The following is a 72089-nucleotide window of genomic DNA, read 5'->3' as shown; positions in this document are numbered from 1 at the left end:
GTAGCTCATGGACTTTGACCCAACACCTATGCAGTCTGCATGGGACTGATCTAGGCTCTCTGCATGTGCATAACATTTATGTAGTCTGGTATGTATGACTGGTATGAATGACTCTAGCAGTGGGATCAGGACCCATCCCTGTTATTCAAGCTAGCTTTTGGGAACCAATTCCCCATGCTGGGTTGCCTACCCCAGTCTTGATACAATACATGGGGAGGAGCTTAGTTTTGCCTCAACTTGACATGCTATGGTTTGATGACTCCCATGGGAGTTCTACCTCTTTCTGAATGGAGATCAAGGAAGAATTGAGGTGAGGAGGATAAAGGAGAGGTGAGTTATGGAATAGAAGGGGAGGACAAAGAGGAAACTGCAGTCAGGATATAAAAGAAATGAAAAAAATAATCAAAAGACACAAATAGAACAAATAAAGAGTATAGAAAATTGCAAAGACAATAACAATAACAATAAAACACAATTCTCATACAAAGGAAACCAATTAGAATAAAATCTTATTTCTTGGTAGAATCATTGAAAGCCAAATGAGTCTGGAGCAATGCGCTGAGTTCTAATAGACCATGAATGCCCAATTAGACTACTGTGCCTAGCAAAACTATTTGCTGTTTTAAAATATTATTTTATCTGGGCAAAGATGTGTTACATTTGTTTCTCCTGCATTTGTTAATGATGCAAAGATGTGCTACATTTGTTTTGCTGCACTTGTTACCTGTGTAAAAATATGTCTCATTTACATGAATTAAATAAAATTAATCTGGATTCAGAGAGGTGAGGTTAGCAACTGGTTTACAGGAAGGAGTAGACAGGAGCTCAGTGTGGGTTTTTAAGTTGGGACAGTGTGAAAGGAGTGGCTTCCTGAATGCCAGTCAAGAGAGAAATTTAGACAGTCACAATTCTAACGACCTGAGCTCAGGTTTTCAACCTAGCCTTTTCTGCTTGTAATTTAATGCACAGCCACTATAAAGAAGGTAAAAAAAATTAGCCCCACCCTGACCATCAGACCCTGCAAGCTACAAATTCTACCCTGCCCCAAACACTCATATTCCCTGCAACCTCAGTGGAACTGTGAAAAAAAGCCTGCTACTACACAGAGAGGACCAAGAGGTGAGTGACCAGCCACCCAGCATGACACCCCACTCTCTAGGCTCTCTATACTGGGGCAAAACTCCAGGGCGCCCATCTGCCTCATCTTCTCTAGACAGTCAGCATGCAAGTTTTCTGTAAGTAGGCTGTTCTAAAACCCTGGAGACACAGACAGTGACAGTACAGAGCAGAATAAGAACAGTTCCCAAGAGACAGACAGCCACTGCAAGGATTGGACCAAGATGAAAAGATACTGATTACATCAATTGAAGGAAGAAATGGATAGGTCCTGATGCAAGAATTCATCCACCAACCTAAAAAGCAACATGGTAACACCAGAACACAGAGGTCATACATCAGGAAGAATTGATCATCCTAACCCAGAAAAAGCAGTAGAAAACAATTTTAAGAAATGTACCTTTATGAAGATGATGGAGACTTTTAAAGAGGAAATGAAAAACTCCCTTAATAAAATGGAGGAAAAGACAAACAAAAAATGGAAAAATTAATAAATATCTCAAAGAAACCCCCACAAAATAAAAAATAATTAAACAAGTGAAGCAAACTGTTCAACACTTGAAGTCTGAAATAGAGGCAATAAAGGAAACATAAACTGAGTGAATTCTGGATATGGAAAATCTGGGTAAATGAAAAGGAACTACAGAGGCAAGCATAGCAAATAGAATACAAGAGGTGGAAGAGAGAATCTCAAGTGTTGAAGATACTATAGAGGAAATAGATTCACTGGTCAAAGAAAACATTAAATCCAACAAATTCTTAATAAAATACATCTAGTAAATCTGGGACACCATGAAAAAACCAAACCTAAGAATAACAGTGATAGAAGAAGAGGAACACCACCTCAAAGGCACAGAAAATATATTCAACAAAATCATAGAAGAAAACTTTCCCAGCCTAAAGAAGGATATCCCTATGAAGGTACAAGAAGCTTACAGAACAAAATAGACTTGATTTAAAAAAAAGTTCCCTTGCCATATAACCATCAAAATGCAAACCATACAGAATAAAGAAAGAATAGTAAGAGATGCAAAGGAGAAATTTCAAGTAACTTATAAAGGTAGACCTATCAGAATTACATCAGACTTTTCAATGGAAACCATGAAAACCAGAAGGTCCAGGTTAATGTGCTGCAGACACTAAGAGACCACAAATGCAAGCCAAGATTACTATATTTAACAAAGCTTTCAATCAACATCAATAAATGGAGAAAACAAGATATTCTATGACAAAACCAGATTTAAACAATATTCCTATCCATGAATCCAGCCCTACATTAAGTAATAGAAGGAAAACCCCAACCTAAAGAAGCTAAGTGCACCCACAAGAACACAGGAAACAGATAACATCACACCAACAAAACCCTAAGAAGGGAAATACACACACTACCACCGAAAATAACACAAATTAACAATCACTGTTCATTAATATCTATAAAAAGACACATGCTAAGATAATGGATATGAAAGCAGGATCCAGCCTTCTGTTGTAAACAAGAAACATACCTTAACCTCAAAGACAGACATTACTTCAGAGTAAAGGGTTGGGAACGATTTTCCAATCAAATGGACCTAAGAAACAAGCAGGTGTAGCTATCCTAATATCTAACAAAGTAGACTTCATACTAAAAATCAATAAAAAAAGATGGAGATAGACACTTTATATTCATAACACAAACAATCCCTCAAGAGGAAGTCTCAATCCTGAACATCTATGCCCCAAATACAAGAGCACCCATATATGTAAAAGAAACATTACTAAAACTTATATCAGACATCAAACACCACACCCTAATAGTGGGAGACTTCACCATCCCACTCTACCCAATGGACATGTCAACCAGACAGAAACTTAACAGAGAAATAAGAGAACTAACAGATATGACTCAAATGGAACTAACAGACATATACAGAACATTCCGCCCAAACAAAAAAGAATATACCTTCCTGTCAGCACCTCATGGAACCTTCCCTAAAATTGACCACATACTCGATAACAAAGCAAACTTCAACAGATCAAAAAAAATTTGACGATCCTCCTGTATCTTATCAGATCACCATGGTTTAAAATTAGAATTCAACAGCAACATTAATTTCAGAAAACCCACAAATGTATGGAAATTATACCACCCCTGGGTCAAGGAAGAAATAAAGAAAAAAATTAAAGATATCCTAGAATTCAATGAAAGGGAAGGTACAATGTACTAAAACCTATGGGACACTATGAAAGCAGTGATAAGAGGAAATTTCATAGCATTAAGTGCTTACATAAAGAAAGTGGAGAAAGTTCACACTAGTGACTTAACAGCACACATGAAAGCTCTAGAACAAAAAGAAGCAGACTCATCCATGAGGAGTAGAAGGCAAGAAATGATCAAATTGAAGGCTGAAATCATCAAAATAGAAACAAAGAAAACAACACAAAGAATCAATGGGACAAAGTGCTGGTTCTTTGAGAAAATCATCAAGACAGACCAACCCTTATCCAAACTAATTTAAATGCAGAGAGAATATCCAAATTAAAAAAAATCAAAAAATGAAAAGGCAGACATAACAATAGACACTAAGGAAATCCAGAGAATTAGTAGGTCATACTATAAAAACCTGTACTCCACAAAACTGGAAAATTTAAAAGAAATGGACAATTTTATGGATAGGTACCACATACCAAAATTAAATCCAGACCAGGAAGACAATTTAAATAGACCTAAAATCTTCAAGGAAATAGAAGCTGTTATCAAAAGCCTCCCAACCAAAAAATAACAACAAAAAACTCAAAAACAAACAAACTAACAAAAAGCCTAGGGCCATATGGTTTCAGTGCAGAATTCTACCATAACTTCAAAGAAGAGCTAATACCTATAGTCCTCAAAGTGTTCCATATAATAGAAACAAAAGGAACATTGCCAAACTCCTTTTATGAGACTACATTTACCCTGATACCAAAACCACAGAAAGACTCAACCAAAAAAGAAAATTACAAACCAATCTTAGTTGTGAACATAGATGCAAAAATATTCCATAAAACACTGGCAAACCGAATCCAAGACCACATCAAAAAAAATATCCACCATTATCAGTCGGCTTTCCTCCCAGAGATGCAGAGATGGTTCAACACATGAAAATCTATCAATGTAATCCATCATATAAATAAACTGAAATAAAAAACCATATGATCTTCTCATTAGATGCTGAAAAAGCATTTGACAAAATTCAACACCCCTTGTATTGGAGAGATCAGAGAAACAAAGAAAATATCTAAACATAAGAAAAGCAATATAACAGCAAGCCGACAGCTAACAGCAAATTAATGGAGAGAAAAACTCAAAGTGATCCCAATAAAATTAGGAACAAAACAAGGCTGTCCCATTCTCTCCATATCTATTCAGCATAGTTTTCAAAAGTTCTGGCTAGCGTATTAAGACAACAAAAGGAGATCAAAGGGATTCAAATTGGAAAAGAAGTCAAAACTTTTGTTATTTGCAGATGATATGATACTATATATAAGTGACTCCAAAACTTATTGGGGAACATTTATAGCTGATAAATACCTTCAGTAATATGGCAGGATACTGTATCAACTAAAAAAAATCAGTAACCCTTCAATTTACAAATGAGAAAAGAAGCTGAAAAAGAAACAGAGAAACACCCTTCACAATAGCCACAAATAACATAAAATATCTTAGGAATAACCATAACCAAAGAAATGAAATATCTGATCAACAATAACAACAAAAATAAATTTTTGAAGAAAGAAACTGAAGAAGATACCAGAAAATGGAAAGATCTTCAATGTTCTTTGATAAGTAGGGTCAACATAATAAAAATGACATTTATACCAAATGCAATCTATAGATTCAATGCAATCCTCATTAAAATCCCAACAAAATTCTTCACAGACCTTTAAATAACAATACTCAACTTCTTATGGAAAAGCAAAAAACTCAGGATAGTCAAAGCAATCCTGTACAATAAAAGGAACTTCTGGAGGCATCACCATCCCTGACATCAAACACTTTTAGGGAGCTAAAGTAATAAAAACAGCTTGGTATTGGCGTAAAAACAGAGAGGTTGGCCAATGGAATCAAATCAAAGGCACAGATATAGATCCACACACCTATGAACACCTGATTTTTGACGAAGAAGCTAAAAATTTACAATGGAAAAAGAAAGCATCTTCAACAAATGGTGCTGCCATAACTGGATCTCAACCTGTAGAAGAATGCAAATAGAGCCATATCTATCCCCATGCACAAAACTCATGTCCAAATGGATTAAAGACCTCAATGTAAATCAGACCACATTGAACCTGATAGAACAGAAAGTGGGAAGCAGTCTTAAATGCATGGGCACAGGAGACCAGTTCCTAAATATAACACCAGTAGCACAGATACTGGGAGCAATAATAAATAAATGGAACCTTCTGAAACCGAGAAGCTTCTGTAAAGCAAAAAACACAGTCAATCAGACAAAAAGGCAGTCTACTGAGTGGAAAAAGATCTTCAACTGCACATCAGACAGAGGGCTGATCTCTAAAATATATAAAGAACTCAAGAAATTAGACATCAAACTTCCAAATAACCCAATTGTAAATAGAGTAAGAACGAACAGAGAATTCTCAACAGAAAAATCTAAAATGACCAAAAGACACTTAAGTAAATGTTCATATCCTTAGCCATCAGGGAAATGCAAATCAAAACAACTCTGAGATACCACATTACACCAGTCAGAATGGCTAAGATGAAAAACATCAATAAGAGCTTGTGCTGTGTAGTAAGAGGTTGCTTATTTGTTACCAGCTCCTCAGCCCCAAAATAATCACACAGAAACCATATTATTTGCAATAATGATTCGCCAATAGCTGAAGCATATTTCTAGCTAACTCATATCTTAAATTAACCCAACTCCATTAAGATGTATATTGCCACGAGGCTTTGGCTTACTGGGTAAAGATCTGGTACACCTCTCCAGTGGGGCTATATGGCTTCTTCTTTAATCTATGACTGTCTGTACTCTGTCTCTTTAAAGATATTGAATTTTTATACAAACCATTTACTTCTTTTTACAACTGCATGTATTATTTTCTTTTCTCTCATGAGCCTACATACATTTTTCCATACTGTGACCCATTAGAGTTCTTTTCCATCTTTATCATGTATCTATAATCCTTTTCTGACTAGGACACATTCTAAAATGCTAAATGCTTCTTTTAAAACATAAGTGGGGCATTGCTAGGGCAAATATGGCCCTGCCTGCTTGCCCTGCACAGTCCGGCATGGCAGAAATCCATTCACTGCCTCTGAGACTGTTGTTTGGGGGCCGTCTACACCCACCTCAACACTGATAACCAGTTGACCCATGCTGTCTCCGAGTAACTTGCAGCATGCTGCTCAAAACCCCATTTAAATGCTCAGCCTCCTGAAAGAGGCCAGAGTTCGTACTGGCAGCATGGCCCAGAAAGCTGCTGTTTCAAACCATGAGCTCTGCTACCACTGAATCAGGAAGACCTCTTTTAAAGGAGCTGTGGCATGCTGCCAGGCAAAATGCTGGCTATCAAGAAGCCATGATAAACTCTGGTTCTTTTGTTTCTAAAATTACTTTTTAAGCTTGCTCGGGTTTTACATGGAATTAACTGCCACACATTGGAGCGCCAATTTGTTGTTCATTTCACGACCTCAGACCTGAAATATCCATACAGAAAACATATATTTTAAATACTGTTTGGCCAATAGCTTAACCATATTTCTGGATAACTCATATCCCAATTAACCCATCTTCATTAATCTGTGTATCACCACAAGGATGTGGCTTACTGGGTAAACGTCTGGTGTCTGTCTCTGGTGGGGCTACTTGGCTTCTCCTTTAATCTATGACTGTCTGTAATCTGTCTCTTAAAGTCATGGTTTTTTTTGTAACTGTATGTATTCTTTTTCTTCTCTTTCCCAAGCTATGTATATTTATCCAACAATGTGGACCTAGTTAGAGGTCTTTTCATCTGAGTGTGTCTTTATTGCATAACTGTAAAACATTTTCTGACCAGTGTGGCTTAACTAGCAGCCTCTTACAACAGTGCTGGAGAGATGCAGAGTAAGGGGAACACTCTTCCATGGCTGGTTGGAATGCAAACTTGTACAAGCACTTGGAAATCAGTATGGCTATTTCTCAGAAAAGTGGGAATCAAACCTACTTCAGAACCCAGCTATACCACTATTGGGCATATACCCCAAAGGACACTTGTTAAACTACGTTCATAGCAGCATTATTTGTAAAAGCCAGAACCTGGAAACAACCTAGATGGCCCTCAACTGAAGAATGGTTAAAGTAAGAAATGTGGCACATTTACATAATGGAGTACCATTCAGTGGTAAAAAACAATGACATCTTGAAATCTGCATGCAAATGGATGAACTGGAAAAAAACATCCTGAGTGAGGTAACCCCAGACCCAGAAAGATGACCATGGTATGTGCTCACTCAATAAGTGGATACTAGATGTAAAGCAAAGTATATAAGCCTACAGCTCATGATCCTAGAAAAGCTAAGTAATAAGGTGAGCCCTAAGAAAAACATACATAGATCCACCTGGAAATGGTAAACAGCAAAGATTGCTGGACAAAGTGTGGGAATAAGGGGGGTGGTGGAGTAACAAAGGACAGAAATGGAAGAAATGGAAGAAAGGGAGGGGGAGGAGAACTTGAGGTAATAGGAGTGTCAAGATGAAGGGAGGACCGAGATGAGAGCAAGGAAAGAGATATCTCGATTGAGGAAGCCATTATGTGCTCACAAGAACCTGGCACTAAGAATTTCCCAGAAATTCACAAGGATGGCCCAAGTTAGGACCCTAAGCAATTGAAGAGTGTAACAAGAAGGGGCCAGGCCTACTTGTTTGGATTTCTGTGCTGCTCGGTACCCCACAGCCAGCAAGCCCCAAAGAAATAACACAGAGATATTTTTAAGTTATAAAGCTGATTGGTCCATTAGCTCTAGCCTCTCACTGGCTAACTCTCACAACTTGAATAACCCATTTTTTCTGATCTATGTTAGCCATGTGGCTCAGTACCTTTTTCAGTGGTTGCAGATCACATACTGCTGCTTCGGTGATCTGGGCAGGAGTGGGAGGAATCAACTTCCTCCTTCCCAGAGTTCTCCTATTCTCATTACATCATTTCTACTTCCTGTCTGGTTTTCCTACCTTTACCTCCTGCCTGGCCAATCAGCGTTTTATTTAAAACATGATTGACAGATTACAGACAATTCTCCCGCACCAGAAGAGAGGGGGCCCAAACTGCCTTTCCCTATAGTCAGACCAATGAATATCTTAAATATCACCATAGATCCTTCATTTAGCAAATGATGAAAATGGTGGCAGAGACCCACATTGGAAACAATGAGTTGAGCTCCCAAGCCAAAGTCCAGTGAAGAGTGGGTAGGAAGTGAGATTTGAGCAAAGAGGTCAAGACCATGATGGTACACCCAGTGAAACAGTTTTACCTGAGCTAATGGGAGCTCACCAACTTCATCTGGACAGGGAAGGAAACAGCATAGGTCCAAACTAGTCACTCTGAATGTGGGTTACAATTGTATGGCTGGTGCAGACCTGTGGGGCCACTGGCAGATGCACCCAGGAGTTATTGCGACTCTGCTTTTTGGGAATCTATTCTCTTTGGATGGATACCTTGCTCAGCCTAGATATAGTAGAGAGATGATGGAGGCGGGTCTTCTATCAATCTGTTGACTTCATTGGTTAATAATAAAGAAAACTGCTTGGCCTAATAGGTTAGAACATAGGTGGGTGGAGTAGACAGAACAGGAGAAGGAAGTGAGGTAGATGGCTCAGTCAGATGCCATGCATCTCCTAAGTTAGTCAGACTGCCATGCCTCTCCTCAGAGAGAAAGATGCAATGAAGCCAGCCACCAGGTCAGAGGTGCTGAATCTTTCCCGGTAAGACACCATTCGTGGTGTTACACAGATTATTAGATATGGGTTAGTCAAGATGTGAGTAAGAGGATGAAAATAATGGGCCAGGCAGTGTTTAAAAGAATACAGTTTGTGTGTTGTTATTTTGGGGCATAAGCTAGCCAGCGACCAGGAGCAGGGCAGTGGAATGCAGCCCACAGCTCCTCACTACAGAGAGGGCCTTAGACTTTCCCCAAAGCAATGTGCCTTACCCTCTCTGAGGAGCGAATGTGGGGTGGGTGTGGGTTAGGTGAAGGGAATAGGAGTAGGGGTGAAAGTGGGAACTGGGATTGGTATGTAAAATGAAAAAAGATTGTTTGTTTCCTTTTTAAAAAGTAAATAAATAAAATGTAAAATAGCAATTTGCCACAGTGGTACAAGGAAAAAAAATTTCATGATTGAAACAGGATAAATGAGGGTATATCTAGCAGAGAAATCCTAAACAGGATTCAACAAGCAATACTTCACATTGAAGTGAAGAATAAGCACAGCCTCCATTTGCATGCAAAATTCAAGATGTCATTGTTTTTTACCACTGAGTAGTATTCTAGCATGTATATATTCCACACTTTCTTCAACCATTCTTCCACTGAAGGGCATCTAGGTTGTTTCCAGGTTCTGGCTATTACAAATAATGCTGCTATAAAACATAGCTGAACAGATGTTTTGTAATATGATTGGGGCATCTCTTGGTAAATTCCAAGAGTGGGATTGCTGGGTCCTGGGGTAGGTGGATCCCAAATTTCCTGAGAAACCTCCACACTGCTTTCCAAAGTGGTTGCACAAGTTTGCATTCCCACCAGCAATGGATGGTGGAGGCTGACCGAGGAGCCAAGGACAATGGTGATGGGCTTGGTCTCTACGACATGGACGGGCTCTGTGTGAGCCTTGTCAGTTTGGTTGCTCACCTTCCTGGACCTGGGGGGAGTTGGGAGGACCTTGGACTCAACATAGTGTAGAGAACCCTGATGGCTGGTTGGCCTCAAGAGGGAGGGAGTGGGGGTGGGGGTGGAGGGGAGGGGAGGGAAGGGGGAGGAGGAGGGGAGGAGATGGCAATTTTTAATAAAAAATAAATAAACTGGAAAAAAAAGAATAAGCACAGCCAAGTGACCAAGAGACTATAGAAAGGAAACAAATAGTTATAATTACTGACACACAAAGTACTACTAAGATCACAATTAGGAGACCTCCTCAAAAATAAACAAAACAAAAACCAAAACCAACTAAATGGCTTCATTCAACACAGATACAACCTTCAGTAATATCTCTAAATATTAATGGCATCAATCGTCCAATCAAATGATACAGTCTAGCTGAATGGATTAAGAAACAAATCCACTCATTTGTTATATACAAAAACTCTCCTTCAAATTAGTTACCATCTTAAAGTGAAAAGATGGAAAAACTACACTGATCAGTTCAAAACAAAAATTAAGAATATATTTCTATTTATATCTGTCAAAAACAGACTTTAAACCAAAACTAGTCAGAAATAATAAAGAGGACATGTTATTGTAACAGAGAAAAAGTCATTCAAGAAGACTCAATTCCAAACATATACGCAACAAACTTCAGTGCACCTAATTTCATGAAAAGAACACTACTAGTAATAAAGACATATACTAACAGTCATCAATTAATAGCAAGTAATTAAATACCATACTTTCTCTAATAGATCATCTAGAGAAAGAGAAATATCAGGATTGACTTAACAGATATCAACAGAATTTTCCATCCAACACCAAGGAATATACATTATACTCTCCATCCTATGATAGTTTCTCAAAAATAGAGTACTACCTGGGAAAAACAACTTAAGAAAACTATCAAAATTGAAATAAGTCCCCATATCATATCTATCCACAATGCCATAAAACTTAAAATTGATAGCAAACCAATCTCCAATGATTCTACAAACTCATGGAGATTAAACAACTCATACTAAATGATAAATAGATCAAACAAAAAACCAGAGTCCAGCCTGGGGTGGAGACTAAACTTTCACTAGAGACCTTGAAGACTGGGAGAAGTTCAGGTAGGCTGCCGTCTGCTCAAAACTTCCACATTCTGTATCTCCACATACCCCCACTCTACTCCAAGTCCCTTGTTCTTTTACTTGTGCCCCATACTCCAACAGGGGCAGAGAATCCCCGTTCTATCAGAGACTTTGCAGACCAGTAGAAGTCCAGGTAAACTTCTTCACCAAACTGACCCACTTTCTTGGCCTCTGGCCACTCTATTCCCAGTCTCCCAGCATCCTAGTTGCCATATTCCAAGCTTTACCTGGGGCAGAGACTCCTCTACTCTACTAGAGACCAACCAGCCTATCCATGAAAATCCCATACAGCAACTGGGGTATACCAGAGACCACACAGACTGGGAGAAGTCCAGGTAGTCTGCCTGTTTATCAAATTCCACCACCATCTCATTATGCTGGTGTCCCACCACCATACCCCCAGTCCCACACCCTCCTAGTTGCTTCACCCCAGCCTACAATTGGGGATGAGGTTTCTCACTCTACCAGAGACCAAGTAAACTAGGAGAAGTCCAGGTAGACTGCCTGCCCAAATAACTACTCACACTCTCACAATCTCAGCATCCCCACCTATTACAAAGACCTATGCCCTCCTTGTTGCCTTACCCCAGCCTCCAATTTGGGTGGAGACTTCCCAGTCTACCATAAATCAAACTGGGGAAGCCCAGGCCACACAGGCTATAGACCAGAGAGGAATGAGAAATCAAGGAACAAAACACCAACCAACAAATATGAGCTCAGAAATTGGTACCTAGTCCTTTAATTATCCCAAACCTCGATGTTTAGTGTAATTATTCAGCTACCCATAAGGCTGCACTTCTGGGTCCTGAAGGCAGACACATGTGGGCAGACCCTTGGGAACAAAGGGTCCTGCGTGACCCACATGCACACATGTGTTGGTACCTCCACGTGTGACTCAACTAAAACCCTTGCTTGCATGCATGGGTCACCCCCCATCTGCATCATCAGCATGACATACTCATGCAAACCCCTGTGCACATGTGCTAGGCAGCCTTTTTAAAAACCCGGGAAGTGCCATCTTGCTCTCTCTCGTACACCATTCCCCAGGGGCCTGTATTCACTTTCTCCTCTAATAAATTCCTAAGTGGGTTTGTTTGCAACTTTTGTTCTCTTCTTGCTTGCGTCAGATCATTTCAGTTAGAGGCTAGCAAAAGAACACAAAAAACAACAGCCAACGCAGTATCTTACCATTAGAACCTAGCTATCCTACTACAAAACGCCTCGACTATTCCCAACAAAAGAAAAAGCACAAGATAAAAGTCCTAAAGCAAGTTTATGAAGATGACTGAGGTCGTGAACAAGGACATGAATAAATCCATTAATGAAATTCTAGAAAATACAAACAAACAATTGGAGAAAATGAATAAATCTCTTAAACAAAGCAAAGAAAAAACAGTTTAAGAAAACAAAACTTTCAAGACATGAAAGTGGAAATAAAAGCAATAAAACAACACAAACTGAGAAAATTCTAGAAATGGAAAATCTAAATATCAGTACAGGAACCACATATGCAAACATCATCAACAAGAGATTAAAGCAAGAATCTTGGGTGAAGAAGATATGATAAAAGAAATTGATACTGTGATCAAAGATAATGTTAAAACTTCCTGACAAAACATCTAGGAAATCTGGGACACTATGAAAAGACCAATCCTAAAAGTAATAGGAATGGAAGAAGATTCACAGGTCAAAGGCCCAGAAAATATCTTCAACAAAATCATAAAAGAAAACTTTCCTAACCTGAAGGAGATGCATACAAGGTAGAACAAACTTACAGAACACCAAATAGACTGAACCAAAAAAAAGTCTCTGTGCTACATAATAATCAAAACACTAAACATACAGAAGAAAGAAAGAATATCAAAATCTGCAAGGGGAAAAGGCCAAGTAACATAAAGGCAGACTTATTAGAATTACAACCGACTTCTCAAAGGTAACACTAAAAGCCAGAAGGGTCTGGACAGATGTCTTGTATACTCTAAGAGATTACAGATGCCAGCACAGACTACTATATCCAGCAAAACTTTCATTCACCTTAGATGGAGAAATCAAGATGTTCCAGGACAAAGTCAAATTTAAACACCATCTATACACAAGTTCAGCCCTACTGAAGGTACTAGATAGAAAACTCCAACCTAAGGTTAATTACATTCATTAAAACACAGAAAATAAACAATCTCATACCAGCAAAATCAAAAGGAAATACACACACACAAGCAACCACTACCAACATAAAACATAACATGACTCAATAATCACTAGTCATTTATATCCCTCAACACCAATGAACTCAATATCCCAATAAAAAGACATAGACTATCAGAATGGATGTTCAAACAGGATCCATCCTTCTGCATATAACAAACACACCTCACCATCAAAAACAGACCTTACCTCGGGGTAGAGGATTAGAAAAAGTTACTGCAAATAAATGAACCCAAGAAGCAAGCTGGTGTAATGATTCTAACATATAACAAAATATAGTTTTAATCAAAATTAAAAGAGGTGGGAAAGGACACTTTGTACTTATCCAAAGAAAAAAACCACCAAGATGTTGCTTCAATTCTCAACATCTAAGCCCCAAATGCAAGGGCACTCACATTTCTAAAAGAAACATCACTAAACCTTAAAATACACATTGAATTCCACACATTAATAGAGGGAGACTTCTCAACAGCCTATTCTGACCAATGGACAGATCATTCAGATAGAAAATAAATAGAAAAATAATGGAGCTAACAGATGTTATGAATCAAATGGACCTATCATATCTATAGAGCATTTCACCCAAACCCAAAAGAATACACATATTTTAAGCACACTAAAACACCTACAAAATTGACCACATACTTAGTCACAAAGCAAGTCTCAACAAGAAAAATGAAATAAAAACCCATCCTTTTATCAGACCACCTCTGATTAAAGCTGGATTTCAACATAGAAACACTAGAAAGTCTACCAAACTCATGTGAACTAAATAATCCTCAAATTAATCACCCCTAGATCAAGGAAAAACATGAAGAAAGAAATTAAAGACTTCCTACAACTCAATGAAGATGAAATCAAAATATAGCCATGTTGCGGGAGCTCCTTCGGCTCCTTCAGCTGATAGCCGCTGAGATTCCAGCCCATTGGGACATGGTCTCTCTCTCTATAAAAAAAACAGCACTGCCCTCCGCTTGCTCTCTCTTGCTTACAGCTCCTCTTCCGGCTACTAGGCTCCTTTCCTGATCGTTGCAGAGGGCTGTTGTCTGGGAAGGTGATCTGTAAGTTTTTCCCCCTTAAATAAATAACCATTCTATTAATTATAATTCCCAAACTGGTGTAGGATCATTTGTGACTTACGCCTTCATCTGGCACCCAAACATTCGGTTTTAGAAGCCCCCTTCCCACTGCTCGGCTGCCTGCCGCCAGCTCAGCTTGGCACCAGCCCTCTCTCAGCTGCAGCCTGTGCCCTGTGCATGGAGCCAGCAGTTCAATATAAATTATCACACAGTGGCTTTTCTTGCTGCAATACTTTATATTTTCTCTTTACACGCCTCAGATTGGCTTCAAGTCCCCACACATCCTATCATTTGCCTCCCTACGTGCATTTAAACTCCACAGGCCCGGACAGTCTCTGCTCACCTGGTTTGCTCTTTTCTGAGTCATTTTTAAATCTCCCTTGCAAGTGCAATGCTTAAGTGGTGCGAATCAGAGTACAAGTGGTTGTTGAAAGCTGCAACCCCCTCGGAGCGACTCTGTCACGTGGAGGCATACACAGCTTCTGGGTTGCTGTACTCTACCCCTGAATTTTGGGTTTCTGGTTCCGTGTATGGAATTGATTTAATTATAGTTACTTTGTTGAACAACTCACATTTCCCAGTTTTTAACAAATACTAAGGTGTACACTGAAACAGGACCCCATTTTCGTCACCTTTGCAGTGGTTCTAGTTGTGACTCGGCAACAGCCTTACCCACTGGATAATAGGTAATATGGCAGTTTTCATTTTCAACGCAAATTTTACTGCTTTCTTTACTAATACAATGGATTATATCATATGAGGTTTGTATGACAATGGGGATACCACAATTTACTGGTTACTAGGTTTCAGTTTTCTTTTCCATATTCTATCATTAAGGAAGAATATGGCACTCCTTAGAATGATACAAACTTTACAGACTAATAATGAACGACTAGTTGAAAGGATTAAAATTATTGAAAATCAGAGGTTATCTGAACAAGTGGATACTATGATAGGCAAAATTGACTCTACATCCAAAGGTACTAGGAGTTTCCTGAAGGGTTCAGGCTGTTGAATTTGACGTTCAGACATTATCACAAAGTTTGATGAGGTAACAGACAAAATGTACCTCAAAGATGGGAATCTACGTGATATACAAGAAAAGTTCAAGGAGGACATATTATCTTTGAAGGAAAAAAATTAAAGCCTTAGAATCACAGGTGCAGAATGGGGACCAAAAATTAATACCTTAGTGAAATCGTTAGAAACACATGCAGGTCAGAAGATTCAGGATTTAAGAGAGACAATGATAAAAAGATTAGAAATGATTGAAGAAATTATCGGAGCTGTTGAACAGAGTAAGAAGGCACAAGGACAGGAAACAATGCCACCACCAGCTATTAGAACTGGTTTACGCAGGGTTTTAATGACATACTCTGTAATTTATTCTGACAAAGCGTCAACTTCTAAAGGCTCAAAGGGAGCCAAAGAAGCTAGATGGATGCCAATAGTAATGAATGATCTCAAAGAAATTAAGCAAGCTGTCATTAATTATGGCTTGCACTCTGCATTTGTTAAGGAAATGATAAGGACTTGGGTTTCTAATGTCAGAGCTACCTGCCACGATTTCTCTCAGTTAGTGCCTACAGTTTTAGATGATGGACCTTCCTTGATGTTTGGAATTTATTTCAGAGAAGAATCCAAACATATGGAACAGAAAGGAAGAGCAAAAGGTGTGGAGGTTTCTCAAGATCAAATTCTTGGTGTAGGAGCTTATGCTAATCCACAGGTCCAAGCTCTTTACGATGAAGAAGTATTGTCCCTATGTCACCAATCAGCCTTGAATGCTTGGCATAGAATACAAGATCCAGCGAAAAGGGTCGAATCACATACCATGGTTAGGCAGGGACAGAGAGAACCCTTTACTGACTTTTTGCAAAGATTAAGTAAGTCTCTGGACATAGGGGTAACAGACCCAGAAGCTAGACAAATACTTCTTGAATCTCTAGCTTTTGAAGATGCAAATATAGATTGCAAAAAGATAATTGGGCCTTTAAGGTCTGTATCAGCATCTATGGATGAATGGATTCAGCATACGATGAATGTTAAGACATTTAGCTATAATGATGAATCTTGAGTAGGAGAAGCGATTTCCAAAGCAATGATGAGACATCAAACTGTCAGGTGTTTTAATTGTGGTAAATTCAGACATCTGAAAAGGGATTGAAGACAAAGAATTTCTAGGAATAATATCTCCTCTGGGAATGACAAAAATAGAAGACCTCAGCCTTCAGGTATATGTAGGAGGTGTGGTAAAGGCTGACATTAGGCCAACGAATGCAGGTCAACAACAGACAGACAAGGCACACTGATACCCTTGGGAAACCACTTGAGGGGCCTTTCGCAGGCCCCCAAGCCTAAAGTGGGCCAGTCATTCCCAGTTACAGTGGAGAACGTGTCTCACCAAGAAAATTAAAAACTCCAATGTCTTCTGTAAAAAGTAAACTGGTCTAAATGATGAATTACATGTGGAAGATGAGTCAAAAAATCCAGTAGGACAGAGTAAACGTATATTTTGGCAGACTTCTATTAATGACCAAAGACCAAAGCTAAGAGTCTGTATAAATGGCATTTTTATTGAAGGCTTATTAGACACAGGGATGGATGTAAGTATCGTTACTCCATAATCTTGGCATCCAAATTGGCCTCTTCAAGAGGTAGATGTTCAGTTCCTAGGAATTGGAACCTTATCTCATTCAAAACAAAGCACAAGATGGAATGAATGCATAGGGCCTGAAGGGCAAATAGGAAGACTAAGGCCATATATAGCTAATATTGCAATAAATTTATGGGGCTGTGACCTACTACAGCAATGCAATACCCAGATTAACATTCCTGTAGTTCCAGAAACTAATAATTCTGGGAAGGATATGATGAGGTATTATGGAAAAAGATCACCAGCCATTCAGGCTCTACAAGAACATACAGCAAATAGCAAACCATTAGAGGTACCAGCAGCCCTACCTTTAAAATGGTTAACTAAGAAGCCAATATGGATCAAACAGTGGCTTCTAGCTGAAGATAAATTACAGGCATTGGAACAGCTGGTACAATATCAACTAGATGGTCACCATATTGAAGAATCAATCAGCCCTTGGAATTCTCCTGTTTTTGTTGTAAAGAAGAAATCTGGTAAATGAAGAATGGTGACAAATCTAAGAGCTGTCAACAAGGTAATTCAACCTATGGGTCTGCTACTATCTGGAATTCCTTTGCCTTCTCTATTACCAAAAGGATGGCCTCTTATAGGAATTGATTTGAAAGATTGCTTTTTCACTATACCTTTACAAGAAAAGAATAAAGAAAAATTTGCCTTCACAGTGCCTACTTATAATAATTTTCAGCCTACTAGGAGATATAAATGGACTGTCCTCCCACAGGGGGATGCTCAAAAGTCCCACATTGTGCCAGTATTTTGTAAGTAAGCCATTGGAAATAATTCGTAAGAAATTTCCCAATTCCATAATTTATCATTACATGGATGACATTTTGTTATCCAATTCAAATAAAGATGCTTTAGAAAGGATGTTTAAAGTAGTAAAGGAAGTCTTGCCTAAATGGGGATTACAAATTGTTCCTGAAAAGATTCAAAGAGGAGATTCTGTTAATTACCTAGGTGACAGAATAGGCTTACAGAAAATTAGGACGCAAAAGGCACAAATTAGAAGAGATGAGTCACGGACTCTTAATGACTTCCAAAGATTGTTAGGAGACATTTCCAGTCTATGACCAGCTGTTGGGATAACACCTGATCTAATAGTTCATTTAAACAAAACCTTAGATGGTGATGAAGATTTGAATAGTCCCAGAAAATTGACAGCTGAATCAGAAAAGGAACTGACAATGATTGAGGAAAAATTACAGGAAGCACATATGGTTAGGGTGAACCTAATCCTTAGTTGCATCCTAGTCATACTGCCTTCCAGAATTTCTCCTACAGAGATTTTAATGCAGAGGGAAGATATTATTTTAGAGTGGATATTTGTACCTCATAAAACAAGTAAAAAATTAAAAACTTATGTGGAAAAAGTCTCTGAATTAATTAGAAAATGTAAACTGAGAGTTTGTCAACTAACAGGTATAGACCCAGCAGAAATTATAGTGCCTTTTACTACTGAGGAAATAAAAAAAGTTATGTGAGGAGCTTGTGCTAATTTTTTTGCAAGCAATTAATAGCAACTATCCCAAAAGTGATAGACAACCTCATAAAGAGAACTTCTTGGATTCTTCCTAGAATTGTACATGATGCTCCAATAACTGGAGCCCATACATTTTATACTGATGCAAAAAATCAGGGAAAGCAGGTTATAAATCGGAAGAATTGAGTAAGGTGGAACAAAGCCCTTATAATTCTGTCCAGAAGGCAGAATTATATACTATTCTTATGGTACTAAGGGATTTTAAAGAACTTCTTAATATAGTTATAGATTCACAATATGCAGAAAGAGTTATCTTGCATACTGAAACTGCTGAGTTTATACCAGATGACACAGAGTTGACTTCATTGTTTATCCAGGTACAAGACATAATCAGGAATAGGCTTTTTCCAATGTACATAACACACATCTGGTCCCATATGGGTCTGCCTGGTCCTCTAGCATAAGGCAACACTGAAATTGATCAATTATTGATTGGAAGCATGTTGTAGGCCTCAGAATTTCATAAAAAAATCACGTCAATAGTAAAAGCTTAAAAAAAGAGTTTTCCATTACATGGCAACAAGCTAAGGACATTATAAAGAGATGTCCTACTTGTGCTTTCTATAATCCAACACTGTTGCCTGCAGGCAGTAACCCAAAGGGTACTCAAAGGAATGAAGTTGATGTGGGAGGGTCTTCTGTTTTGTGTTGATTTCATTGGTTATTAAAGAAACTGCCTTGGCCATATGATAGGCCAGCCCTTAGGTGGGTGGAGTAGACAGAACAGAATACTGGGAGGAAGAGGGAAGTGAGGCAATCACCATGCCTCTCCTCTCTGGGTCAGGCGCCACGAATCCAGCCACCAGGTCAGACATACTGAATCTTTCCTGGTAAGCCACCACCTCATGGTGTTACACACATTAATAGAAATGGGTTAATCAAGATGTGAGAGTTAGCCAATAAGAGGCTGAAACTAATGGGCCAGGCAGTATTTAAATGAATACAGTTTCCGTGTAATTATTTTGCATGTAAAGCTAGCCGTGTGGGATCCAGGGGGGATGAAAAGCAGGCCTGCTCGCCCTATCACTACAAAGTGGCACCCAACGTGGTAACTAAATCCACTTAAAAACCTGAGAGGGATTTAATAAAAAGGGAGAGAGAGTTTAATGAAGATTTTTGCTGTTTGTTGCTGGTGTGCCTCAGAGAAATTTCCCTGACTCAGCAGCCATAGCAGGAAAAATCCTGCGCAGTTTTAAAACATAGTTTCCTGTGCTGTGCCGCCAGCGTGAACTCTGACTATAAAGCATTCCAATGGCTTTTATGGGCCTGGATGTTTGTGTGCCCACTCAGGATCGGGAATAAAGTACTCTGAGACCAGGACAATGGCTCATTGCTCCCCGCCTGCACCTGGGCAGGCAGCCGGATCAGGTTTACTAGGGGCACACAAGCGGGAGAGCATGGCAGACTCCCGCCGCCATACACAGAGATGTTTTCAGGCTGTGCAGTGGTCTGATGGCAGATTAGGCTGTAATTGAGATAAAAAGTTCATTCTCAAGAGTTAAAGTGCTGAGTGCGGCTCCTACATGGCGGCCCCAGAGCTAGTAGAAAATGGTTATATCCTACATTTTGAAACTGGAAAGAGGTGAAGCCAGCATCCAGAACAGCCTGCCACTCTGCAGCCCAGAGCAGCAACTGAGTCAGTCACAAGTGGCTTCAGCTCCACTCTGCCAAGCTGAACTGTGCTGAACTCAGGTGGGAACTATCTTAATTACCATAATAGCAGCACAGTTAAGGTTTAGACTGGGCAGTAAACAGGCGGTACCATATTACCTCTACATGGTGCAACTTAAGTTTTTAAGAAGTGCTTAGCATTTTAAGAAGTGCTCCTGGATAGTAAAAAAAAAAAAAAAAAAAAAAAAAAAAAAAAAAAAAAAAAAAAAAAAAAAAAAAAAAAAAAAAAAAAAAACAGATTCAAAATAGGACAGATCCAGACATAAAAGACCTTTAAATGGGTCAGAATGTTGGATGAGTGTTCTTAGGCTTGGGAAAGAGAAAAAGATATAGAGAGAATAAAGTTAATGCCTTAAAAAGGGGTAAAGTCTTTAAAGAGACAGAGTACAGATAGATATAGATTAAAAGAAATAAAGAAAAATGAGCCACATAAAAATGGAAAATTCTCAGAAAGCCTGGATTCTTTGCATTATTGTGTTTTCTTTGAATATTTTGACTGTGAATGAGCTAAATACAAAGAGACATTTCATTGTATGGTATGCTAAGCAAGTATGTTCTAAAGGTCCCATGACTTCCAATTTTGGGTCTAAGGATATGATGCTTTGGAGAGTGTCTTCTTTTGTTTTCACAGAGGATGAGACCCTGTGGATTGATTCTATCCCAATATGGTATGATAGACCACACCCTCCTGAAAGGTTGCTGTGAACACCCTCAAAAAAATTACTTTGCTCAACTGCCAACTGAGATAAACCTGGCACACAGGTTACATCCTAAACGATCTGATTAACAGCGCCCTCATTCAGCATGAAGCAGTTTGGAGAGAAAAAACTGCACCCATTTTCCCAAATATTGTTTATAAATGTTCTGTTACATTTAAAGGGGGAGATGATATAGATATAATTTGAACTGATAAGAATCTTAGTTTGTTGATACTAATTTAAGGTCAATCTTGTTATATGTATATTTCTGATCTTGATTAAGGTATTGTGATTGTGTAGTTCATTTAAGAATGTAATGTATATAGGTTGTTAATGGATAATCATCAATAATCGTCAAGCTTGTAGTCATGTCAATTAGATTTTCTAGATATGTAGAGATATATTTCAGTTAAATGGGCATTTTTTTTTTTTGGTTTTTTGAGACAGGGTTTCTCTGTAGCTTTGGAGCCTGTCCTGAAACTAGCTCTTGTAGACCAGGCTGGCCTCGAACTCACAGAGATCCGCCTGCCTCTGCCTCCCGAGTGCTGGGATTAAAGGCGTGCGCCACCGCCGCCCGGCTAAAATGGGCATTCTTCATACCTTTTAAAGCCTACAGAATATGGCATTTAAATGTTTTAATAACTTAGGGCTTGTAATGACAATGAGACACATCTGCTCCTGGCAGCACCAACATACTTCAAAAGGAAGATGGACATTAAAGAGGCTCCTTATGGAGTTTGATAGCCATTTGGGCAAGAAACTGCTCTTGCCTGGACTATTGCATGAACTGGACACAGAGAACCCTCAGAAAGAGGACTGCTGAACTTGCCTAAAGGTGAGATGATCTTTCGGGGTTCCTGATTCATGAAAGAGTCTGCAAGACATTCTGCAGGACACAACAGATACTGACTGAACTGCCTTTGAAATTTCCTGCTTCATGGAAATGTCTGCTGGGAACTATGGGCCTGTAGGCCGAAGATGGATGCCCCAACGGTACAGAGGAACTTTGGGTGACTGTCCAGGCAGCGAGATGTCTCTGTGATTTCTAGTTTTGTAAGTTGCTTACTTCTCATTTACTTAGGTAATATTATATCCTTCTAGAGTCTTTGATGGAGTTGAAGAATAGATAGTTATAGTTGTTTTTGTCATGATAAAAGATAAAATAGATACAAATATTGTAACTATAATTCTTACTTGATAACTGCTTTGTTATATATAATTTTGCTATGTTAAAGCTTTCTTTTTTTGTTTAAACAGAAAAGGGAAAAATGATGTGGGAGGGTCTTCTGTTTTGTGTTGATTTCATGGTTAATAAAGAAACTGCCTTGGCCATTTGATAGGCCAGCCCTTAGGTGGGTGGAGTAGACAGAACAGAATACTGGGAGGAAGAGGGAAGTGGGGCAATCACCATGCCTCTCTTCTCTGGGTCAGACACCATGGATCCAGCCACCAGGTCAGACATACTGAATTTTTCCCGGTAAGCCACCACCTCGTGGTGTTACACACATTAATAGAAATGGGTTAATCAAGATGTGAGAGTTAGTCAATAAGAGGCTGAAACTAGGCTATTAGCCTGTAACAGAAGACCCAGTGGAGGGTGAGTGTCTTTCTGCAGTCAGTCCATGACCCCCTAATCTTTCTGGTTATTCTGCAGGGGTTTCTCCCTGCACCTTCTGCCCTTCTCTTCCTATCCCATCCCAGCATCCCTAAAGCACTGCTCCACTCCTTAGGGGCCACAAAACCGTCCTGCTCTGCCCTTTTGCGGCTGGGAGCCAGTTGGTTGTTCATGAGGGGCGGGAAATCCTTTGTTTCACCCAGCTTGCCGGTGGGAAGCTGGGCCTTTTGTCGGATACTCCACCCTACCCTGCCCCCTCCATTGCCCTTTTGTCCCTGCGGCATCCGTAGGCGACCAGGAATCCCCGATTCAGTGCTGTGGAGTTCCATTTGGACGGGTAAGTGTTTGCTATCCTGGGGCGACCTGCCCTGGAAGAGAGCACAGGCCCCCCTCCCCAGAACCTGGTACAGGGGTGTCTTGGGTACACACGTCCCTGCCTCTCTCAAGCCCTCCCTAGTGTATTTAAGTATCCTGCTCCTATACCAAGGCCATCCACCCAGAGGGGTGAGAGACTGCCCTCCAGGCAAGTCTGAGGTTTCCGGCAAGGCAGTGCTGGCTCCTTCAGATTGTGCCGCAAGGAATAGCTCCTGCTCTAGCTCCATTTGAAGGAAGAGATGGGCAGGCGCCAATGCAAGAAATCCTCCAACAGCCCAAAAGGCAACATGACATCACCAGAATCCAGGCATCCCGAAACAACAAGAATTGAACAGCCTACTACAGAAGAAATAAACCTTAAACAGTACTTTATGAAAATAAGAGGGCCTTAAAAAGGAGGTAAAAAATGCCATAAAGAAATGGAGATGACAAACAAAAAGGTAGACGAAATAAATAAATCTCTAAAAGATACCCATGACGAGCAAAAAAAAAAAAAAAAAAAAAAAAAAAAAAGAAAAAAAAAAAAAAAAAGAAAAAGCAATCAAACAGGTAATGAAACAGTTCAAGACCTGAAAATGAAATGGAGGTAATGAAGAAAACACAATCCGAGGGAAGACTGGAAATGGAAATTCTGAGTAAATGAACAGAAACTACAGAGACAGGTATTACCAACAGAATACAAGAGATGGAAGAAAGAATCTTGGACACTGAAGATACTACAGAGAAAAACTCACAGATTAAAGAACAAAACAAATCCAACAAATTCTTAACACAAAACATCCAGTAAATTTGGGACACCATGAAAAGACCAAACCTAAGAATAATTGGGTTAGAAGAAGGAGAAGAATTACAACTCAAAGATCCAGAAAATATATTCAACAAAATTATAGAAGAAAATTTCCCCAACCTAAAGAAGGATATTCCTATGAAAGTAAAAGAAGTCTACAGAACACCAAATAGACTGGATCAAAAGAAAACATCACCGTGCCATATAATAATCAAAACACAAAACATACAGAATAAAGAACAGATATTAAGAGCTGCAAAGGAAAAAGGTCAAGTAACATATAAAGGGAAACTTATCAGAATCACACCTAACTTCTCACTGGAAACCATGAAAGCCAGAAGGTAGTGGATAGATGTGCTACATACACTAAGGAAACATGGATGCAAGCCCAGACTACTATACCCAGCAAAGGTAGCATTCACCATCAATGGAGAAAACAAGATATTCCAGGACAAAAACATATTTAAACAATACGTAGCCAAAAATCCAGAGTTACAAAAAATAATAGAAGGAAAATCACAAACCAAGGAGTCCAACAACGCCCACAATAACTCAGGCATCTAGCGACCCTTCACCAGCACAAATAGAAGAAGAGAAACACACAAACTCTACTACAAAAATAATGACTGGAGTTAACAACCACTGGTCATTAATATCACTTAATATCAATGGACTCAATTCACCTATAAAAAGGCACAGGTTAAGAAATTGGATACGAAAACAGGATCCAACATTATGCTGTTTACAAGAAACACACCTCAACTACAAAGACAGACACCTACTCAGAGTAAAGGGTTGGGAAAAGATTTATCAAGCAAATGGACCTAAGAAACAAGCCGGTGTGGCCATACTAATTTCTAGCAAAATTGACTTCAAACTAAAATCAATCAGAAGAGATAGAAAGGGACACTTTATACTCATTACAGGAAAAATCCTTCAGAATGAAGTCTCAATCCTGAATACCTATGCCCCTAATATAAAAGCACCCACTTATGTAAAAGAAACACTTCTAGAACTCAAGGCAGACATCAAACCACACACACTAATAGTAGGAGACTTCAACACTCCTCTCTCACCAATGGACAGGTCAATCAGACAGAAACCTAACAAAGAAATAAGAGACTTAATGGAGGTAATGAACCAAATGGCCTTAACAGACATCTATAGAACATTCCACCCAAATAGGAAAGAATATACCTTCTTCTCTGCAGCTCATGGAACCTTCTCGAAAATTGACCACATACTCGGTAACAAAGCAAACTTCCACAGATACAAAAAATATTAGTAACCACCTGTGTCTTATTGGATCACCATGGATTAAAATTAGAAATCAACAACAATGCTACCCCCAGGAAGCCCACAAACTCATGGAAACTGAACAGTCAACTACTGAACCACACCTGGGTCAAGGAAGAAATAAAGAAAGAAATTAAAGTCTTCTTGAATTTAATGAAAACAAAGACACAAAATACTCAAAACTATGGGACACAATGAAAGCAGTGCTAAGAGGAAAGATCATAGCACTGTGTCCACTTAAAGAAAACAGAGAAAGCACTCATTGGAGACTTAACAGCACAACTGAAAGCTCTGGAAAAAAAAAAGCAGACTCACCTAGGAGGAGTAGAAGACTTGAAATAATCAAACTGATGGCAGAAATCAACAAAGTAGAAATAGAGAAAATAATACAAAGAATCAATGAAACAAAAAGCTGGTTGTAGGAGAAAATCAACAAGATTGACAAACCCCTATCCAAACTACTCAAAGGGCAGAGAGAGAACTCACAAATTAATAAAATCAGAAATGAAAAGGGCAACACAGACACCGAGGAAATTCCGAGAATCATTAGATCTTACTACAAAAGCCTGTATGCTTCAAAATTGGAAAATGTAAAAGAAATGGACTTTTTTTTAAGATAAGTACTATATACGAAAGTGAAACCAGCACCAGGTGAACAATCTAAATAGTCCTGTTAGTCGCAACGAATTAGAAACTGTTATCAAAAACCTCCCTACCCAAAAGAGCCCAGGACCAGATGGGTTCAATGCGGAATTCTACCAGAACTTCCAAGAAGACCTAATACCTATACTCCTTAAGGTATTTCATAATATAGAAACAGAAGAGTCATTGCCAAATTCCTTTTATGAAGCTGCAGTTACCCTGATACCTAAACCACACAAAGACTCAACCAAGAAAGATAATTACAGGCCAGTCTCACTCATGAACATTGACACAAAAATTCTCAATAAAATACTGGCAAACCGAATCCAAGAACACATTAGGAAAATTATCCATTACGATCAGGTAGGCTTCATCCCAGAGATGCAGGGCTGGTTCAACATACAAAAATCTATCAATGTAATCCATCACATAAATAAACTGAAGGAAAAAAAAAACCATATGATCATCTCAATAGATGCTAAAAAAGCATTTGACAAAATTCAACACCCCTTTGTGATAAAGATCTTGGAGAGATTAGGGATACAAGGGTCATTCCTAAATATAATAAAGGCTATTTACAGCAATCTGACAGCTAACATCAAATTAAATGGAGAGAAACTCAAGGCCATCCCACTAAATTCAGGAACACGACAAGGCTGTCCACTCTCTCATCTCTTCAATATACTGCTTGAAGTTCTAGCAATAGCAATAAGACAACATAAAAGAATCAAGGGAATTCGATTTGGAAAGGAAGAAGTTAAACTTTCGTTATTTGCAGATGATATGATAGTGTACTTAAGCGACCCCAAAAACCCCACCAAAGAACGCCTACAGCTGATAAACTCCTTCAGTAACGTGGCAGGATACAAGATCGCCTCCAAAAAATCAGTTGCCCTCCTATACACAAAGGATAAGGAAGCAGAGAGGGAAATCACCTTTCACAATAGCCACAAATAGCATAAGATACCTGGGAGTAACTCTAACCAAGGAAGTGAAGGACTTATTTGACAAGAATTTTAAGTCTTTGAAGAAAGAAATTGAAGAGGATACCAGAAAATGGAAGGATCTCCCTTGCTCATGGATTGGGAGGATCAACATAGTAAAAATGGCAATTCTACCAAAAGCAATCTATAGATTCAATGCAATTCCCATCAAGGTCCCATGAAAATTCTTCACAGATATTGAGAGGACAATAAGCAACTTTATACGGAAAAACAAGAAACCCAGGATAGCCCAAACAATCTTATTCAATAAAGGTACTTCTGGAGGCATTACCATCCCTGACTTCAAACTCTATTACAGAGCTACAGTATTGAAAACAGTTTGGTATTGGCATAAAAACAGAGAAGTCGACCAATGGAATCGAATAGAAAACATGGATCTTAACCCACAAACCTATGAACACCTGATTTTTGATAAAGGAGCTAAAAGTACACAATGGAAGAAAGGGGGCATCTTCAACAAATGGTGCTGGCATAACTGGATGTCAACCTGTAGAAGAATGAAAGTAGATCCATATCTATCACCATGCACAAAACTCAAGTCCAAATGGATTAGAGACCTCAATATTAATCTGAACACACTGAGCTTGATAGAGGAAAAAGTGGGAAGTATTCTACAACAAATGGACACAGGAGACTGTTTCCTACGTATAACCCCAGCAGCACAGACATTAAGGGCAACATTGAATAAATGGGACCTCCTGAAGCTGAGCAGCTTCTGTAAAGCAAAGGACACTGTCACTAAGACAAAAAGGCAGCCTACTGACTGGGAAAAGATCTTCACCAACCTTGCAACTGACAAAGGTCTGATCTCTAAAATATATAAGGAACCCAAGAGACTAGACTTTAAAATGCTAATTAACACATTTAAAAAATGGGGGGCTGAACTGAACAGAGAATTCTCAACAGAAGAAGTTCAAATGGCCAAAAGACACTTAAGGTCATGCTCAACCTCCTTAGCTATCAGGGAAATGCAAATCAAAACAACCATCTTATACCTGTCAGATTGGCTAAAATCAAAAACACCAATGATAGCCTTTGCTGGAGAGGTTGTGGGGTAAGGGGTACACTCATCCATTCCTGGTGGGAATGCACACTTGTGCAACCACTTTGGAAAGCAGTGTGGCGATTTCTCAGGAAATTCAGGATCAACCTACCCCAGGACCCAGTAATTCCACTCTTGGGAATTTACCCAAGAGATGCTCAATCATACTACAAAAGCATCTGCTCAACTATGTTCATAGCAGCATTATTTGTAATAGCCAGATCCCGGAACCAACCCAGATGCCCTTCAGTGGAAGAATGGATGAAGAAACTGTGAAATATATACATGTTAGAATACTACTCAGCAGTAAAATCAATGACATCTTGAATTTTGCATGCAAATGGGTGGAAATAGAAAACCCTATTCTGAGTGAGGTAACCCAGACCCAAAAAGATGAACATGGGATGTACTCACTCATAATCAGTTTCTAGCCATAATTAAAGGACATCGAGCCTATAATTTGGGATCCTTGAGAAGATAATAAGAAGGTGAACCCAAAGAAAAACTTACAGTAATCCTCCTGGATATTGGAAGTAGACAAGATCGCCGGGCAAAAATTGGGAACTTGGCGGTGGGGTGGGACGGGGCTAAGGGGAGATGGGGAGAGAAAAGTGTGAAGGGGAGAATGGGGACAGCTCAGGGGAATGGGATGCTTGGGATATAGGAAGGGTGGATATGGGAGCAGGGAAGCATACATCTTATGTAAGGGAGCCATCTGAGGGTTGACTTGCCTCTAGAGGGGTTCCTGGTTTCTAGGGAGATGCCTTCAGCTAGTTCCTTGGGCAGCTGAGGAGAGGGAGCCGGAAAAGGCCAGATCCTATAGCCATACTGATGAATTTCTTGCATATCACCATAGAACCTCCACCTGGCAATGATGGAGAAAATGATGGAGCCCCACAAAAAAAGAGGCTGAAACTAATGGGCCAGGCAGTATTTAAATTAATACAGTTTCCATGTAATTATTTCACGTGTAAAACTAGCTGTTTTGGATCCAGGTGGGATGAAAAGCAGGCTTGTTCGCCCTATCACTACATGAAATCTAGCAAATATATGTGTTCTACTTTATGGAATTTGGTAAATTAAAATATGTATACCACTCCATAGACACATATTCAGGTTTTCAATGGGCAAATGCCCTGAGCTCAGAAAAGCCTGATTCAATAATCACACATTTATTTGACGTTATGGCCATCATGGGTATACCTGCACAAATAAAAACAATGATCCAGCTTATGTATCTAAGAAAATGAAACACTTTTTGCTTACTATAATATAAAACAGGTATACCAAATAATCCTACAGGTCAGGCAGTTATAGAAAGATCAATCGTACTATAAAGGATATGCTGAACAAACAGAAAGGGATGGAAAATACCCCCAGAAATAGATTGCATAAGGCTTTTTTAACATTGAATTTTCTCAATGCTAATGAGAAAGGAACAACAGCGTCAGAAAGACATTATATAATGGAAAAGTCTGCTGAACTAAATCAACCAGTTTATTTCAAAGATATGCTGACCTCTCAATGGAAGCCAGGAGATATGCTACGTTGGGGAAGGGGTTTTGCTCTCGTTTCCACAGGAGAAAAAAATTGTGGATACCATCAAAATTATTAAAGGTTCGATTTGAAGAGAAGAAACCTTTTGGAAAGAAATGACAGCTCATAGGCAATGATGATAATCATACAGGTGGTAAGAAAAACATAGAATGGGGGCAGGGTTCTATTCTTATCTCTGCAGGAAAACACTCATCTTTGAAAAATTCAAGGGACCCTGAATGTTTGAATACCGACAGATGGAAAAATAACAACCCAATAGGGACTGTCAAGAAAACTGAATAGGGTCTGTAAGTAAGATATACTAAATCATATTTCTAAATTCATAGAGCTAGTTTTGGAGTTGGACTCTGGCTCCGTCCTTCTCTAATTCCAAGCCTGTTGTTAATAGAAAAACCAAGAGTTTCTGTCTCATGTCAAGAGCCATGATATGGAACAGAAAGAAATAGGAGTTTAGAAAACATCTTTGCTTTTCTTCATATCTATCATACCTTTCATTGTATTATGCCTTTCATTGAATATATGTATGTCTGTTTATGTCTATATGATTAATGTTTAAGTTTTCCACAATGAACAATGAGTTTTTCCTGCAGTGACATTTGAAGTTTCCAGGAAGAAGATGGGGCCCCATAACAACAACTCTACCTGGTTGATATGACGTCATGATACTGATAACACACTACTACAAGACCTGTTTTGGGTACCAGCTGCACAAGACGTTTCCAACTTAGGTGGAATGGTGCACATCTTGTACAACACTCTGGACAAAGCTCCACAAAATACTCAGAGACTATTTGCAATTTTAAAAGATATCAATTTTGAAATTTAACCATCATTTTACTTTCACAGGATCCCCCAGAGACAATGTCGCCCCCATGACAGCTGGAAGTAATTCTAGAGGATGACATCCCCTCTCCCAGTAAAGTATGTCCTTAGGTTTAGGGACATCATTTAGGGGTTGATTATAATTAGTATACGGTTGAGGGTGGGGGAAGAATTTTAAAAGCTCAGGGATGTAGTAAGGAGCTGCGGGTAGGCCTGCTTTTCATCTCGCCCAGTTCTCGCATAGCATAGCTAGCTTATGCCCTGAAATAACAACACACAAACTGTATTCATTTAAACACTGCCTGACCCATTAGTTTCAGCCTCTTATTAGCTAATTCTCATATCTTGCTTTAACCCATATTTAGTAAAGTGTGTAGTACCACGAGTTGGTGTCTTACCGGGAAAGATTCAGCATGTCTGACCTGGTGTCTGGCTTCATGGCAACTGTCTCAGAGAGGAGAGACTAACTTCCCTTCTTCCCAGCATTCTGTTCTGTCTACTCCACCTATCTAAATCATGCCCTATCAAAAAGCCAAGGCAGTTTCTTTATTAACCAATGAGAGTCCTCCATCACAGGGATCTCTTTTGAAGAGAAAAAGGATAATTGGATGATGGGATAATAGCTTGGTACTTGTGAGTTATTGTTTTTAGACATTTATATTGGTATTGATTCTTGTATATTGATACAAAGTTAAATTACATTGACTATAATATGCATGCATGCTTCTACCTGTTTAAAACATTTTTATGTATATATATAGTATTGATATGTTTATTTACCAGATTGCAGTGTACATTTCTACCTGATTAAGATACTTTATATACTGTTTATGTATTGATATATATATATATATATATATATGCCATATTGCAATGTATATTTGTACATTGTTTACATTTGGAGGTCATTGTCTTCATTTACTGCACAGTTGTTTATTGTCTTAGTCTTTAAGTTAGATAGGTATTGAGAATTATATAGATCAATAGTCATCTATGTTTGTCATTTATAATTAGACTAATCAGGTTCTTTAGATACATAGAAATTATATTCAGTATAGATAGATAATCTTCAACCTTTTCAAAGAGCTGTAGAAAATGGCCTTTAACTCAGAGTTCAGTAATAGTGAGACACATTGCTCCTGGCAACACTAATCTATTCACGAGAAAATGTTGAGCACCAAAGAGACTCTACCTGGAGCCTTTCTTCTTGACAGAACTAGCCTTTGGGCAAAGAAATGCCCATATCTCAACCACTGACAGAGATACAAAGTATCCGTAAATGGATATAACAGTCATATCGTGCCAAGACAGGGTAAGATAGTTTTGAATAGTTTCCTGCCTTTGAAAATGGTATGTCAGTTACGTTAGGCCTTAGCCAAAGTTGATTGCTTCAACGCTGCAAACGTGACTTTGGGTGATTGCCCAGGTAGCCAGTTGTGTCTGTGATTTGTTGCATGTTTTGGAAGTTGTTTGATTGCACTTCCTAATTACTCAGGTAACATTATTTCCCTTCTCAGATCTTCGATGGGATTGAAGACTATATAAATGTAGTTACTTTCCTCTCATGACTTGGCCAAGTTATTTATTATACAAGACTTAAGCTAGTTATAATAGGATATTTGTACTTATTGTATATAATTTCATAGTAGGTTTAGAACTCTCTTACTTAAACAAAAGGGGGAGGTGTTGTGCTAACTCTTTCCGCTCCTTCAGCCAATAGCCACTGAGATACCAGCCTATTTGGGGCGTGGTCTCTCTCTTTAAAAAGCAACAACTTCCCTCTGCTCGCTCTCTCTTGCTTGTGGCTCTGCTTCCGGCTACTAGGCTCCTTTCCTGATCGCGCAGAGGGCTGTTGTCTGGGAAGGTGATCTGTAAGTTTTTCCCCCTTAAATAAATAACTATTCTATTAATCATAATTCCAAACTGGTGTAGGATCGTTTGTGACTTACGCCTTCATAGACAAACTTATGAGACACAATGAGAAGAGTGGTAAGAGGGATTTTCAGAGTGCTAAGTGCCTTCATAAGGAATTTGGAGAAATGTCATATTAGTAACTTAATAGCACAACTGTATGCTCTAGAACAAAAAAGGCAAACAGACCCTAGAGGAGTAGAGAACAGGAAATAAGCAAATTCAGGGCTGAAACCAATAAAACAGAAACAATTAGAACAATACCAATACAAATAATGAAACAAAGGGTTGAGAAAATCCACAAGATAGAGAGACCCTTATCTAAACTAACTAAAAGAAACAAAGAAAATATTCAAATTTAAACATCAGAATCAAAAGTGGGGTGCATAACAACAAATACCAAGGAAATCCAAAGTATCTTTAGGTCATACTTCATAGACCTGAACTCCACAAAATTGGAAAATCTAAAAGAAATGGACAAATTTCTTGATACCACCTACCAAAGTTAAATCAGGATTAGATAAAGAATTTAAATAAGCCTATAATTTCTAAGAAAATAGATGTCATTGAATTCCCCCAATCAATCAATCAATAGATGAAATCAAAGGACCAGATGATTTTAGTAATAAATTCTAGGAGAGTTTTGAAGAAGAGTCATTTCTAATATTTCTCAAGTTACTTTTCAAAATAGCAACAGACAGAACATTGCTGAATTCATTTTAGAATACTATAGTCATCCTGATACCAGAACCTCACAAAGACTCAACAAAAATGAGAATTACAAACCAATATCACCCCATAAACATTGATGCAAAAATATTCAATAAAATACTCACAAACTGAATCTAAAAACACATTAAAAATAATCCATCATGATCAAATAGGTTTCATTCCAGAAAGAAATGCAGGTCCAACATATTAAAATCTGCCAATACAATCTACCAAATAAACAAACTGAAATTTTTTTAAAAAGTATAACCATTCCATTAGATGCTAAAAAAGTCTTTGACAAAATATAACATCCCTTATGATAAGAGATTTAGAGATATCAGGGATACAAAGGACATACCTAAATATAAGAAAGGCAACATAAGCCGGGCGGTGGTGGCGCACGCCTTTAATCCCAGCACTCGGGAGGCAGAGGCAGGCGGATCTCTGTGAGTTCGAGACCAGCCTGGTCTACAAGAGCTAGGTTCAGGACAGGCTCTAGAAACTACAGGGAAACCCTGTCTCGAAAAATAAAAAAAAAAGAAAGGCAACATACTGTTCTGGAATATTAATTTAAGATGTGTTACTTTGCCTACCCAAAAGAGATGATTGGTCTAAGAAGGGGCTTAGTGACCAATGGCTAGGCAGGAGAGGGATAAGATGAGCTGCCAGGAAGAGTGAATAAATAGAGAAAAAAGGAACAGAAAAGGGAGAAAAGAGAGGAAGATACTAGGGCCATTTACACAGCCACACAACCAGACATGGAATAAGGAAAGGAAAGAAAGATATTCAGAAATAGAGACAGATAAAAGCCCAGAGGCAAAAGGTAGAAAAATTAAAAAAATATGACTAGAAATACGCCAAAGCCAAGGCAAGGCCTGGCATTTATAAAAAAGAATAAGTCTCTGTATGATTATTTGGTAGCTCAGTGGTGGGCCCCCAGAGTCAATGAGTAATAACAACCAATGGCATTATACAGCAAGCTAATAGCCAACACAAAATTAAATGAAGTGAAACTGAAAGCAATTCTACTTATATCAGGAACAAGGCAAGGTTGTCCACTCTCTCCATATCTTTTCAATATAGGACATGAAGTTCTAGTTGGAGCTCTAAGACAATGAAGATGAAGGGATACAAATTGGAAAGGAAGAAGTCAATTTATTGTTATTTGCACATGATATGATAATATACATATATGATGCCAAAAATCCTACCAGGGACCTCCTACAGCTGATAAATACCTTTAGTGAAGTATCTGGATACAAAATTAACTAAAAAAACCTGTAACCCTTCTATAAACATGATAAATAGACTAAGAAAGAAATGGGGAAACAATATCTTTCACATAGCCACAAATAGTTTAAAATATCTTGGTGTAACTCAAACAAAGCAAGTGAAAGACCTATATGACAAGAATTTCAAGTCTATAAAGAAGAAAACTGAGTAAGGTATCAGAAGATGGAAAGATTTCTCATGCTCATAGATCAGTAGGATTAACATAGTAAAAATGGCCATTTTTCCAGGTAGTGGTGGAACACACCTTTAATCCAAGCTCTTGGTAGGCAGAGACAGGTGGATCTCTGTGAGTTGAAGACCAGCCTGGTCTACAAGAGCTAGTTCCAGGACAGGTTACAAAGCTACAGAAAACCCTGTCTTGAAAAACAAACAAAAATGGCTATTTTACCAAAAGCAACCTACAGACTCCATGCAATTGCCATGAAAATTCCAAATCAAGTTTTTACAAACCCTGAAAGAATAATACTTAATGTGATATGGAAAAAAACCTAGGATACCTAAAACAATCCTACAATAAAGGAAGTTCTAGAGGTAACTTTATCCCTAATTTCAAGCTCTACCACAGAGCTATAGTAATATAAACTGCATGGTATTGACATAAAACAGACCAGTTGATCTATGGAATAAAATTGAAGACCCAGACAGAAATCCACACACCTATGGATACCTGATTTTTGAGAAAGAAGCCAGAAATACACATTTGAAAAAATAAAGAATCATTAGCAAATACTGCTGGTCTAAATGTATGTTGGCATATAGAAGAATGAAAATAGATTCATATCTATCACCCTACACAAAGCTCAAGTCCAAGTGGATCAAAGACTTCAACATAAAACCAGATATATCAAACATGATAGAAAAGTAGAAAATAGTCTTGAACACATTGGCACAAGAACCAACTTCTTCAACAGAACACCAGTAATACAAACACTAAGATTTACAATTAATACGTGGGACCTCCTGAAACTGAAAAGCCTTTTTAAGGCAAAGGACACTTTCAATAAGACCAAATGACTGCTTATAGAAAAGGAAAAAAAAAACTTCACCAAGTCTACATCTGACATAGGGCTGATCTCTAAAATATATAAATAACTCAAGAAACTAGATATTAGCAAAGCAAATAATCCAATTAAAAATGGGGTACAGAGCTCAACAGAGGAATATCAAATGGCTAAGAAACACAGAAATGTTTACCATCATTAGCCATCAGGAAAATGCAAATCAAAATGACTCTGAGATCCTATCTTATACCTGTCAGGGTGGTAAGATAAAAACAAGCAACAGCTTAAGTTGGAGAGTATGTGGAGTAAGGGGAACACTCCTCTATTGCTATTAAGTGCAAACTTGCATAGTCACTTTGGAAATCAATATGGAAGTTTCTCAGAAAATTGGGAATCAATATACCTCAAGACCCTGTTATACCAATCCTGGGCATATACCAATAGGATGCTCACCCATACATACCCCAAGGACAATTTCATAGCAGCTTTATTCATAATAGCCACAAACTGGAAACAACCTAGATGTCCCTCAAGCAAAGAATGGATAAGGAAAATGTGGGACTTTTACACAATGGAGTGTATGTAACTCAACTGTTAAAAAAGTAACATGATGAAATTTTCAGGCAAATATACAGAATTCGAAAAAATAACAAATGAAGTAACCCATACCCCCCAAAAAATGGTATGGACTCACTTATAGGTGGATATTAGCTGTGAAATAACTGATAACCATGCTATAATCCTCAGACCCAGAGAGGCTAGGTAAAATAGAGGACTCAATGGGGGGATGTGTAAATCTCCCTTGCTAGGGGAAATAGATTTCATGGGTGGCCTGGGACAGGGCGTGGATGAAAACAGAAGGGAACAGGTGGGAGAGTGGAGGAAGAGTATATTGGGAAAGACAAATGGAATCAGGGGGCATCTGGGGGGTGAGGTAGAAACCTAGTGCGATGAAAATTTCCAGGAATTTATGGTGTTGACTCTAGCAAAGAGTTCTACTAATAGGGAATATGGGCCTGAAACAGTCACCTTCTCTAAACATGCAAGGCTTCCAGTGGAAGAATTGGAACACTAACTCAGCCACATAATGACCTACAATTTGTCTTTCCTGAAAGATGTGCTGGGGTAAAGATGACACAGAACTTGTGGGAGTGGCCAACCAATGACTGGTCCAAGCTGAGACCCATGACACAAGAGGGAGTCCATGCTTGTCACTGCCTAGATGGCCAGGATACATAGGCTGGATAGCCCAGAGACCTAGAATAGAACCAAACACATCTTGAAAAACTGAAAGAAAATGTCAATGATTTGATTCCCAATGATGCTCTACCATACTTGTAGACTGTCACCTAGCATAATCATCATTAGAGAGGCTTTATCTAGCAAGTGATGGGAGCAGATGTAGAGATCCACAGCCAAACATTAGGCAAAGCTTGGGGAATCCTGTGGAAGTGTGGAAAAATTTTAAGAGCTGGAGGTTTTAAGAACATCACAAGAAAATGGCACAGAATCAACTAACCAGTGCTAATAGAGTTTGTAGAGACTACATGGACAATTAGGGTGCCTGTATAGTTTTGACCTAATTCTCTGCATATATGTTAATGTTGTATAGCTTGATGTTTCAGTGGGACTCCTAACAGTGGGAACAGGAGCTGACTTTGACTCTTGCCCACTTTGGGACACTTTCCATCCTATTGGGTTCCCTTACCGAGCCTTGATATGAATGGATATGTATAGTCTTACTGCAATTTAATATCCCATGTTTGGTTGATATCCCTGGGAGGGTTGGCCTTTTCTGAAGGGAAATGGAGGAAGAGTGGATCTTGGGGAGAGGTAAGGTGAGGAGAGGGCTAAGAGGAGAGGAGGGAGGGGAAACTGCAGTTGGAATGTAATAAATGACAGAATAAAATACAGAAACAGAAGCAATACTTCCAAACTTCTATGAATAACAGTATAGCTTTAATACCATAAACAGACAAAGACACAATAGAAAAGAAGAGCTACAGGCCCAATATTCTGATTAACACAGAGTTTTAAAAATTCCCAATAAAATACTTGCAAAAAAATAGAGGCATATATCAAAAAATATTGACCATGCCAGGATTAAGCTGTCGATAAGTCATTAAATGTAATAAATCACAAAAATGGTCTTAATGATAAAAAGATTATCACATGGTTTTCTCAATAGTTGCAAAAAAGGCTTGTGACAAAATCTACTATTCATCATGATAAATGTCCTAGATATTGTAGGACTAGAGAGAACCTACTTTAACATAAATGTTTATACATGAGAAACCCAAAGCCAACATCATCCTAACTGGAGAAAACTCAAAGTAATCCCATTGAAATCAGGAGGAAAACAAGGATGTCAACTATCTGCATTCTTTTTCAATATAGTGATCAAAGCACTAGCTGGAGCAATGAGGAAAGAAAAGGAAATTAAAGGAATATAAATAGTCAAAGAGATGTCAAACCATCCCCATTTTCAGGTGACATGATATGATACTTTAGATACCCTAAAACACTTGCCAGGAAACATCTAGAAGTAAGCAACACTTTCAGCAAACTGTCAAGGTGAGAGTGGAGTTAAAAAATTAATACCTTTTCTGATACACCAATAACAAATACTCTAAGAAAAAGGTCATGGACAAACACTCATTCACAATATCCTCAGGAAAATAAATATCTAGGAATAAACCTAACAAATGAATTTAAAAAACACATCTATAATGAAAACTTTACATCTTTAAAGAAAAGCTGAGAAAGACAGTAGAAAATATAAAGATGTCCCATGCTCACAAAATGGTAGAATTAAGATTATGGAAATGACTATTACACTAAAAGCTATTCACTCAATGAAATCCAATAAAAAATCCCTGTCTAATACTTCACAGAAATAGAAAAATAACATTCTAATATTTGTTTGGAATTAAGACTTTAGATTGCCAAAGCAATCACAAATAAAATAAACAGTACTGGAGGGATTATCATTCCAGATTTTAAGATATACCAAAATGTTACATTGTAATAAAAACCAGTACAGTACTAGCACACACACACACACACACACACACACACACACACACACACAAAACAAGCGTGTAGACCAATAGAAGAAAATCCAGTAATCATCACTACAGCCATCTAATATATCTGACAAAGCTAACAAAATCATACACTGGAGAAAAGATAGCTTCATCAACAAATGATATGAAAACTGGATGTTCGCATGATCACCCTTACTAACAATTAACTCAAAATGGATCAAAGATCTCACTGTTCACTTGTAACTTCAAAAATAAAAAACTAATTGCCATATAAGATACGGGTGAAGAAATAGATTTCTGAAAAAGACTCCATTTACCCAGGATCAACAACTGACAAGTAGGACCTCATGAAACTTAAAACCTTCTGAACAGCTTAGGAAACAATCAAGAGTGAAGAAGACAATCTTTCAGCTATACACATGATAGATTACTATCAACTATATATAAAGAACTCAAAAATTGACTCATAAAACAAATATTTAGTAAATGTGCTATGGAAGTAAATAGTTCTCAAACAAAAATGGCTAAAAAATACCTCAAAAATGTTCATGATCCTTAGCAATTAGAGAAATGAAAATCAAAACAGCTTTAAGATTGTATCTTACCTCAGTCAGAGTGACTGGAAGGCAACAAAATAAATGCTGCATAGGACACAGGAAAGGAAAGCCATCATTTACTGCTGGTAGGATTATATACTGGTAGTCACTCTGCAAATCTGTGTGATAATTATCCAAAAGCTAGAAATAAGTCTACTATATGAACCAGTTATACTGCTTCTTGGTAAATGCCTAAAGGAATTGACAACCTATTCCAGATACTTATTTAGCAAATATTCACTTTTGCTCTATTACAATAGTGAATAAATGTAATTAACCTAGTTGCCCTTCATATGGAAAATGGATCATGAAAATATAATACAGATACACTATGGAATGGTATTCGGTAGTAAAAACAGGGAGTATCAATAATATTTCAGATTAGTGGGTGGAACTAGAAAATATATTGAACGAGGTAACCTAGATCCAGACATACAAATACTAAATGTTTTATCTGTGCACCTAGCTCCAAATCTTCGGATGTGAGTATATAACTTGAGGAAACCTCAGAATCCAGGAAACCAAGTAAAAAAGGACTACAGTGGAGCTTTGGAGAGGATGTTAAAGCCTTATGCCATATCCTTTCTATATATTAAAAACTTCGTTTATTTTACAGAATGAATACCATCTTCAAGGAGACTAAGTTGAGTTACTCTGAAAACTTGTTTTAAAAATTTTACTGAATTTTTAAAAATCTATATTCTGAGTATGCTTTGGCATTAAAAACTAGAGGAAACATTTTCATAGAAATTTGCTATTGAATGTAATGAATTAAAAAGAAAATTTATTTGTACATAAGTTATGATTATGCAGAAATGGCTCAGAAATCAATGAATGTTTATGTTCATTGTAAATAGGTTTTTTGTTACTTTCTTGTTTTTTCTTCATTGACATAATATAAAAAATAATATGTAAGGTTCTGGAAATTTAACACATTAAAAACAAGACATTCTTAACATCATTACACTTAGTTTTATTTCTTCACTGAGGGCACTTAAATTCTGGTCTTATAATAGATAAATTTGGAACATCACTTTCATTTACAATTTTACTTTCATTTTTAAAATTATTTATAACTTATGTGTATGTGTTTGTGTACACTTGTGTACTGGTGTATGTGTAGAGGTCAGAGGAAATAATATGGGAGTTGGTTCCACCACGTAGGTCTCAGGGATCAAACTTAGATCATGGGGAGTGACAGTAGGCACCTTGAACCACTTATAGATCTTGCAGGGTCAAGTATATAATTTTTAGATGTTACTCTGAAATCAAAATCTTCAGTCAAATGTAATTCTATCTCCTCAGGCACACATAATACTCTGTTTTCTATTTTTGATCAATCATACCACCAATATCATTCACATTAGAAAACTGAGTTCTCTTAAGTATTTCCTTATTTCCTCATGCATCTAACTATTCACAAATTTTAAGTTGCTTTTATTTTAATATCCCAAGTATATTTTCTCTTCTCCATATTTACTGCCTTCTGCCTTATTTCAAGAACATGTGAGTTAATGTCTAGAATAATACAGGGAAACAGGCTTTCTAGTCAGTCCCCTTAACTCTCAGCTTTCTCTAAAATCCACCCCCATACCACCAATCAACAGAGTTATTTGCAGCTCAATCAGATCATACTATTACCCTGCTTTAAATTCTTAATAATTATACATTTTCTAAGAGAAGTCTTACTTTTCTATTATGGTAAACAAGGGTCTTGTATTTGTTCCCCATGAGTTATTATCACCACCTCATTTACAGCATGAACTCTATTTATGCTAAACCATTGGTAGTTCCCCAAATGTATGGATGACCGATAACTAGAAACCTGAGGATGGAATCAATGCATATTGTTTATATGAGGCTTATGAAGGAAGTAATTTTTATCTTGAGGGAAGATACAAAATAGAACATGGGGTGTGTGTGTGTGTGCACGCTTGTATAAAGAAGACACAGAAAAATTAGGAAACTTGGAAAGCTGGAGAAGACACTTAAATTTAAGTAATGACAAATAGAGCACACAGAGTGTCTTCATTCTCTGCATCTTATACAAAGGTGTCTCAAATTAACATGGCTTGATTGTCTACTATGTAGTGTACCTGAAAATCAACAGTCAAAAGAGGTGTTTATTCAAATATGCCTAGAAACACAGCTCTGCTTTTTAAATGAAAAGAAAATAATTTTTTCTTTATTTCGATTATTTTTCAGTTATCTTGTTAAGTCCTATAAAATCTGCTGTTTCTTACAGGAGGACCCATAGATGGCTTCACTTGAATGAGATAAATGGAAAGATAAACAAACACTGAACAATAATGAGTCTTAACTATTTTAATTTTGAGCTCCATACTCACAAGACAGTAGCAACAACAATTATGATTAACAATGAAATAGATATTCAGTATGTGTTCTTTTAAATCTAGAATGGTCACCACAAATATATAAGACATACATAAAGTATGCCTTAAAATTATTTTAAATGTAAAACTGTCCTGAGAATACAGGGAAGAATTTCTGCTTGAAAAACATATCTATATTTTGAATACTTAACAATAAAATTTATTTTTTGTATCTAGAGAGGATTACAGTGTGTCCTTTTCCTAATTCCAGAGTCTAGCATATGTAAATAATATAGATGGGGGCAAAAATTACATGGTACTTTGAAATATTTGTGTTCACAACAGAAAATAAAAGCTTGGGCATATAATGTAGAGAATATCTAAGAATAATAAACATAAAATAAACATTGCTCAGGAATCTTTGTAGTTCTTTTTGAAGTTATCTGCTCATATTCTCAGAACCTTCTTGGTTGTGCTTTTGTCTTTTCCATCTCAAGGTATTCTTTTCCTTAATCAAAGGCCAAGATTTGTCTGCTAACTGTTTGGAGTTTGAGCTGCAACAACAGGATAAAAACAAACTAAGGAATTATAAGTGGTAGTAAAAGAAAAATATATTTCTACTTAGAGTCTCTATTTCAAATAATTATTGTAATAGAAAATATTGGATATTGTGATCCTTGAAAAATTCAAGTCCTTACTCTAGAAACTGCTATGATTACCTTATAATAACAGGGAAAATACTATTTCTTAAAATGTTAAGATGGAACAATAGTGATATTTACTTTGTAACCTATATATATGATATATTACATTAATACTCCGTTTACTATATTTGTTTGCTAAAATAGAATGTTATAGCTGATATACAAATTAACTCTGTATGTTTAATTATATGCTATTTAATTTGATAGCTATGTAATCATGGAAACATTACTTGATTATTCTATGCTTCTAATTCTTCATATGGGAAATAGAGACAATGTACTAAATAAAATTGTATTTTGTATTACTAAGAGCTTGAATAACTGCAAATTTCATCTATCTTATAATTTCATTGATTTCTCAATCTTTTTTATGTAACCTTACATATTATTTACAATTTTTATTGAAGAATATTTTGAATGAATTAAATACTGAATTTTTCTGAACTTTTGCTTAAACCCTCATAATTAATTATCTTAGTAATTTTTTTCTGGTTGAGACTCATAATTATCTATAAATTATCATTTCAGGGCCTATAACACTTTTCTTTCTTCACTGTCTATCACTATGTATTTATTTAGCTATTACCAGTTCCTATTTGTAGCATACAATTTACGAGATGAAAAATGCAGCTCTGAGGTTATAATAAAGAGAGTTGGATGAGAATCCCTGAAAAATCAGGAAAATTATGATCTGAGTTTTTTTTTTTCAGAAAGAATCACAGGCATTTGTTTTTCTATACACAAGAGCAGTAACAAAGGTATTCCTTATCCAGAACTTGGGACAACTGGTTCACTTTGGATTCCTCACTTATGCCTTTGTAGGTTTGTATTTGTCTCAGAAAACTACACATCACATAAATATAGAGAAAAGTTTAAAAGAAAATTTAAATCAATTTTTCTTTTATGAGACAAGAGTCTTATATAGCATTCGTTGGTCTATGTGGAATGTGCTATGTAGATTAGGCTATGAAGAATTCACAGAGATCTATCTGATTGTTTCTGCCCCTGGAGTGCTGGAATTAAAGACATGTGCCACCCCACCTGGCAAAATCTTTATCTATTATAAGATTAATTATGATTTTTCTCACAAAATATCAAGAAAAAATGAAAGATTTACATTAGTAGAGGCTCTCTTTTTTAAATTGCTCAGTTTTTTTCCTCTCAGAATTTTTGGAGAGAATACTTTGGTTACTTTCAATTTGAAACCTTTAACTATACCAAAAAGAGAATACAATTAAGTTTACTATATCAAACTGAACATTTTCAAGTTCCTTTCTTAGTTATAGCTGTAGCTAAATTGTAGATCACTTGTCTAACACAACAGTGGCCCTGGTTCAATAACTAAACACTATAAAATTATGAATGATAAAAGTCCTTATCGGACAAGTAATATAACACTAAGAGACCATCAAGCACTTTAGTAACATGGAAAAATATTAAATTGTTATATCAAATAGCTACTTTATGGTAATGTCAGGTAAACTGATGGTCCTCTAAGTAAAGAAGTTGAACAATTAACAGACCTTGTGCAAGTTGCCTTTATCTTTGAACAGGAGATCTTTCGTGGTATGTCAGACAGAAAATTTCTAAGAAACACATCTTCAACTGTAAGAAAATATAGCATACTCATAAAAAGCAAGGAGTGGGAAAACTGGTTATCTCTATGTAAATATATTGAGATATATGTTTTTGAAGGATATTGCATTTTCTAGACTATGTGGGCATTTAACATTTCTTTTAAGGTCTACTAACCAAACTAATTAAATGTATAAATGTCCTTCTGTTATGAAATATTAGTTTAAGATCTGATACTTTGTGTAGGCTGTGGAACATTTGTTTAATAATGCAAAGATGTGTTGCATTTTTTTACGTTGCTTTGTAAGCTGTGTTACTTTGCCTGTCTAAAATACCTGATTGGTCTAATAAAGAGCTGAGTGGGTAATAGCCAGGCAGGAGAAAGGATACGTGGGGCTGGCAGACAGAGAGAATAAATATGAGAAATTTGGGAAGAAGATTGAGGAGTGAAAAAAGGAGGACTCCAGGGTCCAGTCACACAGCTACACAGAAAGCCACAGATTAAGAAAAAAAGAAAGTTATATAGAATAGAGAAAGATAAAACTTTAAAACCATGCTTTCATTTGGCCATGAATACCAAAAGAATAAACTAATATTTCAATTTTTTCATACCAATGCAAACAAAGGTTCATTTGAAAGAAATGGAAAGACAAGAAAAAACTCTTTAAATTCTAAATATTTTATCTGAGCAATACTCTTTTATTACTTATAGCTACCCAACATGAGCTTTAATTCTATATAAGGAAAACATAAAAACCATACTTGCTGTTTCTACGAAGATGCTGTCTCTAGGGAAAAACCATAAAACTGTTCTCTATTAAAGTAAAAGCATTAAGGAGATAATTTTGTACTTCTATTTTGACTATTTGAATATGTGCTTCACTATAAAAGTATAGTTGTATTCATTTACTTATTTTAAAAAAGCAAATTACATGAAGTTGAACATTTGCACACAGACACTGAAGTCAAATTTAAGTTTGTTTACCTTGTCTACTGTATAAAATGCAATGTATATCAACTTAATTATGCTTTATTGATAATGTGTTGCTAAAGTTACAAAAAATAACTGTACTTTGTTATTGTCAAAAATAGTTCTCTATGTACTTAAGCAATCTTAATTTGTGAATATAATTCATACTAGAAGAAATAATTGATAAAAATAGGTTTATTTATTATAAAGAAAAATTAGATAAACAGATTTTAAACTAAAGTTATAAATCTATTAGTGGGTTTTGCTTTCTTGCATGTCATTAAAATAACTCAAGTGTTATTTATTTAAAAGTAAATGAGAGTTCAGAATGCCAAAGCTACTTCAAAAACCCTTCTTAAAAATATCAGTGTTTTCAAAGTTGCTTTAGGTTAAATGGTTTCATTCACAATACTTAAGATTAATTTTGATTGCTCTTCTTTTTCTTCCTCATTCCTTCTGTCCCATCCCTTCCATAATTTCCTTCACCTTTTCTCTATCACTAAAGAGGAATTAGCCAAACAAGGGTACATGTGAGCGATACTTATGTAAAAATCTACTGGCTTGCTTGTGACTAGGTTTACATTTATGAACTATTCAAACATTACTAAGAAAGTAAAGAAGTAGAACAGTCTACTATAGCCTATTCAGTTAGTTTGCCATTCACCAATGTATAGAAGATGAATATTTCCTATTGAAAATCACACTACAGACTTTACCATGTAAAATAAATAATATTGGATACTTTGACTCCATTATTCCACAGTTTACATATCCATTAATTTTAAACTAGGATCAATAACCTGATGCTAAAAGTTACAAGAAATTGAGAATGAATGTGAAATGTATATTTATGTAAACTTACCTTAAATAAATTATTCACAGCACCTGATGATATAGCAAACTTCATAACATCTGGTAGTTCAGCTTCAACTATAACATCAAAACTGTGGAGTGAAATATTTAGATTGGAAAGAATCTTGAAAGGAGAAGGATCCTTGATGCCAATTGGATTCTGGACCCCAGAAAAATCTTTTAAAAAGCCAGATTCTTTGGCATCAAGGGCATCTGTTGACCCAGTGGCATATTTAGAAGTATCAGGGTACATGTATCTAGCAGTGTTTTGGAAATGAACACCAATATTTTGGTTATCAAAAATTATATAAGCTCTAACAAATTCAAGTGGATCATAAAATTCAGAGATTATCAAAAAATCAGGATAGGAAGTATGATTTGTGCCAGTAATAAAATGTGAGATATTTCTATAAACAATTTTAAGAATAGATGATGATATAGAACTGGCTTTTAATTCATTATCAGTTAGAATGTTAATATCGCTGGTACTAGAAGAATTATGATCATTCTGAATATTTTTGATGATAATGTTGAATCCATTAAAATGACTAAGGAAATGTTTATTTTGGGGGGCATAGTTTTCTCCAGCAGTAAACTGAAAGCTAATAGCAGCAATACAGCTAATGATGTTGTTAGTATCAATGGCACTGATAGTGCTAAATGTAAAGCTGGTTAAAGTAGCATATTTCTTTCTGCCAAAATAGTTTGGGCTGACTAGAAAAGTTGATCTTACTTCATATGTAAACCCTGTGATATCATTAAGGTCTGAATAATATTTTATGGCAGCTGTATGTATGTGACTAGCAGTGCTAGAAGGTTCTATATCATAGTTAGAGTCAGAAATATTGTTAGGTACAACACTGTGGCTAGTAGCATTACTGGGCTTGGTATTATAGTTAGACTCAGTATCTTTTGGAAGTCCATGGCTGTTTTGGGGGCTAGGGTTGTTCTTAGGATCAGTTTCATTTTTGATGAAGTAAAGACTGTTGGAAACTGGTCTAATAGTCTCAGAGTAAATATTATTTCCTTGTCCAGTGTCATTTCTAGGAAGAGAATTATAGTTGGAACCAGAAATATAGTCCAGCACAGTTCTATTTTTGTTTCCAGAGGCAGAGTTTGGAGTTGTGCTACCCTTGGAGTCAGCATTATTGTGTTGATTGACATCTTCTGCCAGATCAGGAGCATTGTCTAAATCAGTGTAATATTTCAAGTTAATATCACCGTCGGAGGCCTTATCAATGGCAGGGTCAGATTTATTGTTATGATCAGTTCCATTTTTAGAGTCACCATCCTTGATGGAATCAGGTCCACTTGTAGGCCCAGAAGCACCGCTAGGATCAGACCCACTATTGTTATCAGTATTATTTTCAGAGTTGCCATCTTTAGGATCACTGCCATCAGAGTCAGATTTATCTTTGGGATCTTTCTTATCTTTGCTGTCTTCATCTTCAGTGTCTGTTTCATCTTCAACTTCTGTTTCCTCTTCAGTATTTGTCTCATCTTCATGCTCTGTCTCATCTTTGGAAAGAAGTTTGTTTTCAACATCAGCCTCATCTTTGATATGTCTAGCACTGATAAGTTTAAAAATGCTATCATCAGAATTATCCTTATTTTGAGTTTGGGCAGTAAGATTGAATTTGCTTTCACTTGCAGATAATCTTTTTGGTGTCAACATCATGTGGCCAGAAGTACTATGCTGGCCCATGATTTTTTCAGATTTTATAGGAATGGTTTGGGTAGCAGCAGAGTTCTTAAGATTTTGGAGAGCTGAACAACTTTCACAATGTAAATAAGAGGTGGAATCCAAAGAATATTTAAAATCTTCCCTGTGCAGAGAGCATCGGATGCCCACACAATGCTTAGGATCCAGGGATCGAGATAAAGGGCTATTTCGAGAAGTCTTGAGGTGTCTAACAGTTTTAGAACCCAAAGAACATTTAGAATCTGAGGAAATTTGGCTATGTAAAGGAGAGTCAGAATCAGAATCATCAGAATTTGTGGAGCATTTATGAAAAGAAGAGTTACTGATTTTCATAAAACATCTGGCACATCTTTGAGTTCCCATATCCAAAGAAGATGTAATACTTCTTCGAGTCTTCTGTCTTGTGACAGACTTAGAACTCTTAGAATTTGGGCTGCCAACAAGTGATGATACATTAGAGGTGCAAGTCTCAGAACTTAGAGGAATAGGAGTAATTTGATACTTTAAACTCTCAAAACCATGGGCATATCTATACTCCCTGCAATGGTGCTTATAGACAGATATTTTCCGGCTGGCTTTTCTGTGATACTTCTCATCAGTGAGTGTATGAGAGTCCGGAGAAAAACTATAGCCATGTTTTTCCTTTCTTTTTTCCTGTGACAGCTGCATGGCACTGAGACTTGAAGATGCCTCTTTGAATCTCACAGTTTTGTCTTCATTCTTGTTTCTTGTTAACTGACTTCTGCAAACTGAGAGAAGAGTAATATATGAGCAAGCGTAGACAAATACATAATGAATCCAACTTTAATGTTCACATTACAATAGAAATCCGTGTAAACAAAATATAATTTCTTTCAAAGTATTATAGTGAATTTTATTTGATATTTTAGGGAAGGCCATGACCCTTAATTTTCTTCTCAATTAAATGCCATTTGAAGCTTTTTAAGCTATAAATAAAACATGGTCATTTACTTCAGAGTCATTTTCTTCAAGTTGACAGAGCTTACGCTTTAGAAAATTAATCACTATATAAGAATTTACAAAATGCTGTGACCAATATACAACTATAGCTTTACAAATTTGTTACAATAAAGCTATCTACATTGTTTCATTGTATTTCTAGAAATTTTAAGAACTTTATTTGTTCCCAGGCTATACCATTTATGATATATAAAATCTCCATGTTTAGAGAGAAAAACATATCCTTGTATTTGATATACTTTTTCATATGAGAGTTAATAGCATCTATATCTTCTATAGCTATCAAGAAGTTAACATTAGCAGGGCAGTGGTGGTGCACACCTTTAATCCTATCACTCAGGAGGCAGAGGCAGGCAGATCTCTGTAAGTTCAAGGTCAGCCTGGTCTACAAGAGCTAGTTCCAGGACAGACTCCAAAGCTACAAGGAGATTCTGTCTTGAAAAACCAAAAAAAAAAAAAAAATTGAACTCAATGTTATATCATTGTGGAAATGTAGATTATTTACCAATATCTTAGCTTTAAAATTGAACTAAAATTATTGAATTTCATTATGGACAATCTTGTCATCAAGGTACATAGGCAAGTACAAGACTAAATTTTAAAACAAATATAAACTTTATTGCCATTTTCTCCATGTTTCAAGTGTATATATATATATATATACATATACATATACATATACATATACATATACATATATATATATATATATATATATATATATATATATATATATATATATGGTTTTTCGAGACAGGGTTTCCCTGTAGTTTCTAGAGTCTGTCCTGAACTAGCTCTTGTAGACCAGGCTGGCCTCGAACTCAGATCAAGTATATTATTATGCATAAACATGAAATCATATTTTGAAAAAAGTTTAGGAATACTGAATGGTAATTTCCTGTTAGAAACTGGTAATAAAATTTTTACAAAGACATAAGTTTTCTCATCAAATTTCCCTTATCATCACAGGAGTCCATAAGATATTGTTAAAAATATTATCCTTTTTTTGGTTGCACAATCAAATAGGTATACTCTGAAAGATATTCACTAGTATAAGGCATATATGATTTGCCTATAATGAAATATTTCCTCTTTGAAAGACTTCATTGCTAATAAAACAAGAGTATATTTTGAAAAGAATATTAAGTTATTCTAGTGCCCCTGGTAACATGATGGTATTGAAGATATTTGTATAATGTTGAAGACAATTAGTACCCTAAAGTCATATTCTTTACAATAAATATAAAATAAAGGTCAAATTATTAATTTTCTATACCAAATCAAATGTCAAAATTTTTTAAAATGTAATTATTTTCTTCAGTGCTATGGTCTTTGAGTATATATATCAATGTACTTTAATTATATACTGGTATAAATTAGTGACAAAGAAACACACACACACAAAAAAGACTGTGGCTGTTACTAATAATATTCCCTATTTAAGGTAATAGTCTAGAACAGTAAGACATAATCTGTCTGGAGAGCAAGTAATAAGTACACAGTTATTAAGAAGTACTGTACTATTGAAAAAACATGAAAAATTATCTATTTGTAAAAGGGCATATCAAGCATATGATTTTATGATGATAAATGGTTTAAATATTTGTAGTGAGATACCTAACCACAAAAAACCTAAAATGTGATACTGTACTCAGTCCTGTCAATTTTTTAATTTTAAACTTATTTTATTTTTGTGATGTATGTTTTTATGCACATGCATGCTCAGCTCTGCATACCCCTGTGGAGACTAGAGTCAATGTCAGACATTTGCCTCTATTTTTTTCACCTTAAAATTGTAAGACTGAGTCTCTCATTGAACCTAGTGTTCACTGTTACCTCTAATAACTGTTGTTTATAATCATACTATCCTAAAGATCTACATATGATTCATGTATTTATGTAAACATTATTCTAATAGCATCTGGTGGTTTGAATAGAAATAACCCTCATAGACTCATGTGTTTGAATGCTTGATCCATAATTAGAGGCACTATTAGGAGGTGTGGTCTTTTTGGAGTATATGTGGCCTTGTTGCAGGAAGTGTGTCACTGTGGACGCATCCTAGTGTGGTAGTTATCTTCTGCTGCCTGTGGTTCCAGATGTTGAACTCTCAGCTTCTTCTCCAGTACCATGTCTGCCTAAATGCTATGCTTTCTGCCATGACAAAAATGGACTAAACCTCTGAAACTGTAAGCCAACCCAAATTAAAAGTTTTCTTTTATAAGAGTTGCTGTGGTCATGTTATCTCTTCACATCAATAAAAGCCCTAACTAAGAAATAGCATATAACTGATATTATCATGTGTTATACGATTTTAGATAGAACTCTTGATTATAATATTTTTACTGTTGTTTGGTAACTTCCTAATTTTTATTTATACAATTGTTTGTATTTTTATTATTTACTAATTGTTACTAATCAACTAAATTTACCACTATTTCAAAAATCATTTGATAGCTAGCCATCAAGTTGAGTTTGTATACAGAGATGAATACGCACAAATTCTTACTTTCTTTAAGAATCTGATGAATATACTATGGATATAAGCAATGCTATGTTAACTTACAAATCTATTAAATATTTTAAAAAATATTTTGTGTGTAAATGAAGCATTTATGTGTGTACTCATCCATGTTTGTTTATTTGTATGAACTGGGCATGTGGTACACATATTTCGAAACAGTTTCTCCCTTATTATTCACTGCTGGAAAAACCAGTCAAGCTTGTCTTAAAGTCTCCAGCGATTTTACTGTCTCTGTCTCCCATCTTCTTTAGGGAAAAATTGGTTTAAAGATAAGATTCCTCTCTCCAGCTTTTACAGTTTTGGAGATCTGAACTCAGTTCCAAGTTTTGAACAAGTTCTAAGAAAATGAACCTTAAAGAATGAGAAGTAGACTCTTAGAGATACTTAGTATATTATAGGTAGACTCTTAGAGAGACTTAGTATATTTATTATAGGTGTCTGGGAGATACTGAGATTTAGATAACAGGCTACTTAATGCGGGGTTCTCTCTTGAATAATGCCATCTGAACAAAATCTGGGAGCGGAGACTATTTTTATAATGTGCAGATATGAAAAGTCAAAGACAACAATGAAATATGGAATTTTTTCAAAACAAAGGAATCATTTATATATATCCAGAAATTGATTCTAATGAAATTGAGATCTATGTCAAAAATAATAATCATAAGTATGCTCAGAATAAGGTAAAAGCCATCAACAAAGTGAGAATTTCAAAGATAACATGCTAATTAATATGTATCAAATAGAAAAAAAAGAGTTAGGGGCTGAAGAGATGGCTCAGTGGTTAAGAGCACTGGCTGCTCTTCCGGAGGTCCTGAGTTCAATTCCCAGAAACCACATGGTGGCTCACAACCATCTGTAAAAGATCTGGTGCACTCTTCTGCTGTGCAGGCATACATGAAGGCAGAATGTTGTATACATAATAAATAAATCTATTTTAAAAAAGAAAACAAAGAGTTAAACTATACAATAATTAAAATGAAAAAAATTCACTAAAGTAAATCAACTGCAAACTAATCACAGAAGAGGAAAATAAAATAAGATGATAGTTAATTGGAAGTTATCTAGTTGGGGCAAAAAATAAAAAAAGTGATGAAATTATAAGGATACTGAAAGACAGTGACAATTGTATCAGTATACACATTCTGGCAAACTCAAGAATAAAAAGAGAAAAAGGAAAAATTTGCTTTAAAAAGTAAATGAAGAGAAATATTTTATTGAGCAAACAAAAGCTTACAGAATCTATATAATTGTGGATATTATATTATTATAGGAAATTATTATATTATAGGAAATTATTGTATTATTATAAGAAATGCAAAAGACAGTACTTCAAATAGAAATAAAGCATGAAAACATAAAATTACAAATATACTAGTATGAGTAGATATATGAACTAATACAGCCTATTTTAATACTATATCTGTATTGAGTAAATGCCCTTTAATCCTATTACAAAAGACAAATCCCAAAGTACTAAAGTAATTATAAAATGTTAGTGGTTATATTAAAACATGCAAATTGTGATATCAGTATCAGAGTGTGTGAGTATAATGAAATGTGTGTGTCATTTACAATTAAATTTAAGTTCTCAATTACCTGAAGATGGATGTTATAAAAGCTGTTTTATGTAAGTCTCATGGTAACGTTAAATAAAGTGTGTCATATATGTGATACATGGAAGTAAGGTATTAAATTACAGTAACCATCCACATTCATATATGGGGGGGTCCTGAGACAAAGGAAGATAGTAACATAGGAAAAGAACAAAAGAATGAACCATAACATTCTCATCCCCCCAAAAATGGCAATACTTCTTTATTATTTAAAATTAAATAAACTAAATGAAAGACTGAGTATCACCCTACATGCATTTATGATGGTGTTCACATACAGTGAAGTTGAAGGGATGATGAAAAATGCATACAAATACTAACCAAAATAAATCAGGAATAGTCATAATAGAAAAAAATAGATTTATCAAGTTCTTTCATCTCATGTGATTTTAATATCCAACTAAAGCCTCTGCCATCTCCCAGAAAATAAAAAAAAAAACTAATTAGATTAACAGAGACCCACAAGTAGTCAAAGTTAAAATAAAAGACTATAAAATGCTGAACCCTAAAAGTAACATCCATATCACACAACTTCCTTGAAGGTTCAGGGATCACTGCAGAAGATGAGTAGAGAATCAGTATCCTCTGAACACAAGGCAGCTTCACATACAAACTCTCAGGCTTTGTAATACACAAACACCCTGCAAGTTCAAGCCATACAAAATCCCAGCATGGAAGAGGGAAGGTTGGCACAAAGGACTACTCGTATCCAAGGAGAGATTAACAAGAGATGACTGCTGGAAGATAGTTTTCTTAAGAGTGTATCCCACACTACAGTGGAAGGCCACATATACAGGAATATATGAGCAACACAACTTAAATTTGCTGCATGTAGAAGAATACAACTGCTCCATACTTACCACCCTGCAAAAGACTCAACTCCAAAAGGACCAAAGACCTCAACATAAGGGCAGATACACTGAATCTGACAGAAGAGAAAGTGGGGGAATAATCTTGAACTCATTGGTACAGAATACTTCTGAACAGAAAACCATTAATGCAGGCACTAAGAATAATAATTAATAAATGGGACCTTGTTAAGCTGCTTTTGTATAGCACATGATACTATCACTCAAAGTGCCAGGCTACATAATGGGAAGATATTTTTTATCAACTACATATCTGAAAGAGGGCTGATATCTAAAAATGTTTAAAGAACTAAAAAACGCTGGATTTCAAGAAAACAACCCAAATAAAAATGAGATATAGAACAGAATTTTCAAAAGAGGAAAGTCAAATGGCTGAGAAGCACTTAAATATATGTTCAACAGGAAACATCATCAGGGAAATGCAAATTACAACTACTTTGAGATTTTTATCTTACACTAGTTAGAATGGGTAAGACCAATAAAACAAATGACAGTTCATGCTGGTGAGGATATGGCATATGGGAAAAACTTATTCATTGCTGATGAGAGTGCAAACTTTTATAATCACTATGGAAATCAGTGTGATAGTTCTAAAAGAGATCAAGCTATACCACTTTTGGACATTTACCTAAAGGACTCTACATCCAACTACAGAGACACCTGTGTTCAAAGCAGCTTTATTCATAATGTCCAGGAACTGGAAACAACCTGGATGTCTGTCAATGGATGAATGTATAATAACAATGTGATACATTTACACAATGGAATATTACACATTAATTTAAAAAATTAAATCTGGAAAACTGCAGGTAAATGGATGAACTAGAAAAAGTTATCCAGAGTGAGGTAACCCAGACCCAGAAAAGACAAATATAGTATAGTATATTCACATATAGTGGATGCTAGCTATTAAGTCATTGATAAGCAGGGAAAATGTTTTATGAAAGAACAATGGAGAATATTGGAAACAAAAGGTTTAAGTGGGGACAGGGACAAGGAGTAGTAGAAAGGAGGGATTAGGGCGGGTTAAACAAAATCAAGAATGCATTAAGCAGCTTGATGAAACCCCACTAGGTTGTTAACTATTTAATATATATGCATATATATGTGTGTGTATATCATATATATACATACATATATATATATATATATATATATATATATATATTTAAATGGAGTTTGAATAGGAGTACCTCATGGGTGAGCAATGCTGATTTCTAAATATATGGACTTAGTGAAAATTTCAGTATCAGGCATGTATTACTTTCCTCCAATGAGAAGTACTAATGAGAGATACCCAAAACAATGAAGAATATATCTATTGCTCTTGGTTGCCCATCTTAACTAGATGCCAAGACTCTATTGCTGAAGACACTCCACATTCTATTTGTAGGGCAAAGAAAAATTATTCCTGAACTGAACATAAAACTACCATTCTCTTGTCTGGTTTCACAGTGCTACAAAGTGCTATGTGAGCTCTCTGGTGAGAAAAAATTATCAACGGTCTTATACAATATTGTACTCCTCACACTACAATACTCACTTACCAGGCAAGATATGCCCACTTATACATTAATGACAAGATGGTTTATGGAGTCACCAAATACTTTCTTGATTGGATTTGAGGCTTGCCTTACAGGAGGGAATTTATGCTTGATTCTGTAAACATGGTCAAAACTCCATTACTAGAGAAATCAATTTTTGCCTGGAAATCTTGTCTACTTTCAATATCCAGGAGGATAGCTATATGCTTTTCTTTGGGTTCACCTTCTAATTTAGCTTCTCTAGGATCACGAATTATAGGCTCAATGACATTTATTTATGGCTAGAATCCACTTATGAGTGAGTACATACCGTATTCATCTTTTTGGGTTTATCAGGATAGTGTTTTCTATTTCCATTCATTTGCATGCAAAATTCAAGATGTCATTGTTTTTTACTGCTGAGTAGTACTTTAATGCGTACATATTCCACACTTTCTTTATCCATTCTTCCATTGAGGGGCATCTAGGTTGTTTCCAGGTTTGGTTATTAAAAATAATGCTGCTATGAACATAGTTGAACAAATGCTTTTATAGTATGATAGGGCATCTCTTGGGTATATTCCTAAGAGTGGTAATGCTGGATCCTGGGGTAGGTAGATCCCTAATTTCCTGAGAAACGGCCACACTGCTTTTCAAAGTGGTTGCACAAGTTTGCATTCCCACCAGCAATGGATGAGTGTACCCCTTACTCCACAACCTCTCCAGCAAAGGCTATCATTGGTGTTTTTGATTTTAGCCATTCTGACGGGTGTAAGATTAGGTATCTCAAAGTTGTTTTGATTTGCATTTCCCTGATGGCTAATGAGGTTGAGCATGTACTCAAATTCTAATAGATCTGTTATTTCAGAACTAATATTAAGCTGTGTCAAACAAAAATCACTCTACTCAAAGAAAATAATTCAGAATGTGTGTCAGAATTCAGACACTCCTATATGTACCCACAAACTCAGAAATCATGATGAGTGCTTCACTGTTTCTTGGTCACGCATAAATGCTTACATGAAAGGATTTGGCTTTTAATTAGTCTGAAAACAAGATGTTAATAATCTTTATATTTGTAACAGAGACTGGTTGCATTCCTAACTTGCAATTCTTTCCCATATTGTACACTGAGGGAGAGCATACCACAAAGAGTGTAATCACTACTGATATATTGGACTTCGGATCATCTTTGGGGCATGGCTCATTGCTGTTGCCTTGTATTCAATTTCAATATTAGTGTGTATTATAACAATGCACTAAGAGCCCAACTTACTTTATTTACTAGTCTAATATTTTAATACAGAAATTTGATTGCTAAATGCAGCTAACCCCAGAAAAGAAGTGGGTTTTTTTATAGGCTGACCATAAGATTATACTATGAATGATGAACTATCACATACGGCCACTTTTAAAGTTTTTTTTTTTTTAAAAAGATTTGTGACTTGTACTTCTGGTTGTCTACAAATATTCTACAAAATGGTTTTGTTACTTTTGCATACAACTAAACCAAGACAAAAGATCTTGATAAAGTATCAGATAACTGAAAATATAACAAATATTGATGATTGCATACACTAATTTTATGACAATATATTATAAGCCTTACAAATTTAGGCATAGGATTCTAAATAAGAATTAATGATGCTTGCTTTTTAGAACTGTTTCTGTTAGTTTCTACCATTTTCTGAAGGAAAACTTAATTGGCTGGTGATTCGAGGTGTTGTAAGTTCATTGAATTTATTTGGCGGATGAGCCTAAAATCACAGCAGGTAGCACTGAATATGAAATTATAGGGATAGTTTTAGTTCTAACACTTTCAACACACATACATGGAAAGTAAAGCATTTCAAGGTATCAACTGGTATGCTGGTCAAAGAAAAATACCTGGATCCATCAGCTTTTAGGCAGCTGTTGTGAAAAGAGACAGAACTAACTTAAGTGGACTATACTAAAAATTAAACTAAGAAGAGTATATTCTATGGTGAGAAGCCACAGTGGGAATCCGGTTAACCTATATTGTCCGACTAATATATATTTTACTTAGGATGTGTTTTCAAGGGCAACAAATGTGCCTTCTGGGACTATACTTATGCCTTGTGGACTCTACCAATAAAATCTGAGCATGCAAGGCTTTCAGGTCGGCTCAAACTTAACTGTAGTTACACTGTGCCTGAATTGATGGCCTGAATTTTTTTTGTAAAGATAGACTTCTCTGATAAGGGGCTTTTGTTCTAACTAGATGAGGGAAGATTAAAAAGTATAAACTAGGATCATTTATGCAGTTTATATCTTGCCATATAGGGGTTTTATTAGTAACAATTTTCATGAAAAGACATCTTGGAGAAGGTCTAACAGAGCAAACTGCACACAGATTTAGTAAAATCATTCCTTAAGCTTCTGTGTTGAAAGGTTTCCTTTACCCTTGACTGGTGTCTGAATTGGGTTTGGAAAGAACTTAATATGTGTTTCAAGAATGAATTAGTGACATGTTGTGCCTAAATTTTTTAAAAACTGGCATTTGTTAAATATATATTTCTTATTAATAAGTACTATATTTAATATTCATAATTCATATAATTTTGGACCCAGTCTACTCATTTTCTCCCTTCCAATCCATCTTTCATACTCTCCAGCTTTCCCTCCCAACTTCATCTGTCTCTTAAATTTAATACCCTTTGAGTCCACTTAGTACTGCCTATATGTGTATGTCTGTGGGATCATCTACTGGAACATGGGTAGTCTTTCATAATGTGTAGCCCTAGCCACTCTGAGTTTGTATGTACAACTGTGCTCTCATGATAGGCATATATTGTTTTGTTACAGATAGTTACTCCTTCTGGCTTTTATTTCTTTTTCATCCCTTCTTCTGTAAAGATCCTTGAATGTTGAGAAAAGGTAGTGTCACACAAAGTTTCATTTAATGCTGAGTACTCCAGTCTCTTATTCTCTGCACACTAATTGGTTGTGGGTCTTTGTACTAACTGTCATGTAGTAAAAAAAGAAGTTCCTCTGAGGATGGTTATGAGATCTTTATATCAATGGATATAAAGATAAGAACACAGGAGGCAGTTTAATACTATATTAATTTAGCCTAATAATGGTATTAGGGCCTATGACCTAGGCAGTCACTGATTTTTGCCCTAGTTAGTGGTGCAGGCAAATCCCAAAAGCAACTTATACAGAAAGTATACAAAGAAAAGAGGATACAAATCTACCAAAAATTTCTAAGGGAACACATGGAAAATAGCTGAATGGAATAAGAAAGTCAATACAGGATAGGAAAATGGTGTTCAATAAGGAATTACTGAAGAATACCAAAGTAAAATGCTGGAAATTGAAACTTCACAAAAAGAAAGGATCAGGGGAGGACAGACTAACAGGGCATATAAGCAAGTAAGAGGACTTGGAATATGCAATCAAACAAATGCCTGTGAGCAGAATTTATGCAATCTTGGGGACATTATGAAAAGACAAAAATTAATGAATTCTGAGGAGGGTAATTTAAATACAAGTAAGAATAAATGGAAAAATAAAGAACAAACAGTTGGGGAAGTTTTGAGTTTAAAAAATGGACCAAAAGGAAACTGGTTTGAAGATAAATATATGACTGGACAGCATAAAGAGTTTCATTTCTCAGGAGGTTGAAACCCTACTAACCAGTCAAGTCCATGGTTTTTTGGAGGCAAAACTATAAAAGAGTAAATATGGAAATGATATAGTGCAAAGCTATATCTGGCACACTGCTTGGATCCAATGTGACAGTTCCCAACAACTTTTCACCTCATTTAGTACTATACAGTCCTAATTTACCCCTCCCAACTTAGCAGTACTCTGCTGACAAAACTTTATCATATAGTACCATGACAGATACTCTGAATATGGTTCACAAAGGGTTTCATTGGGGTGCTGAAATGCCCACACAGCGAATTTTTTTGAAATGATGTGTGGTATTGTTACAATAATAAGCAGGTAGCTCAATGGCAAAATTACAATCTATACATGAAATTATGGATCAGTTTAAACTGATTTTTACAATAGTGTAAATAACACTCCATGCAGAAAAGAATAATTTTATCAACAAATGATAACAGGATAAGGTGCAGCCACTTCAAAAAAAGAAAGGTTCTCTTACATCACACTATGCCAAAAAATCCCCAAATAGACTAATTATTTAAATGTAAGATACAAACCTATGAAGCTCTTAGAAAAAAACTTTACAACCTTGGAATTGGAAAAGTATTATTATATACGAGGTCTAAAATGTAAGGATCAAAAGGAAAACTTATAAATATGAAAATAGGTATCTATAACAATATTTTGTCAAATTAAGATTGGATTTTGATGGCAAGAAAATATAGTCCACACAGAAGAAAAAAGCATTATGAAGTCATATGCCTAATGTGTGTAATATATGTGCTTTTTAAAAATAATTTTTTGGGCGGGCCAACTCATAATTCTGGTTCTGGGCCAGGAAAGTTGCAGGGTTCTTCAGCCCACCAGCTCTCTTTCATCTTCACCACCAAGGTGAGCTCTCCAGCATTGTCCTGGCTAGTTAATCCCTTGTAGCAATGAACAAGGGATGGTGTCAGTTCTCCTGATTTCATGTCCTCAGGCTTGGCTTTCCCACACCCATACCTTCAGGGACAGCTCTACTTGTGTTGCCCAGGTGAGGTATGTTGGCCACTCTCTCAAAGGCTGTAGCTGGTGAGAGGCACGGACAGGTCATCCACTTTTAAAACCCCAGGGTAGGCTATCCCACCTGCCACAGGTGGTGAGGAGTAGGGCAGAGGGCATCTCTCCCCTGCACACTACCACATGACAGATGAAGGGCAGGGCCAGAACTTCCCCATGCTCATGTTCTCATGGCTGGTTCCCTGACCCCTGTCAGTAGGAGCTCTTCTATGCTGTCCAGGTAAGGTGTAGGGCCCACTTTCCCATGTGATAAAGCTGGTAAGATAGGGTCAGTTCCCTAAACCACCACAAGTGGTAGGGCCAAGGAAGGAAGGGTATTTTTCCCTAGTCTTCACCACCACATTTTGGCAGGTGATGGGGCTGTGACAAGCTATTCCACCCTAGCACCCTTAGGACCAGCTCACCTGTACCTCTGTCAATAGGATCAGGTCTACTGTGCTGCCCAGGTGAAGAGTAGGGCCTACTTTTCTGAGCGATTCAACTGATAAGGGGGAGAGTCAGCTCCCTTATATGTAGCATGTGGAGAGGGGTGAGGGGTAAGAAGGGGCAACTCTCTCCCACCCACCACTTCATCTACGATCTTCTGGAACATGTGAAGGGGCTGGTCCTGCAGACCCAAAACTACAGGATCTGCATGACACAGTGCAACAGGATATCAAAGAGAGTCCTAGAGAGACCTTGAACCAGACCAATGACTTTGCAAAGAACACTTGCAAATAAAGTTATAAGGATAAGAGTTTACTGTGTGAATCACTGTGTCACAGTACACTTTCCATGATGAGATTTTTTTCCCTTTATTCTCTTAAATTTTATTTTATTTTATGGGGAAGTTGCAAGGGCAGACGGCAGATATAAAGGGACAGGGAAACAAATGTATCATGTTGAAGACACAAATAATATATTAAAAAGAAAGTTAAAATTAATAAAAACATTTTTGATATTATGTTTACATAATTTTATTCTTCCCATGTATTCCTCCTTGCTCTCTTTCAAATTGGTGTCCTCTTTACTTTTTAACTATTTTTAACACAAACTGTTCAGTCTGTATAATGTTATCTCTATGTATACATTAACTTTCAAAGCAGTATATAACTTTGGGACAATTCATTAAGCAACAAATAATAGGTTTTGATGTGATTTCACTTCTAGGTATATTACCGGCAAGAAATGAAACATATTCCATTACAGAATCTTTTAAACATCTGCGATGGAATGAATCCAAATACCCATCAATGTATAGGTCTACAAATAGAAAGTGATAATGTCTAATATGGAATATTGTTCAATCATAAAAGTTAAGATACACAGTATAAGAGAGTAATCTTGGATTAGTTATACTAATTAAAGAATGAAGTCATAAGGTAGAATTCATTATATGATTCAATTCTTATAAAATAAGTAAAATAGGAAATTTGACAGAAAGTTGATTAGTTGTTTCAGAGGAAAAGATAGGGTAGGGGAAGATACATAGGTAATAGGTACAGAGTCATCACTGTATGAATAAAATACTCTAATAGAGTTGAAAGTTGCATGTATCTGTGAATATATTAAAAAGAGTGAGCTTCATTCTTTATTGGGTGAGTTATATCCTAAACTATTTTAAACACATTGTAAATAAGCATTGGGAGTCTAACCAGCATTGCAGGAAAACACCACATACTGCAAAAAAATGTTCCTGGGTTGATTATATATATACAAATATATCATATATTTTATTAGACTTTATTTCATGTCTGTTTTGTTGTGCTGCTTTTTCTTTGTAGTAAATCATATAATTTAGTATTATTAAGTAATAAATTAAGTATCATTGTGTATTATATTACTTTGTAACCACTCTATCTCTTCAGATTCTGAATTTATTTTCCAAAATATCAACAAATAACATGACTAAATTCTCAGACAATTTCTACTGCATATACTCACCCCTGTTATCTTTTTGCTGTACAGACTTTTGCTCTTCAGTTTTCTTTTCCTGACCAAGCTTAGTAGGCAGGGTAAGAGGCCTCCAAAAACCTAGAGTCATATAAAACAGATTCAGTTATTTCCAATTACTAATAAAATGATATTATGCAAAATAATGTTTACTACACAATATTGGGGATATTATGTTAAGGTGTGTTACTTTTGTTTATGCTGCATTTGTTTAACTTTGTGAAGCTGTGACACTTTGCCTCTCTAGAACATCTGATGGTCTAATAAAGATCTAAATGGCCAATAGCGAGGCAGGAAAAAGGATAGGCATGGTCAGCAGGCAGACAGAATATATAGGAGAAATCTGGGAAAAAAAGTTGCTGAGAGGTAGCCCAAGAAGAAGGAGGACATCAGGGTACAGCCATCTAGCTACATAGTAATCCACAGAGTAAGTAAAAAATGCTTATAAAAACACTGTCTATTATGGCCTAAGAACACAATGTTAAATTTAGCTACCATCATTCTGGAATAAATAAAAGGATTTTTTTCCTATTTATTTGGAAAAAGATTTAACTATAGAAGACTACGTACATCAGCATTTAAATTACCTTTCATCTCTTATAAAGGTGTCCCTGAAGTTCCTTAATTTTCAAGGAATAGTTTGCATTTATCTGTTACTCATGTTTATTTTATCATAATATAGAAGAGATAAAAAATTACCTAAAGCAAGATGATATTCTTCTTTTTGAAAGTGAAATAAAAATCTGGTATTATGATGTTTAGTCTCTGAATTTCTTATTAATTTTTTTCAAGTGGTTTAAGATCAAAATATATCAAAGCTACTGACATTTGGGAAAATTTTATGATGCCATTAATAAAACTTATAAGGTATTTTTTTTTCTCTTAATAAATTTATTCAAGCCATTTTTACTTGTTTTCATCATGAAATTTAATTATCAGCACTTTATTTCATGTTACCTATGGGCTCCCTTTCCAAAAAAGCATGTAAATTCGATATTTCAACTATTACTACATGGGGTCTCCAATGAATTGTGGATGTACGGAGTGAGTCATCTCCCAAAGACCTCAGTTACTTACTGAGGTCCTGGCTCATACAGAAAAAGGCAGAGGCAGAGGCAGAGGCAGAGGCAGAGGCAGAGGCAGAGGCAGAGGCAGAGGCAGAGGCAGAGGCAGAGGCAGAGGCGGCAGAAGGCAGAAGGCAGAAGGCAGAAGGCAGAAGGCAGAAGGCAGAAGGCAGAAGGCAGAAGGCAGAAGGCAGAAGGCAGAAGGCAGAAGGCAGAAGGCAGAGGCAGAGGCAGAGGCAGAATCTCTGAGTTTGAGGACTGTCTGTTCTATGAAGAAAGTTCCAAGACAGCTAAGGCTACACAGGGAAACTCTGTCTCAAAAACCAAAAATAACAGCAATACAAAATTATTTTCTAGAGAGATAATTAGTCACATTCAGGCCCACATGAACTTCAGCAAAGCTAGGATGGTTTTTTTCCTCCTTGGAAGATGATTTCAAAACATGAGGTTTTTCATTTGCTGCTTATAAATCCAGTGTCCAAACTGTACATTTCTGCTTTTGATTTACTAAAAAAGAATCATGATTTTTTTCTAAGGATCTCTCCCATAGTAATGTACCCTGAGAGGCCTGGTGTCCTTGGTGGGCAGTGGGTAGTTCAGCATTTATTCTCTTTTGAATTTTTTAAAGTACTATGTCTTGTGGGCTAACAAAATGGGTCCAGGCACTTCTTTTTATCCACCTGTGAAATGTAACAGTTCCAACTTCTTGTCCGTTTATGCTATTATAGGGCAATTTGTTAATAGAAACAAATATGATATGATATCATATGATAACACACATTTCAGTAACTCCCAAGAGTGACATTTTGGTCAAATATAAGCAACTGTTAGATATTCCTCTTGAGTAGATTAAAACTTATAAGGTATTTTTAAAAGGCCACAAATATTTTAGCATACCTGGAGGACGATTATCCTTTCTGCGAGCACCAAGTCGGTGTGCTTCATTTTCTGAATCATGATGGTCAGACTTCACGAGATGTTCTTCTCTTTCCTTATCCATTTGAAATCCCTCATTGTCAAATCCTTTCTCTGTTTTTATGGGGTGTCTTTTACTTTCAGGTTCATTTTGATCTCTTTCATTTCCAGCTTTTTTCTGATGTTTTTCAGAACTGGAGTCTATTTGATCTTTTTCAGTGATACTCTGAAATGTTTGAAGGTCACCCTGACATTTTCCAAAGCTATCTTGAGGTACTATAGACCGAAAATGATACTTTCCAGAGCTATCCCAGTATCCACTATGACCAGAATCTAACTGTTCTAGTTTAGCATCTAACCACTGCTGTAGAGACTCAGATTTCTGAGTCACCTTGAGTCTTTCCAAATTACAGGTACTTTTGCATGCTTCAGCTTTCTTTATGTGCTTCACAGAATCAGAGGACATCACAGGGCTTTCAGAGTCTGAGTTCACTGTTCTTTCAGACCAAGAATCCTTTGTGGGCTTGTTATTATCAGTGCTCATATGAAATGTTTCTGTATCCATGAAATGTTTCACAGCTGCTGAGGTTAGCACACGTCTTTCTAAATCTGAGTCCATCTCACTTGATTCAGAGTCAGAGTCCATTAGATGTCTCTTAGATCTTTGCTTTTCCACCTGTATCATATGTACCTTAGACGTTGATGCTCTATCTTTTTCTGTACCTGAGTCTACTGCATAACTCTCAGAATCAGGTATCATCCAGAAAATTTCAGTCTCCATCATTGTTTTTTCAGATTCCATTAGACGTTTTATGGAATCTGAAGCCATTTGACGTTTTTCTTCTTTCTTTCTTTCATTATTAGAGGCTGAGTCTCTTTCATAGTCAGAATCTTCCAGGGATTTCTCTGAGCCTGAGAGCACCCAGTCTTTCAGAGATTCAGATTCCACCTGTTCAATTCTCACCAGCAGTTGCTCTGTCTTGGTCAAGTCTTCAACTGAGACTGAACCCATTTGATAACTTTCTGCTTTTAATGGTTGTTTTCTAGAGTCTGCATCCCTAGGAGACTTTTCTGAGTCAGAATCTACTCCCCATACTACTGATCCAGAGCCCTTAGATTGTTCTTCTAACTCAAAATCTGAGACAACACCCCGGTCAGAGTCAGAATCAATTGCACATCTTTCAGAACCAGAGTCCATAAGGGGAGTATCACTTTCAATAATTGTTAGGTCTTCGAAAGTTTTATAGTAAAAAGAACTCCCCAAAGTTTCAGATGCATTTGTATCAGGAATTTCCATTTTAGATTTGTTTTCTTCATCATGTTCCGATGTAACTGCTCCTTCATCACTTCAAGAAAAACAAAAATAAATGCATGATTAAATATTTACAAGTTTGTACTAAGGCATTATCTCGGTTGAAATTCTTCTGTAAGAAAATACTACGGAGCATATAGTCCTATCTGTCAACTGTGTAAAGCAAGAGGCAACATTAAGCTTTTTGTGAAAAAATAAGAATATTAGTGTGTTTATTTTATTATCTTCCCTGACATAGGTGTTTGCATCTGCCTTCACATTAACTGTTTTCTGATGGACCTAAAAGTATTTCTCTGAGTAGGATAATGCCTTGTTAACATGTGATTTTCTTGTCACTATCTAGTCAATATATCAACTTTTAGGGATCAAGTATCACTTTTAAAGTGTACTGTAAATTAAAAATAGAATTTTTTTGCATTCAAGTCTAGGTGAAAATTGTATATAGATAGATCTGATTATTAGTGAGAGTTACCTTGGAGTGTCAACTCTTTGTGAAGATGAACAACTCTCAGATACTCTTTGATTCGGAAGGGATGCATATTGTATGGGAAGTTCATATGATAAGACAGTTGTAGTTATTGGCTGAAAAACAAATAAATCATGAAGTTATAGCTTTTTAGTTAAACACGAAACACAACACAATAAAGCATCTACACTGGAGAGGGTATCAACTTGATTAGTTACAAACTAGAGCTTGATAGGCTTTGTATAACCTTCCTGAGTAAAATCTCATATTTAAATATAGACATGATAGACACATTTTGGGATGTTTGTTCATTATCTATGTTCCTACAAACTAATCCCCATGCCTAAATAACAGAAGAGTCCTATGCAACCCAGTCTTTGGATTGCATGTAACTACCATTTGATTAAAATTAGAGTAGCCCCATTCTCTTTGTTAGAGATTTGGAGTTAGTATTCAGAAAAATTTTCCCTGCTTGTTATATGAAAATTAGGGTAAACAATATTAGTTTCTGTGTAAAATCTAATCCTGTCATGTGCTTAGAAGAGTATAACAAACAACCTCTTAAAGAATAGACAGTCAGGTCTAGAGGAAACAGATATAAGTGATCATATGATTCTAGAAAAAGAGAGATAGAAATATTTCCTACCAAGTTCTTAACATTTTTTTCAGTTAGCACTTCAAGTTTCTCCTTATAGTAACACTATTTCCTGTCTTTGAATATATTTAGGTGATAACAGATTACTGAGTTAAGTCCCTCACCATTTGTCCATTTTTTCATTCCTAAAGTATAAGTAAAGTTTTGTTCTTTTCAAACACAATGACTTTTTAAAGAGAGTAGAAGTACAGCCAGCATTTTATTGAAAAATCTAAAACTATAAAAGTATAAACAAATGTGACTTTTAGACACATGAACATTACTAACACAGAAAGACAGTTGAAGGATGACCAAAATTAATTTATGTGAAGATACTTCTTTTTTAATGTAACTTTAACATGACATAATAATATACATACACTATAATGGGTCATTTAGATATGAGAAAAATTCCATATTATCTCATATTTCAGAATTGATAGTAATACATGAAATGTTTGAAATTTATTTTTTCAGAAGATTAACTGGAAGACTTAAACATGATACTTAGAAGAATTTTTTGAAATATCATATATAATTATAAAATATACTTGTTTAAAAATTAAAGATAACATTTATTTACAATGTAAAGAAAAAAGAAAAATATTAAAATTTCTACATTATAGAAGTGGATAGAAAACAGCATTTATTTCCTAAACAGCTATCTAGAAACACAAAAACTCAGAACTTCTCTCACTCCTATTCTCAAGCTATTATATAGTAAAGGTTATTAAACTCTGATTTTTCATTGGCTAGTTTTATTGATTTATTGGTTCCTTTCATTTTTTGAAATATTGTCTTGAAACAAAGTGAGAGATTTTAAATGTCACTTTTATTTAAGCACTTTGACTATATTCACTACATCAACCTCTCCTGTTCCATTTACAATTAATTTTCTTACTAATTAATTACCATTTACTTTCATACACACACACACATGGTGTGTGTCTTTTTTCATGGAGAAAACATGAAAACATGATATTTGTGTGAATCTGCATTATTTTACTTAATATGATTCAATTTCCATCGATTTTACTACAAATGACATAGTTGCATTCTTTTTGTGGATGAATGAAACTCCATTATGCATCTATACATTCACTTTATCCATTTGATGATGAACACCTAGGCTTACTCTATAATTTGGATATTAGGAATAGTGCAACAATAGGCATGGTTGTTAAAATATTTTTTAATATGATTACTTATTTTCCACCATTCCAAAAAAAAAGAGAAAAGTCACCAGAACAATAGAACCTTATGAAATTATATCAAACACCAAGTCAAGGTAATATAAGGAGAAGAAACAAGATATACTTTCTATCTAGATATACTTTCATGAATGATGTGTCTGGAACATGTGCTGCTTCTAAGATTAGGGTTTTGCTTGAAACACTGAAAGTGCTAGAATAAAATATAGTAGAGGTACTTTGACTCATAGGCAGGCAAGGGTAAAAACTTTATGAAAATTTCTCTAATATTTCAGTAAATAATACAAAGAAGTGACAAATACTATTTCATGAAATTAAAACACATCTTCACAGCAAAAGAAATGACAGAATAAAGAGACAGGCTTTAAATGATAGAAAACATGATAGAAGAAAATCTTTGCCAGTTACACAGTTTACGGGGATTAATATCTACAATATATATTAAGAACTGAAAAAGGTAACACACAAACCAAGCAAATACTCTAATCAACAAATGACCAAATTAAATAAGTAAATGATTCTCAAAAGAAGAAGTACAGGGGTTTGGTGAAATTGCTCAGGGGTAAAGTTCTCTGCCATCAAGACTGATGAACTAAGTTTGATCATCACTACAAAGATATAATATATATTTGGAATGGTAAATAATCTAACTGCATGCCTTTTATCATTACTAAATGTACCCATATATTGCATTACTACATTTCACCCCTTAAGTAAGTATAAATATTGGTCAGTTAATACTAAAATAATACTAGAGAAATGATAGGGACAATTACTAAATAAATAAAAGCCTAAAAATTATAAATTCAAGGAAACACCAGTTATAAATTCTAGAGTTGAAAAAAATGAAATGATAAAAGTAAACTACTAACTGGATATATGGAAAATATATTTGTAGTTGTACTGAAAACTAGTTGAAATGGCAGGGACAAGATAAAAGGCCTTGAGCCTAAATGAATGGAGCTCCACCATTCCAAAAAAAAGAGATAAGTCACCAGAACAACAGAACCTTATGAAATTATATCAAACACCAAGTCAAGGTAATATAAGGAGAAGAAACAAGAAAAATCAGAGAAAACACTTGTGTCAAATGAGATTTAGTGAACAACCCTGAAAAAAACCATATGATCATTTCATTAGATGCTGAAAAAGCATTTGACAAAATTCAACACCCTTTTTTGACAAAGGCCTTGGAGAGGTTAGGTATACAAGGATCATACCTAACTATAATAAAAGCAATGTACAGCAAGCCGACAGCTAATATTAAATTAAATGGAGAGAAACTCAAAGACATCCCACTAAAATCAGGAACAAGACAAGGCTGTCCACTCTCACCATACCTCTTCAATATAGTGCTTAGCCACCAGGGAAATGCAAATCAAAACAACTTTGAAGTACCATCTTACATCTGTCAGAATAGCTACAATCAAAAACACCAATGATAGCCTATGCTGGAGAGGATGTGGAGTAAGGGGAACACTGCTGGTGGGAATGCAAACTTGTGCAACCACTTTGGAAATCAGTGTGGCGGTTTCTCAGGAAATTGGGACTCAACCTACCTCAGGACCCAGCAATTCCACTCTTGGGAATATACCCAAGAGATGCCCTATCATACTACAAAAGCATTTGTTCAAATATGTTAATAGCAGCATTATTTGTAATAGTCAGAACCTGGAAACAATCTTGATGCCCCTCAATGGAAGAATGGATAAAGAAAGTGTGGAATATATACACATTAGAGTATTACTCAGCGGTAAATACAATGACATCTTGAATTTTGCATGCAAATGGATGGAAATAGAAAACACTCTCCTGAGTGAGATAACCCAGAACCAAAAATATGAATATGGTATGAACTCACTCATTATTGGACTTTAGCCATAAACCAAGGACATTAAACCCATAGTTCACAAGCCTAGAGAAGCCAAATAACAAGGTGAACCCAAAGAAAAACATATACAGATCCTCCTGGAAATTGGAAGCAAACAAGATTGCCGGGCAAAAGTTGGGAGCATGGGGGTGGGGGTAGGGATGGGGGTGTGGTTGGACTAAGGGGAGAGGGAAGGGAAAAGGGAAAGCCTGGAGTGAGTTTGGGGGAGTGGGAGGGTGGAGATGGAGGAAGGGCAGATATAGGAGCAGGGAAGAAGATATATACATTAAGGGAGCCATCTTAGGGTTGGCAAGAGACTTGGCTCTAGAGGGGATCCCAGGTGTCCACAGGGATTTCCCCAGCTAGGTCCTTGGGAAGCAGAGCAGAGGGTGCCTGAACTGGCCTTTCTCCACTATTGCACTGATGTTTATCTTGAATATCACCATAGAATCTTTGTCTGGCAAAGGATGGAGACAGAGACAGAGACCCACATCAGAACAAGGGACCGAGCCCCAAGGTCCAGTTGAAGAGCATAAGAAGGGAGAAGACAAGCACGGAAGTCAGGACAGCGAGGGGTTGATTGGTCCACCCACTGAGGCAGTGTGCCTGTTCTAATGGGAACTCACCAAGGCCAGCTGGATTGGGACTGAACGAGCATGTGATCAAACCAGACTCTCTGAATGTGGCTGACAATGGGGGCTGACTGAGAAGCCAGTGATAAAGGGACCAGGACTTGTTTCTACTGCATGTACTAGCTTTTTGGGACCCTAGTCTATTTGGATGCACAGCTTCCTATGCCTGGATGTAGGGGGGAGGGCCTTGGACTTCCCATAGGTCAGTTTCCCTGCCCTCTCTTAAGCAGGGAGGAGGAGGGAGGAGGGTGAGTGAGGGAGCAGGAGGGGAATGGGAGGAAAAGAGGATGTGTAAATTTTTGAATGGAAAAAGAAAAAAGAAAACAGGCTGTCTACTAAGATGCTGAGTTCACCATTAAGTGCTCCTGGCATCCTGTTAACACTTGTTAACACCTAGCTCTGTGGTATATCAAGGAGCAGAAAAGTTGACTGCTTCAAGGAGGGCTTTTGGAAAGGCAGGCCTGCTAGACATAACTGGGGGCTTCTTGATATAACCAGTTTGGAGATGGGGCTTGTTAGAGATAAGGCACACCTGCTGTTATGTAAGACTTAACTACTTTGACCCAAACTGAACCTGGCTTGCGGTTTTTGCCTATATAATGTAAGCCCCAAACAAGGGATTTCTGCTCCCTGCTGGGCTGTGAAGAGTAGTGGAGCAGACCCCAGCCTGCCTAAATAGAGCTCCGAAAAAACCTTGCTTTTGATTCTGGAAAAAAATATACTGGAGAAAAGGTAGCATCTTTTTTTTTAATTTTTTATGGTTTATTTATTTTTTTTCTCATTTTTTTATTAAAGATTTCCATCTCCTCCCCCTTCCCTCCCCTCCCTTCCACCCATACCCCCACTCCACCCCTCTCCAAGACAAAGAGCCATCAAGGTTCCCTTCACTATTTTAAGTCCAAGGTCCTCCCAGCTCCCCCTAAGTCCAGGAAGGTGAGCAACCAAACTGACAAGGCTCACAGTGAGCCCGTCCATGCTGTAGAGTTCATGTTCATTGCCGTTGTCCTTGGTTTCTCAGTCCTCCTCCACCGTCAGCCACATTCAGAGAGTCCGGTTTGGTCCTCTGTTCCATCAGTCCCATTCCAACTGGACTTGGTGGTCTCCCGTTAGATCTGTCCCACCGTCTCAATGGGTAAACGCACGGTTGGGATATAGGAAAAGTGGATATGGGAACAAGGAATTATATATCTTAATTAAGGGAGCCATTCTAAGGTTGGCAGAGACTTGACTCTAGAGGGTTTCCCAGGTGTCCAGGAAGACGCCCCCTGCTAGGTCCTTGGGCAGCTGAGGAGAGGATGCCAGAAATGTACAGATCCTATTGCCATACTCATGAATATCTTGCATATCACCATAGAACCTTCACCTGGCATTGGATGGAGAAAATGACAGAGCCCCACATAGGAGCACCGGACTGAGCTCCCAAGGTCCTGATGAGGAGCAAAAGGAGGGAGATTATGGTTTATTTTTTTATATTTAAAAATTTCCATCTCCTTCCCTTCTCCTCCCCCTTCCCTCCCATCCCCTCTACCCATACCCCCCCTCCCTCTCCAGGCCAAGGAGCCATCGGGGTTCCCTACTCTATGTTAAGACCAAGGTCCTCCCAACTCCCCCCAGGTCCAAAAGGTAGCATCTTTAAGAAATGATTCTGTTCAAACTAGATAGCTGCATGTAGAAGAATGATAATAGATCTATAATTATCCTGCACAAAGCTCAACTGCAAATGAACCAAAGGCCTCAAAATAAAAAATAAATTTTTGCATCTCATAGAAAAGAACATAGAGAATAGGCTTGAATTAGCACAGGAAAAGTTTCCTAATATGAAACTGATAACACAGGCATTATGACCAACAATTAATGGGACCTCATAAAGCTGAAAGATTCTGTATTGCAATGAACACCATCATTAGAACAAACTGAAAGCCTATAGAATGGGACAAATTTTTACCAATTATATGTTTTAGAAGATTGAGATAAGGTTTAGTATCTATTATATATAAAGAACTAACCACCCTACCATTTCCCCCTGTTCCCTAACCAATATCTAAGCTACAGGACATACCTCACTATCTGAATCCACCCACAGGATTCTTTCAATAGCCTCCACCACCTCACTCCATAATCCTAACTTTCCACTTCCTCCTCCAGGGTCTACCCTGCTGAGTACCCCTGATCTCTTCACAACATTTTCCACAAACTGCAGATTTATCCTGGGTCCCACAGCTACTGCACCAGGACTTCCCTGCCTTCAATAAAGAAAAGCTGTAGGCTCAGGTCACCATCTTCCCTGTCTTCCTTCTAAAACACAGGACTCTCCCAAATCATAGCCAACCTTTATACTCAGATCTACCTACTCCCACACTCTCAGTGTAGAACAGAAAGCACATACTGTAGTATATCATCCCAGTTCCATCTTCCTAATTGGCTTCATTTCACCCAAGTCACTTCCAGTCTCTAGACCTAACCTTCCCCCACATCTCTTCTCCAATCCTGTCCATCCAGTATAAAATTAAAACTAGCTGAATAAGGTCACATTCCCAGCTCTTATCACAAACAGAACAACAATTTAAGAGAGTAAGTATATTTTCTCTTAAACCTACTAGTCCTATAGAAATGCTTGCCCTTGAAATTACCATCATTAACTTCAGAAGATAGAAATTAAAAGGAATGATAAGTCTCTGCAAAAAAAATCAAATTTAAAGAGACAAAAAATAGCTCAATGAAATTAAGGAGAAAAGTTTAAAGAGAATAAATATTAGAGAAGTGCCTGAGAAAACATAAACATAAAGATGATTAAAATGATAAATACAATCCTGGACTTGAGAATGGAATTAAATCATGAGATAAAAACAATGAAGGAGACTCAAGTTGAAGTGCTGATATAGTTTTAAGAAAACTATATTAATTAAGAAATATATAATTAAAATATATATATATATAATATGAGAAATATATAATTAAGAAATTAACAGCCAAACTTGAAAATTCAAAGGAAAGCCTTATAAATATAATGAATTAAGCAGAAGAAAGAATA

The 72089-nt window shown here is 36.5% G+C and overlaps 1 protein-coding gene across 1 annotated transcript; it reads right to left on the bottom strand.

Moving 5' to 3' along the window:
* Positions 1–41520: 41520 nt before the first annotated feature.
* LOC119804332 lies at positions 41521–63735 on the bottom strand. Its single transcript, XM_038315783.1, has 4 exons — positions 62916–63735; positions 60946–61035; positions 45123–47563; positions 41521–41565 (listed from the first exon to the last, which is right to left on the bottom strand). Exons 1-4 carry the CDS (start codon positions 63733–63735, stop codon positions 41521–41523), a joined length of 3396 nt encoding a protein of 1131 aa, XP_038171711.1.
* Positions 63736–72089: the final 8354 nt, after the last annotated feature.

The sequence above is a fragment of the Arvicola amphibius genome, chromosome X (assembly GCF_903992535.2).
Source record: "Arvicola amphibius chromosome X, mArvAmp1.2, whole genome shotgun sequence".
NCBI classification, from domain to species: Eukaryota; Metazoa; Chordata; class Mammalia; order Rodentia; family Cricetidae; genus Arvicola; species Arvicola amphibius.
Note: the sequence above shows the minus strand (reverse complement) of the source record. Positions and strands in the feature narration are given on the sequence as shown.

Excerpts from the sequence above, each read along its gene's own strand:
- LOC119804332 (XM_038315783.1), bottom strand. The coding sequence starts at position 63,735 with ATGGAATCTGAAAAAACAATGATGGAGACTGAAATTTTCTGGATGATA. Across the intron at positions 47,564-60,945 it reads ACAGCAAAAAGATAACAGGG|TTTGCAGAAGTCAGTTAACA; the intron begins GTGAGTATATGC and ends CTCTTCTCTCAG. Across the intron at positions 41,566-45,122 it reads CTGTGAATAATTTATTTAAG|CTCAAACTCCAAACAGTTAG; the intron begins GTAAGTTTACAT and ends CTGTTGTTGCAG.